The 72,089-nt window shown below is 37.3% G+C and overlaps 3 protein-coding genes, 1 long non-coding RNA gene and 1 pseudogene across 15 annotated transcripts; 3 read left to right on the top strand and 2 right to left on the bottom strand.

Moving 5' to 3' along the window:
* The first annotated feature begins 4,961 nt into the window (after positions 1–4,961).
* On the top strand, positions 4,962–7,359 carry LOC148872699 (G-type lectin S-receptor-like serine/threonine-protein kinase LECRK2; annotated as a pseudogene).
* An 11,061-nt stretch (positions 7,360–18,420) lies between these two features.
* On the bottom strand, positions 18,421–25,490 carry LOC148872698 (uncharacterized). Of its 12 annotated transcripts, none has more exons than XR_016106769.1 (8): positions 25,106–25,490; positions 24,828–24,925; positions 24,252–24,335; positions 24,098–24,155; positions 22,560–22,625; positions 19,169–19,332; positions 18,969–19,058; positions 18,421–18,882 (listed from the first exon to the last, which is right to left on the bottom strand). XR_016106769.1 is itself a non-coding variant. In XM_088968038.1 (8 exons), the coding sequence occupies exons 1-4, from the start codon at positions 25,191–25,193 to the stop codon at positions 24,134–24,136; spliced, it is 240 nt and encodes a 79-aa protein (XP_088824164.1). In that variant the 5' UTR covers positions 25,194–25,430; the 3' UTR covers positions 18,421–18,882; positions 18,969–19,000; positions 19,130–19,332; positions 22,560–22,625; positions 24,098–24,133. The 12 variants fall into 12 exon arrangements, 6 of the variants coding, with proteins under 6 accessions (XP_088824164.1, XP_088824163.1, XP_088824166.1 ...); XM_088968038.1 differs by having other exon boundaries at positions 18,969–19,000; positions 19,130–19,332; positions 24,880–24,925; positions 25,106–25,430; XM_088968037.1 differs by having other exon boundaries at positions 24,754–24,925; positions 25,106–25,401.
* A 14,328-nt stretch (positions 25,491–39,818) lies between these two features.
* On the bottom strand, positions 39,819–40,781 carry LOC148872697 (uncharacterized). Its single transcript, XR_016106591.1, has 2 exons — positions 40,585–40,781; positions 39,819–40,393 (listed from the first exon to the last, which is right to left on the bottom strand). It is a non-coding gene; the product is annotated as an uncharacterized LOC148872697 (long non-coding RNA).
* Positions 40,782–47,891: 7,110 nt separating this feature from the next.
* LOC148872696 (G-type lectin S-receptor-like serine/threonine-protein kinase RLK1) lies at positions 47,892–50,958 on the top strand. The gene has a single exon (XM_088968165.1). The coding sequence runs from the start codon at positions 48,314–48,316 to the stop codon at positions 50,741–50,743; it is 2,430 nt and encodes an 809-aa protein (XP_088824291.1). The 5' UTR covers positions 47,892–48,313; the 3' UTR covers positions 50,744–50,958.
* Positions 50,959–60,442: 9,484 nt separating this feature from the next.
* LOC148872695 (G-type lectin S-receptor-like serine/threonine-protein kinase LECRK4) lies at positions 60,443–63,589 on the top strand. The gene has a single exon (XM_088967611.1). The coding sequence runs from the start codon at positions 61,019–61,021 to the stop codon at positions 63,446–63,448; it is 2,430 nt and encodes an 809-aa protein (XP_088823737.1). The 5' UTR covers positions 60,443–61,018; the 3' UTR covers positions 63,449–63,589.
* Positions 63,590–72,089: the final 8,500 nt, after the last annotated feature.

Genomic DNA, 72,089 nt, shown 5'->3' with positions numbered 1-72,089 from the left:
ATGATATGAAAGAAGGTAAGCATTTTCTCCATATATGCACTTGGTAGCAGGTTTCCAATGTTTGTATATGTTGAAAATCTATAATTAGTGGATGTTTTTGAGGTTATTTTAATGGCGCAGAATAGGAAATTTTGGCTGATTCCGATTCCAGTTTCTAGTTGAACCAAACAGAATCCCTCCACGGCCAAGAAATCCTTCATCCTTGATAGCTACCCTTCAGTGGGTTGGAAAAGACCACCCTTCAGGATTTTGGACAATGAAATACCTCCTTTTCCAGGAGGGAACCTTGTTCGGGCAGCCAAACAGGATTTTGAAACCAGGCCGAGGTGCGATATAGTAGCTTTGTCTGACATCCCTGCGCAGACAAGGAGAGTTCCGCTTGATCGCACAGATCAAGTTGAAGGTGTCTAAGGACAGAGGCCGGTTGTATGTGTGGAATAAATAGATAGTACCAACTATATTCCGAATAGAGTTCGGATGTAGTTGGTCGATGGTAATGTTAAAAAACTTAACTACCTCTATAATGAAAGGGTGAAGCGGTAAGCGCAGCCCGACCGCGAGCTGCTCCTCAAAGACTGCGAGCTCATGGTGATCATGAGCCCAAGGGTATTGACCTAAGGGAAGGCAAAAAAACAAGCTATCGAGAAGAAGATGGGGCCTCCGTCCTAGAGGACGGACCCTCTTCCTGAACCTCGGACTCCCTGAGCCGGGATGGCTCAACTTTGGTAGCAGAAGCTTCCACTAAAGACAGAAGAGGGGAGTCACCTTGCGGCGAGCTGACCTCCCTAGCAGGGGCCGCGGATTGTACCACGGCACCCTTGACCTCGCTAGAACTACCTAAAAGTCTGTCTACGCTAGAACTAGACATGATTAAAAAACAAAGAAAGAACTGGAAAACACGGACTCACCAAAAAGAAGGCTGACCTTGGAAAACAAAGAGAAGAGTGAGTTGAGGGATCCCGATGCGACCTCAAAACAAACTTGTGAACTTGTGGCAAGAAAAATGAGTTTCGGGACCCCCTATTTATAGCCACTGTACCGAAGAATCAACTATCAAGATCAGAGCAATCTAACGACTCTTAAGAAAACTAGCTATACGACCCTCGAGGTCGAAGTCAGTTTAGCGCATTTTTTGGCGTCCGCGGAATTTGTAGATTGCGTGACGTTTGCACGTAAACCGCACATGACCTGCGTTATTCCTGGTTGAGCCGAGCAGCCAAACTGGTCTGACTGACGACCTATCTGACAGAGCAGCCTGGACTTTGAGCCAAATCCACTTGTCACATCGTGGACTCCCCGCACCAGGTCAAGACCCCTAGCTCGGGGAGTGGGGGGCAATTGATGAAGGGAAATTTGGTCCAACCTCGTAATAGGGGGACACATGGACGTGATTTGGCATAAGTGACAAGTCAGCATGGTCAGATTGGCACGTGGACGTGACTCGACACAAGTGACAGCTCAGCATGATCAATTCGCTACAAAGCGACCTCGGGTACCCTGATACCCCAAACTGAAGCTATCCTGAACTAAGATCACCTTGGTATCAGATCACGACTAGGATAACAATATCAAGTCCGCAACAGATTGAACCTGGACATATGGACCACCTCAGAAAGAATTCACCCCGAGACAAGCCTACCTCGGGTCGAGATCACCTCAGTACTAAGGCACTTCGGCATTCAGAGCATGTCGGGCAGCTCGCCACTAGGCAGCTCGCCACCAAGCAGCTCAGCACTTCACAGACAGCTCACTACCTAGTAAGGACGACCTCCGTGTGGCAACCCCGAGGAGCTCACCACCATACCCCGCGTCTTACGGGACCGTACTTTGTAACGACTACATTAGTTCACCCACTCCCCGATACAGGCGGAAGTGGGCAACCTTACCGGGTGGTGGCATTATCCCCACCTAACACGCAAACGGATCCCATCACAGCGAGGATCCAGGAACTGCTCCACCAAACCCGCAGGGACTCTAGTATATAAAGACCTCACCCCCTAGGGGCGAAGGTATGGTGTGTAATATTTGCTCTCTATCTCTCTAATTCTCTGATATCATCTTCAAGCTCTCTACTGCGTGCTAACTTAAGCATCGGAGTGTCCCCGTCGGGTAAGCCACCCCGGGATCTCTAATTCATCTCTTGCAGATTACTCGGTCCCCGTCGTTGCTGACAGCCAGATCGTCTCCAGCAGGGACCAGCCGGATTACACCACATCAATATGCATCTAAAGTAAAAGGAAATAATTCTACAAATTGTATAGCTACATCTTCTACTTTTGAATTTGAACTTGAACATAGTAGTAGAAGAGAAAAACTTTTTTATTTGATAAGTAAAAGGCAAAAATCTGCTACCTCAACAACAAGTTCATTTATTGAACTTAGTTTTTATTCACAAGAAAATTTTTCTACTTTAGGTTGAGGGAACAAATAATTTTGTTATTTTAACCTGGTGGAGTGAACATTCAAAAAATTATCAAGTTCTCGCCATCATGGTGCATGATCTACTTATCCTACCGGTGTCTACGGTTCCATCAAAGTCTTGTTTTAGTGTAAGTAATAGGGTGTTGGACGATAAGAGAAGTTGTATGAATGACGAAAGTATAGAGATGCTCATTTGTTTTAAAGATTGGTTGGATGATGAAGATAGATTACAAGACAAATAATGGCATGACACTACACCTGATAATTCACCTGAAGTAGATGATGGAAGTTATGATTCATAGACAATAGTTGTATAGCATTTTTGCAAATTATTGTAAATTTTGTTTTAATTTTATTTAATTTATTTGTTATTTTTTAATAATGTATTTTTATATTTTCAATTTGTAACTATATTATATTTTTTATATTTTATTAATTGATTCCATTTTCCAATTTTCATATTTCATTCATCCAAGTATCAAATCATTGTATGCTTTGTAATTTGTATCATTCAGATTTAAATGAAATAAAATTCTATTTTTCTTATTCCATTCTTATTTGGCTAAGTATTTTTTTCATTTATTTGTTAGACTTCTCATTTCTTATTTTTTCAAATAATTCCCAAAGCCCAAAGAAAAATTAAATATTTTAGTTTTACACTTTTACTTAGCAAAGAAATAAAAAATTTCAAAAAACACAAAAAAGAAAATATCAATTAAACCCAATTCGGCCCACGCTCAAGATCCGGCCAGTAGCACAGCCCAACATGGCCCAGGCCCACAGTATAGCCTGCAGACTGGCACTTCTCTATATTTGCAAACTTGACAACTGAAGCTCTTGACTGCGACCAATGACTACAGACCACAGAATTCGGTCTTGGAGTTGTCACTTGCCTCTGTCTCTCTTTCTTTCTCTCTATATGTAAAAATCAAATTTATTTTATGAACAGTCCTATCTCTCTAAACATTATGTTTATGTTTGGTTGCAGTACAAATGGCATATTTGACAAGTAATAACCTCCTCATCAGAGATGACACATTTCAAAGAGGGAAAGCTGATATAATTTTAATCAGTGAGTTTCAACCTTTAAAATAATATGCGAAAGGCAATTTTTGGTACATTTTGATATCTTTGAATGTCTACACAACGAGGGGTAGCCCATCCCCCAACCCCAGTGGAGGTGAGATTTGATTCCAAAATCCAAGTCTCTTCAAGGGCCAAGGAGACCAACTAAAAACCAGAAAACTGCACCGGTCACAGTTTATCGGGCTAACTGGCCGTTTGGTTTGAACGTACCCTGTTTGGTTTGAAGAAACAGAAAGAGAAAGTTGGGGAAAAGTTTTTTCATAATTAAATTTTGTTAAATAATTTTTTTCCCTCAACTTGTCGTTTCTCTCTTATTTTTTTATACGCTGTGTTGCTGGGTTCGACGAAACAGAAAGTTGGGGGAATTTCTTTCATAATTAAATTTTGCTAAACAATTTTTTTTCCTCAACTTGCCGTTTCTCTCTTATGTAATCCATGGGAGATTCTGACTTCCTGAAGTCTCAAGACTCGATCAAAGCTTTCCTTTTTTTCGAAAATGACCTTGACTCGTTCTTCAGTGCGCTTCCATGACAGAACTTGGAACTACCTTATAAGGGGTTGATTCCAAACCGAAATATACCCTTTAAAGGTTAGTTCTAGGGTTGGCTTTGGCCTTACCAATTCCATTGAAATTACAGTTGAGCACCATGTGCGTTAAAGACCTTGGTCTAGCCGGCAAGGCGACTGTTTCCCTTTTAATGGTCTGACCATCCGGTCCATTTCGAATCTTACAGTACTAGTTTCCTTAGGTTGGATGTTTGATGCCCCACTTTAGGCAAACCAACATCAAAATCAATAGATTTTTTTAACTGGAATGCACCTTGACTATGAATTGATGTTAAATTCACGGATAGGATGTGCATCGTGTGTTTTCCTACTTTTTCCGAAAGTTCTTTCATAATTAAATTAATTTTGTTAAACAATTTTTTCCCTCCTATACGCTGCGTTGCTGGGTTTGACGAAACAGAAGGTTGGGAGAATGTTGTTTCATAATGGCACGAAATTTAACGTTGCACAGTGACTAGAAGCGTTTGGGACAATGATCAATATGAAGAGAAAATACCAAAAATAACTGAATGGGTATTCTGGACATTTTCATGCTTTTTATTAGAGGATTCTGAATTAACTAAGGTCCTTAGCATAGCATGGATCGGTTCAGTTTGGTTTCATGACAAAACTCGGAACCTACCTAGTAGGGGGAATGGTTCCCGGTTTTTGGAACCGGAACCTACATTTAAGGTTGGTTCTAGGATTGGCTTTGGCCTTGCCGGTTCAATTGAACTTACAATTGAGCACCATGTGTGTTATAACCCTGGTCTACGCCTATAAGTACTAGCTCTCTCAAACAATTCTTCAACATCTTCCTTCTAATTGCGTGATTTGTGGCGATGCGGATCTATTATTTTGCAATGGTTTATGCTCTGGTGCTGCTTTCTCCTTTTCTACTCCCTTTTGTCACAGCTCAGACTTTTGGTAATGTTACTTTAGGCTCATCTCTCACCGCAGACGATAAGAATTCTTTTTGGCTCTCCCCTTCTGGGGAATTTGCATTTGGATTTAGTCCCCTCCATGAAACCAAACTCTTTTTGCTTGCTATTTGGTTCCACAAGATACCAGAGAAAACTATAGTCTGGTATGCCAACGGAGATAAACCTGCACCATTGGGATCGAAAGTTGAGCTCAAGAAAGATGGTCATCTCCAGCTCCGTGATCCTCAAGGTGAAGAGATATGGTCTGCGAACAGTATTAGTGACGGGGTAATCCATGGCGCAATGCTTGACACAGGAAACTTTGTTCTTGCACGTAACAGTTCTGATAATGTATGGGAAAGCTTCAAAGATCCAAGGGACACCATCTTGCCTGGACAGATAATCCTATAGCACTGCCATCTACGTTTAACTATGGAGCATATTATGAAAGTTGTGCTTAATCCTATAGCACTGCCATCTACGTTTAACTATGGAGCATATTATGAAAGTTGTGCTTAATCCTATAGCACTGCCATCTACGTTTAACTATGGAGCATATTATGAAAGTGAGACGTCAGAGGACAATGCACAGCCCCTCCGCAACAGACTGATCTTTAATGAATCTGGTAGCATTTTTATTTTGAGAAGGAACGGGAGCACATTCCCGCTCACGCCAGGGAATGATAAGTATCCGTCCAATGAATTCTATTACCGGGCGACGCTCGATTTTGATGGAGTTTTCACCCAATATGCACGGCCAAGGACTTCTGCCGGCAATGAGAGCTGGTTCAGCGTCTGGTACGTTCCTGATGACATCTGTACTGCCATAAACGGTGTTTATGGTAGCGGTGTATGTGCCTACAATAGCTACTGCAGGCTATCTGCTGATGGGAGACCAACTTGTGAATGCCCACCTCAGTATTCCTTTGTGGATCCAACTGATAGATTCAGCGGCTGCGAACCCAATTTCATACAAGTCTGCAGAGAAGATGAATTTGGAATCCAAGGGGATCCATACAGGGTGGTAGCGTTGCAGGACATAGATTGGATAAAAAACGACTATGAAAAGTTAGCACCTTACGACGAGGAAAGCTGCAAAAGATCTTGTTTGGAAGATTGTCAATGCGCGGTTGCCTTCAGTCAAGTTGATGCATGTTATAATAAAAAGCGACCACTACAAAACGGAAGGTTCAACAGCATGCTCATGGGAAAAGCTTTTCTCAAAGTAAGAAATTCAGGTGGTAATAACGGTTCGCGATTCGAAGATCTTCTTCCACCTTCATACCTGATGAGGAAGAAAGATCAAGGCACTTTAATAGTTGTTGGGTCTGTGCTTTTGGGTGGCTCGGTATTTTTCAACCTGTTACTGCTGGTTGCGGTGGCGCTACTCTTTTCCTTCATCTACCACAGCAAAGTGATGAAAGGTTCACAGGTCACAAGTTTGCTTGAAACAAATCTGCGTTGTTTTACTTACAGAGATCTAGAAAAGGCTACAGATGGATTCAAGGAAGAGCTGGGAAGGGGTGCTTTTGGTATCGTTTACAAAGGGGTCCTCTTGGGATCTCTAAGTTCATCAAGTAATCAGGTTGCTGTGAAGAGGTTGGACAAAGTTGCTGCAGAGGGTGAACAAGAATTCAAAAATGAAGTGATTGCAATCGGCAAGACCCATCACAAGAATCTGGTTCGATTGCTTGGGTTCTGTATGGAAGAACAGCACCGGCTCCTGGTATACGAGTTCATGAGCAATGGCACCTTAGCAAGCTTCCTTTTCGGAATCTCAAAGCCCGATAGGAATCGCCGAGTCCAGATTGCTTTCGGCATTGCAAGAGGACTCGTGTACTTGCACGAAGAGTGCATCACCCAAATCATCCATTGTGATATCAAGCCTCAGAACATACTCTTGGATGACTGTTTTACAGCGAGGATTTCAGACTTTGGATTGGCAAAGCTGTTGTTGTCTAACCAAAGTCCGACCCAAACGGCCATCAGGGGAACCAAAGGGTACGTTGCTCCTGAATGGTTCAGGAACATGCCAATCACTGCGTAGGTGGACGTGTATAGTTTTGGTGTGATATTACTAGAGATCATTTGTTGCAGGAAGAGCGTCAAAGTGGAAATGGAAGATAGCAGTGAGGAGAAATCGATTCTAACAGATTGGGCTTACGATTGCTATCAGCAAGGAAGGTTGGACGCTCTGGTTGAAAACGATGCAGAAGCAATGAACGATATCAGTAGACTGGAGAGGTTAGTGAGGATCGCTCTTTGGTGTATTCAAGAGCAGCCATCTCTAAGGCCCACCATGAAGAAGGTCACGCAGATGCTAGAAGGCATTGTCGAAGTTTCTGAAACTCCATGCCCTTATCCCTTTAGCTCAGTTTGTTGAAAGCGTGCGGAACTGGGTTATTTGGAGTTAGGTAGACACATCATCAGAGGTTGCCACATACATCATCAGATAATAACCAAGACCCCACTAGAGCTGGATCACTTCTAGTCGATTTAGGATAACTACTCTCTCTAGATCGGTTATCTTTATCATCTCGATCTCTTTATCTTCTTCTTGTTGTAATATATGCAAAATAGTGTTGTACTTAGACCCTACTTCATAATGTTATGTATTGAACAAGGTTCTAGTGATCAACACCACCAAACCATTCTTCAATTTATTCTTCTTTTACTACATTATTTTAAATATCACATCCAATACCACCATGTCATCAATCAATAGTTCAGCCGAGGGAGGAGCCAACAGTCTTGGATGGTTAGATTCTTCTATGAGCTCAAGAGCTGCAACATCGATGACAAACATTACACACTAGCTAGTTACATATCAAGTTGAACAGCGACAATTATCCCCCATGGCATGTGCAGCTTCTTCCTATTCTTAGGACCCACAAACTGAAGGAAATGGTTGAAGGAAAAATTCCAGCTCCTCCTCAAAAGATCAATGACCCAGAAGATTCATCAAGGAAGATCTTCAACCCAGCATATGACCACTGGTATCAGTTGCATCAACTAGTACTAAGTTTGATAGTTTCAGCACTCATTGGAGGTGTTCTCGGCCAGGTTGTAGGCATGTCTGCTCACTCGAAGTCTGGAGTGCATTGGAAGATTCCATTGCTTCACACTCTAGATCAGAGTTCTCCAACTGTGGAGACAACTTCAAAGTCTCAAGACACTACAAGAAAATCGATCAAAGGCGGCGGTTTAGAACCGGCGGTCTTCAAAACCGCCGCTAGAGTAATATCGGAGCACATCTTCCCAGGACCGCCGCCTACATCGATTTTAGAAACTAAGGCGGCGGTCCATAAGAATATGTTCGGCAGATTTTACAAGAGACCAAATTTAAACCGGTTTAATAGACTGGTATAGGATAAACGCGCGCAGGGAGGCAAAACTCTTCATTCTCCGTTCAAACACGGGCGGGGAGGTAAAAATCTTCATTCTCCGTTCGGTTTCGACTGTTTTCTCCAAAGTCCTCTTTGAGCGTTCGATAGAGAAGAGAACGGTTCTGCGATAGAGGTAACAATTTCTGCATTCGGTCTCTGGAAATGAGAGAGGCAAATATATTCTCATTGCAATTCAACCATTGAAGTTGAACTCTCATTTTTATTTTCTTTTCGATTTTAGGTCGCTTCCCTCGTCGGAAGAGAGATCTGACCTTATTTTCCAAATCCATCAATCTGCCTTTATTTCCAGAGATGTATGTATGATCTTCCTTCATTTTCGCTTCATTGAATCTTTAATCTATTCTATAAAATATTTCTTCGTCTTCATCCAACTTCTCTGACCGCAAAATGATCACAGGGTACCACCATTTCTAATCATAGAAGATCTCAACTTCAAATCCGAGACTGAGTTGAGTGAGATAATGTGCCTTCTCCTCCATGCGTACCTTCTATTCTAATCACATCTAGGTTTCTCTCTCTCTCTCTCTCTCTCTCTCTCTCTCTCATCAACTATATACTTTAGACTTGGGATGTTATCTTATTATTATGTGTCATATTATTTCCCTTTTGAGTAACAAAACTATTGAGTAACAAATTTGCCGGCTCCATAAAAAGGTTCATTTTTTAGAACACTTCCATAGATATTCCTCATTTGAATGATTATACTGTGAAGATGGTTCAGGCTCATGTGAAAGAATATCTAACCAGGACAACTTCCATAGATATTCCTAATTTGATTGATTGTACTATTGGTCCATACATGCTTTATCCATATACAGAGTAGAATGGATCCTCATTCTGAAACAGCAGGCTATGGGATTCAACCGAGGCAGAGATTTTAATAGTGCTACAAAGGTTTAGACTAGCAAAAGACTTAAAACTATACAAAATTTTAAATTAAGGGAGAACCCAAATTGGTGGTGGGCTAGATGCAGGATGAGGAAAGAACTCCTTGACAATATAGAAACATTATGAGGGAGATAATGAGCTCAAAAGAAACAGAATTGTATATGCAACTTGGGTTTATAGATCAGCTTAACAGATTGAAAGATGCTTTGGCAAGGAGTGGACAGAGATCTTCAACCCCAATATATACAGAAGTTTTTTAAAAAGACAAGCGTGCAAGATCTTCAATCTGCAGTATGAATAATATACTCTTAGGTTACCAAAATAGGAAGAATGAGTAGTAAAATTTTGAATGAGAAAGACAAGCCTTAGTAGTCTGGGTAGCAGAGAACAAAGCTATTTGCCTCTCTTAGCATATAACAAGACAAATACAAGCCTATAGGGTCTCTAATGACAGATCCAGAACCGATCTAGTTATTAATTAGGACTATTAGCTCTGACCCAATCACAAATCAGATCCAGTCCCACACCAGACCCTATATGTTTTAAATCTTCTGGGACTCATGAGGGGCTATGTTTAAGAACATAGCAATTTGTTTTGGAGATCGGAAAGAACGAAACACAATTTCCAATCAGTCATCATATAACGATAACCGGCTTGCTTCTAGTTTCCACTTTCCAAGTCTTAACCTTGAGTCTTTAGTTATTGTCTTTCACTTTGCTTGTACTTGCCATTTTGTTAATTATTTGTTGATACTACCAGAACCGGCTTACTAAAGACAAATAAGGTACTTAATGAAGATTCGAAGTTTGGCATTCCATTTCTCTATGCTTTTGATGCTACCAGAACCTTAAAAGTAATTCCACATTATCTTTTCCCAAGTTTTGGCCTTGGCTACTTTGTTGCTACAGATGTTGGTTCTAGAATATCATTCGGAGATCTAATTTGGGACTAATTTGTATCATTAAATCATTGTGCAACTATCATATAATTGGGACGCATTTATCTACTTTACAGTTTTCAATACTATTTGCCTTGGTTCAAATTCAATAGCTTTCTTCTCTTTTGGGTTATCATGCATTTGGCATTATTTTTTTGTCCATTTTTTGGTTGCACTTGGTTCTCATCTTGTTCTCTTTTGGGCTATCATTAAATCATTGCTTTCTTCGTTGCATTTGGTTCTCATCTTGTTCTTTTCGTTTTTGTAGTGTTCTATTTTGAATTTTTTTTTGTTATCTAAATAAATATTGTTGAAATCTTAGTTACTGCTGTGGATAGCGGAAGGAGTGCTCTGAAATTTCTGGGTTTGGATGGGGAAGAAAACTCTGCAGTCGGCATGGGTGTTAGAGAATTTAGTAAGCTGTAGGCAATATAAATGATTCATTGGAATTATTTTTTTTAGTGATTTATTCTTTTCATCCGATATTAATTGCAGGGTTTGAAGGTGAATAATGATAATCACTGATTATTGTATGCCTGGGATGACTGGATATGAGTTGCTCAAGAAAATCAAGGTTAATTAGATTCAATTCATATATATTCTTATAGCATTTCAACGGATTAATTCGAAAAATACTGAATTCGGTAATTACTTATTTTCTTAATCTTTCTATGCCGAAATCTTCGACCTTTTAAAAAGATACCTGTGGTGATTATGTCATCCGAAAATATCTTGTCTCGGATTGACAGGTATATTAATTAAATATATCATTACACTTTTTCCAGTAATAAAAATTGAAGTATATGAATAGAAACATGCTTGAAACACTGTCAAGTCTATTTATAAAACAAAATGTGTTCAAGATGCATCTGAGTGGGTATGGCCACTGGATTATTTGTTGGGACAATCACTAATTTTTGTTTAAAACAGTCTGAGAGAAGAATTCATTTAATTTATTAGCTTTGACAGTTAGAAGGGGACATTTGGAGATGTTAGCAACTGGTTTATGTTCTGTTTTGTCTGAAATGAGTGGGAGCTTAGAGGAAGGGGCAGAGGAATTTATGTTCTGTAGTAGATTTGAATTGTTGATTAGTAGATCAGTCCCCATGTTAACTTAATTCTCTGGAAAAAAAAAGAAAATGAACAATCTGCAAGTGTTATAGAATGGTAGCTGGAAGTGCAGCAAATCATGGTGCATTTACAAAGTATCATGGTATGATGGATACAAGGTTATCTTAATTAAACACATTTATTCATATGCTTCTTATATTCCATATTGTCGTCTCAACAGAAAATATGGATTCTTCAAATTCCTGTACCAATATCCGAATTATGAGCTGACCTAACTTATGGTGAATTTGTTTTATTAGGTTTTGGTGGCTGAGGAGTAAAAAATTGCAGAGATGGATGCAAGCTTCAACCGGAGAAACTGAAATACTTAGAGTTTCTGTTGAGACGCTAAAAGACTTAGAATTTCTGTAGAGATGCTGAAAGACTTAGAGCTTCTGTAGAGACAGTCAAAGGGAGAGCTTGTTCAATTTTAAAATGAACATGCATTCGGAGATGCACTACATTATTTGAGGGTTTGATTTTTTTTTTAATTTTTGTATTTGAACAATTGCATTTTGTATTTGGACAAATTTTAGATATTATAATAATTAATCTTCTAATTAATGGATATTGTTTCAAATTGCATTTTTATATAAATTTAAGTTTTGATGGATTGGATTTGCATTAAGCAGGACTCATAAAGCAATACAAAATACAGTACAAAAGGTATAAACAAAAATATGGTAAACGATCATTAAAAAGAAAAAAAAAAATCTAAGTCGGAACCTAAGGCGACGGTCAGAAACATCTAAGCCGGCGTTTTGAACTGCCACGTAAAAATGGGAGGATTTTTGAGAAAAAGCTAAAGTGGCGGTCTTTTAGGACCTACGCCGGCGGTGACAACCGCCGCCTTATTAACGATAACTCGGCGGCTCCGATAGACCGCCGCCTTAGAGCAACATCAAAGGCAGCAGCCATTTTAACCTAAGCCGGCGGTCCTTATCTAAGGCGGCAGCTTCTTCAGGGGTGGATGCATGACTGCCGCTTAGACATAAGCTGGCGGTCTTAAGGCCTAAGGGCTTTGACCTTTTTTCTTGTAGTGAGAAAGGTACACTTTCTATTTTTGTGTATATTCAAAAGGCTAGAAGTATTGCTAATAATCTTTGTGTTGTTGCTGAACATATTTCAAAAAAGGATCTTGTCTTGTATATTTTAGCTGGACTTGGACCTGAGTATGAATCAATTTTTACTCCTATTACTACTCGGTATGATCTTGATAAATTGAGAATTTCTGATATTATTGGTCAACTACTCAAACATGAGTCTTGGCTTCGATAACAATCAACACACTAAAGCTGATGACCATGCCTCTACCAATATTGCTTCCTCCAGCAACAAGAACAACTTCCAACAGCTGCACAACAATTAATAGCATGGAAGAGGCGGTAGAGGTGGTCATGGTGATTACACTGATGGTTTGGGTCACAATAGAGGACGAATCCCACAATAGAGGTGGTCATGGAAGAGGCGTATGGAAGTGTCATCATCGATTTGATCTCTCATTCCCTGGTGGTGATCGCTAGAATGCTACGAATCCCACCATTCCTGAACCAGCTACATTTCAGATCGAAAACTCTTAGTTGTTTGATCTGGCATGGTATCCTTACTCAGGAGCGACACATCACCTCACATCCAAGCTTGACAATCTCTAGTTTCGATCAGATTATGGTGGATCTGATCAGGTGAAAATTGGTAATGGTGCAGGTTTGCAAATTAAAAGTATTGGTTCTTTTGTAATTTCTCATGGTGACCATTAGTTTCATTTACAAGATATTTATCATGCTCCATCTATTAAAAAATTTTATTTTCAGTGAGTAGATTTACCAAAGATAACAATGTTATTTTTGAGTTTCATCCCTCATTTTTCCTTTTGAAGGACCATACAGGGAGAGTTCTACTCCGAGGACCCAGTAAAGGTGGACTCTATCAGTTTTCTACTTCAGCAAGGATTGATTTGTCTTCGCAGTTGTCTACTAGTAATGCAATTGCTTCTACCAAAATTTTTTAACATGTTATTTAACATTTTGGTCTTCCATACAGTGGTTCATTTGATTCAGTAGTGTGTGGGTCATGTCAGCTATGCAAAAGTCATTTACATCTTTCAGCATCTTCTACTTTTTATAGACGTTCATTGGAGTTAGTCTATTCTAATGTATAGAGACCTGCCCTAGTACCTTCTAATAGTGGATTTGAGTATGAAGTTTTATTTATAGATGTTTTTTTTTCAAGTTTTCTTGGATTTTTCCTATGAGCCAAAAATTTGATGTATTTGATATTTTTTCTCAAATTTAAACAGCATGTAGAAAATTTATTTGATCCAAAAATTAAGTTGTTCCAGTCAGATTGGGAAGGAGAGTTTAGACGGCTCTCACAATACCTCGACTCACTAGGCATTGGACATCAGCTCGCCTACCCACACTCACAAATAAAATGGCATTGTTGAACACAAGCACTGGCATGTGATAGAGTCCACCCTATCTCTACTGGAGTCCTCATCTCTCCCTCAAAAGTTTTGGCCCGATGCAGCTGAAACTTCAATCTTCCTAATCAATCGGCTTCTAACACCTACTCTGGCTGGCAAATCTCCATATGAAGTATTATTCAACCGACCACATGATTATTCACTTCTTCTCACCTTCGGTTGTGCCTGTTATCCGCTATTGCGCGACCATACAATTGCCACAAGATAGAATTTTGATCCTCTCTTTGCATCTTCTTGAGGTACAACTCCTCACATAAAGGGTACTAGTGTTATGATATTAAAATTGGCCGAATATTTGTACGTCGCCATGTTGTCTTTGATGAATAGCTTTTTTCAGGTCTTCCATCTACACCGGTACCTTCCTCTTCTGGTTCCGAGGGTAATTCACACTTTCCCATTCGTGCGGCCCCAGTGCTGTACTCGACTCCTTCAACAACCGTCGATCACCAATTCTCCTCACAACCATCGTCTCCTCCTTCACCAGCTCTAGAAATTTCTTCTACTGCTCCTATCAATAGTTCAGATAGTACTAGTTCTTCTCCTCTGGTTCACCAACGAACTCGACTGGTTCAAGAGCTCCTCGACACCACTCAAGCAGTTGCTGCACCCCCAGGTCGCACCCATTCCATGGTAACACGGTCTATGAGTTCTAGTGCTCCTTCATCTACTTTTATTGCTACACGCTACCCCTTACCTCTTTGTTTTAATTTTGAAGTGGCGGCTATTGAATCTGAACCCATGTCTTACTCCTAAGCCTCCAAACATAAGAATGGTGTGATGCCATGGCCAAGGAATTTCATGCCTTAGTGGTGAATGGAACTTAGGAGCTTGTGCCACATAACTCCTCCACAAACATGATAGGTTGTAAGTGGGTCTATAAAATAAAAAGAAAACCAAACGACAAAGGTTGTCTAGTGGCCCAAGGTTTCACTTGAATACCTAGGGTTGATTTTTTTGACACTTTCAACCCGATCATCAAACCAACCACCATCTTTACTATCTTGTCCCTTGCGGTCTCTCAGCAATGGGAGGTTCAGCAATTGGATTTTGACAATGCCTTCTTAAATGGACTTGTCACTGAAAATATTTATATGCATCAACGGTGGATTTTGAAGACGTTGATGATCCCTCTCATGTCTACAAACTAGATAAAGCTCTTTATGGGCTTTGGCAAGCCCCACAGCTTGGTTTTCTTGCCTAAGTTCAGAGCTAATTGAGTTGGATTTTTGGGCTTCTCATTGCGATCCATCCTTGTTCATCTACTTACGAGGGGTTCACCGTATTCATTTATTATTATATGTGGATGATGTGTTGCTCATTGGGACCTCCCTTTCCCTTATTCATGGTCTGACTCAAATGTTCAAACTAAAAGACCTTGAGCCCTTGCATTATTTTTTGGGCATCAAGGCTCACAAGGATGCTAATGATCTCTATATCTAAGTCAGCGGCGATATATTATTGATCTTCTTCACTATGCTGGCCCAGATGGAATCAAGCCTCCATCCACTCCTAGGGCAGCCTCTACCAAATTGTCAAAGCTTAATGGACCACCTCTCTCCAATCCCTCGGAGTATTGTTGAGGGCCTTCAATACCTCACTATCACTCGATTGGATATCAGTTTTGTTGTAAACAAGGCCTGTAAGTTTTTACACAATCCCACTAATGAACATTGAATAACAATAAAATGAGTCCTTCGTATCTCAAGCATACTCTGGATCATGCATTATTCTTCTCCTCGAAGTGATCAATGCATCTTACTGCTTTCTCTGATGCGGATTGGGCTAGATGCCCGAATGATTGGAGGTCTACTGGGCGGGTACTATATTTTTCTTGGTTTTCATCTTATTAGTTGGATTGCTAGGAAATAGCAAACCATTGCATGCTCTAGTGTGAAATCTGAATTCCGTTCTCTCACCAACACCATCATTGAGTTACTTTGGCTTCAGTCCCTCTTAACAGATCTTGGGGTTTAACTGCCTACAGCATCAGTTATCCACACCAGTTATCCACTGTGATGATGTAGGAGCTTCCTACCTTGCCTCTCATCCGGTTTTTCATGCTCGCACCTGTCATACTGAGGTTGACTTCCATTTTCTATAGGATCTCCTTCTCAAGCATGCACTTCATATTATCAAAACCATTGCTATCACCGACATTCACATCATTGATTGACAAGATACATGTGCTTCCCATGCCCATTTGCTTGAAGGGGCATATTAGGAGTAAGGTTGCCACATCATCAGATAATAACCAAGACTCCACTAGAGCTAGATCACTTCTAGTCGATCTAGGATAACACCTCTCTCTAGATCAATAATCTTTATCCCCTCTATCTCTTTATCTTCTTCTTGTTTTAATCTATACAAGATAGTGTTGTACTTGGACTCTACTTCATAATGTTATATATCGAACAAGGTTCTAGTGATCAACACCACCGAACTATTCTTCAATTTATTCTTCTTTTACTACATTATTTCAAACTTAGGTTAACAGCTCTATGGTTTTGATGATTTCTAACAGCATTATTTTCCATTGGTTTCCCCTTCAGAGTTAGCCATCTCTGATCAATGTTTCTTCCTCTTTAACACATCGCTTGCTTAAAGCATTCCACCTACTGAATGGAATTACTGATTTATTGTAAATTAAGAGTCTCTTCCTTTGCCTGAAATGTAGCATTCCTCTTACTGTGTTGCTCCATGGATAAACCTTTTGAATTGTAAGTAGTGTAAATAGTGTGACAATCTGATGAGGGGATACACACCTTCATCCATTTCGGTCTTGCACCAGAAAAACACAAGAATCATCTATTTACCAGCTGGGTGAGTAAGATAGAAAAGCAAAAAGCAGGAAAACGAAAGTGGTTGCGAAATTCAAGCCATGAATTAATTTAATCCTATAGGTCAGGTTGAAGAGTTGTCAATAATTGTTAATTAAGGAAAACGGTCATTATGTCTGCGTTTGGATGCAGTGCAAATTTATTTGGCACAAGCTCAAATGCATGGGAGTGCAAATGAAAGGAATGCAAATTCTGGTATAATTTTGTTTTGGGTTTTATTTTATTCTGCTTCAGGGTCTTATTTTATTTCATTTGCCTACAATCAAATAAAATAAAATAAAATTTGAAACAAAAATAAATCAGAATTTGCATCCAAATCATTTGCATTCCCATAGTTATACATCAATACAAAAAATTTGAATTTCAACCGAACTAGTAAAAAAAGGGAAATTTCTTAAACTATCCCTACTGTTTAATTAATTGACTAACTCTACCCCTATTGTTTAACTATTGTCTTAGAGTACCCCTAAGTTTTTTGATAATTGACTAAAACCTCCCCTACCGTTAACTTTCCGTCACACTCAGTCACATATGACATCATGTGACCGATATTTTTTCAAAAATTCCAAAAACACCCTTTCAAATCTCTCTCTCACCTTTCGCCGCATTATGGACTGCTCTTGCAAAGGTTAACTAGAAAATCATAGATCTAAGTATCTCTCAAATCTCATATCTAAGACTCCATGTTGTCTCCCTCACCGGATCTCATATCAGAGACTCCATGCCATCTCACTCACTAGATCTCAGATCTAAGACTTTAGACTCATGCCGCTCCTTCAGCATCGCTTGAAGCTCGCCAGAACTGGGAATCGACATCGGACTGAACCACTACATTGCCACTGCTATGAGTCATTGCAGTGGTCATGGAAAATAGAGGTGACGAAAATGAGAGGTAGTAGAAAAAAAAAGGGAAAAGAGGAGAAAGAGAGAAGAAGGAAGAGGAGACACCATAGGAAAAATCGGCTTTGGCAATGGACAAAACCGTTGCAAAAAGATACAAAAAAACTATTGCTAAAGGATATAGCAACGGTTTAGCCACGGTGTTTTGTCAGTGGCGGATATTGGTGTACAAACTTATACAAAATATTCATAGTAGTTTTTGTTCAATACACACTTTTAATAAATTTTTTTCATCACAAAAAAAAAAGAAAAGAGAATTAACAAAATTTTCTCATTACATCTGAATAGTTCATTATATGCACGTGCATCATCCTCACGTCCTTCGCTTTGGATCATAAACTTTAGTCCGTTATGTTCAACAAAAATGAATACATAAGGATTGATGTCAATAATTAGATATATAAATTAAATAATGTAAGAGTTTTATATGCATTACATGTTACCGTTGATTTAACTCATGTAATGTGAGATCCAAGTGCATCTCCAAGAGTTACCATATTACCACATTTTCATCACCCACCAACATTTTATGTCTTTCTTATCATATCCTAGGTAAAGGATCTTCACATGTTTGAATGCATGTACATTAAATCATTTTAGGATTATAATTGTATTTTTTAAGAGAAATAGTATTTATTATATCATACTAAGAATACCTCATCCAAATTTTCACTAGCACATTGAACAGATTGATTGTTGCCCATATGTGAAGGAATGCTCCCAACTCGTATTTCCTAATAATTAGTAGTATAGATATTAAATATTGTTTATTTATAATAAATTAGTATTTTATAACCATACATTTACCTCATGTGGGGTTACCACTACATTATAGCTATTAGTAGAGGAATGCATTTGGTGTTGGAGAATTTAAAGAAACATTTTCAACATTTTCAACATTATAGTCAATCCAATTGGTATATGTATAATTGTTTAGGTATTGTAAGAAACAATACTTACTTTTCTACCTAGCACAAGATTCCTTAATTCAGAAAATTTTATAGCCATATCCTTCATTTTGCCCTCTAAGTTACTGATTTTATCTTTTAATTGTCGATTTTCAATCTCCAATTCAATATTTGAAATGCGCTTCCTTGGTTCAGGTCCCCATAAATTTGTTGGAGTTGGACCTACTCCCATCAAGCACACTCGATCACGCCTTTCTGGTTTACCGATGATTTGAGCAAAAATATCATCTTGGGCGATGAGTTAAAAAAACACCACAAATAAAAAATAATCCAAGTATAAACCATAATCTCTGCAGATGCATCATTGATAGGTCTGCCATGTATGTGTTCTTTTAAAAAGAGTAGCCCTGTCTAATACTTCCCCAGCCTCTTCTGCCTATTTTCATATATACAAAATTAATACCTTATGGTTACCAAATAAATTTTAATAGTTAATTAGAAAATATAAAATTGAAACTTTACCTCTTTGCGAATCCGTGCTAAACTTTTTGTTCCTGCACAATGGTTTATTTTCTTCAAAGCACGATTGTTTTTGTTTACTTTGCTAAATGTCTAATAAAGAAAAGTAACAAAAACAATATATTAGTATATGTTTATATAAGAAATGATTTTAATTTGCATACCTTAAATTTTTCTGATTGCCACATTTGAAGCAAATTTACCACTGTTCTTTAACAACACGATCCGTTGGAGGAGTAAGTTGTTCTTCTATTGGAACTTTAGGCTTATAAAAATCCTGATGTAGAATGCACTTCCATTGCTTCCATTTTGCAGTTAGGTCCTTTAAACACCATTCTTTACGATCATCTGAAACATCAAACTTATCCTGCATTGCATATGTAAGAACGAAATTTTATATATCATAATTCGTCACACATATTTGATTATTTGAAAAATGTTCAAAATAGTGAATAAATTGAAAAGAATACCCTGATAAAACCCCAAGCACGATCTTTAGTTGTATTCAATACTTTCTTCCAACTATCCACATCAACAAGTACAATATTTCCATTATGTGCTATTGTGCTAATAAACTGAGACAATTTTCCATCTTCTGGCTGACCATACTTATTAAAAGATACAGAAATACGCTCATTATCATTTATTTTATACACATCTTTTCAAAAAGTGGGGCCTCTTGTTTTCTTGTGCTGTGAAGACTCTATTTGTGGGGGTAATTGGTCTTCAGTTTTCTTCTGAGAATGATGAGAGGGCAAAGGGCTACTTGGGGTTGAGAAGCTTGAGGGTGTTGCAAATGAGATTGCTGTGGTTTTTGTGTTTCAGTCTCTTGTTTTTCAACTTCCCTATTTAATTAAGAATTTGGGACGTGCTACACTCGATTTGTTTGAGATCGTTTTCTTTTTGATGCCCTAGAAAAAAAATCCAAGGGAATCAAAATCAGATGGTGCAACAAAGAAAGCCCATCTATGGTGTGGCCCTCACAAGTGCCCAAATATCAGTTACTGAACAAGTTGCTGAACTAAATGCATTTGGAACAACATGAAGGTTGAATGGCAAGCCAAAGAGGGGCTCTTATAGAACTCTCATAGAATATGATGCTAATAAACAATATCAGAATTTATTGGTTTCCCACCATTCAATATATAAAACATAATTTAAAAAAAGTCAAATTCAATGAATGCTTGTATAATGCAGAATTTGTCTCTGGATGGCTTGCCTTCACAAAGAGAGTTTATTGTCCAGAGCATGGTCTTCTTTCTTGACCTGGTTATCACTTTTCTTCTACTTTGAGAAACCAATCAATATTAGAGACAACCTAAATGGAAGGGAAGCTAACCTCCATAGTAACTTTATGGGTATGTTGGGCATTTTCATGTTAGAAGGTTTTACTAAAGGGGGGTCTACATGGAATTGTATCAAAAAATTTAGGGGAGATTTCAGCAATAGTAATAAACTTCAGGGGAGGTTTCAACAATTTACCTCTGTTTTTGTACATTAAAAAAAGCTTGATATCAATATCCAATAAGCCAAGAACCGCAAACAGAATGAACTAGCACTAGATAATTTTGGTGGGCAAAATATTTTTGCAACAAAAAAAACAGTTATTTATGTCAAATAGGAAATGACTCATTAGGTGACCTAGCAGATTCTATACTTATAATACAAAAAAAAAAAAAGCAGGTTCTATACTTCTGTGGAGGGACTGCCATGGATCAAAGAGCATGCACAAATCATTTCACCGTATTCTCTTAAATAAATAATAAAAAACAACCATCACCTAAGGTAAGTCACAGGTCTCTGGGGTCTTGAGACTTGAGAATGAGAGGATAGAGCTCATCTTTGGCATTTATTTTTTTAACACAAATTGCAATATATTTATAATTGGGGTTCAACTATGATACTGGAAAAAAAACTTGTAACTAATCAACTAGTATCATAAAAGTTGTAAGTGGTAGCCATATCTATAAACATTTGAGAAGAGTTATCAATATTGCTAGAAAAAGTATGGAAAAATTGAAATACGACCCCAGGGGCAAAGGCAAGTGAGTATGCCTACCTGATCCGAACTAACCCCCTGTATAGATCCAGTTCTGGCATGGAACACCCTCCATCATCATCTTGGCTACCATTTGGACAATTTTGGATCGTATGGACTATGGATGCCATAGGCTCCATTTGGAAGGAGTACAAATACAACTTTGCCATTCAAAAGAATCAGCAAGATGTCGTAATACCTCATCATTATCATTACGTTTATCATAATGCCACCTCATGTCAGAAGCTGCCTTTAATGACATAAACAACTTCTTTAGCCTCGGCTTCAAAGGAAAATGTCGAAGAACACAAGCAACAACCTTCTTACTATTTTTCTCTGAATTTAATGTCTCTCTCTTCCATCTTGATTCACCACAATGAGAACCCGATTCTAAATTTGCATTCTCCTTCCAAAACAACATACAGTGTTTGGGACATGCATCTATTTTCTCATACCCGAATCCTAAATCTCTAATTATCTTCTTTGTCTCATAATAGTTCTTTGGACACCTTTCACCTTCAGGAAGAGAATCTTTAATCAAAGCAATTACCATGTCAAATGACTTAACTCTTGAAACTCATCATTAGCATTCTTCATTGGAAATGTATCATATAACATTTCATGAATATCATCATGTATCTCACAAGGGTTAGCTATTGGCTCATGATATGGTACACGAGGCAATGGATCTTCCCATGGAATTCCCAATGCCTACAATTATTTACAAAACCCCTAGCAAAAAGATGGCCTGCCACCTCATCCCTTGTTGCCCATCTACCATTGCAATAGTTTATACATGGACACAATTTTTCCATCCTATTATGAATTAGCCTCAGCCCAGTTCAAAAAATGAACAACTCCATCTATGAATTCATATGTATTCATACATTGACCAAAGATAAAATATGAGCCCTTAAAATGTTGAATCTAACCTAGATATATAAGAATCTTTTCTTTATAACAATTTTACCTCTGCATATACATCCAACTCCTATCCCCCACCATTGAGTGTTTCAACTAATCTGTAATATTAGTATATAAAAGAAAAAAAATGGAGTTCATGAAATTTAGTAATTGTCATGCAAAAGCCTTGCTGCCAATTGAAAATCTTATTTGATTAAGCAAAAAACAAAAAAGATAAATAATCACATAGCAGATTTATAAAGTCCCCTAAAGCTCATCACTAATTCACTATGTGGGTTAGCACATCTCATGGCAATATGATAACATATAAAGCATATACACATCAGAATTTTAAAAAATAAATAACCTATGGCACTCCAATATCAATAAATCTTATAAATATTAAAATTAACCCACAGAATTAGAAAGAAAAAAATCCTCACCATGCCGGTTAGCATATCCATAGCACTCCAATATCACACATCTATGTGGTGGATTTATTTAATCCCCTAAAACTCCTCCCCATGCCAGTTAGCATATCCATATCACTCCAATATCATATAAAGCATGTTCATAGCACATTCCATGGCATTCCAATATTAGAAAAGATAGCCAAAAGAATAAACAAATTAAACAATGAAGTTGTTACTTACATCATTTTCCAAAGCAACCTAGATGTCACAAAGCCCACACAAAATGCCTTATGAATATAATCAATCCTATAAATTCACAATAATCAATATAAGTAAATAATCTTAAGGATAGGATAAAGAATTTTAGTATCAGAAATGAAATCATTTAAAGGAACCTAGGAGTATATATCTTAATATCTCTAAATGCCAATGAATCCCACCCATTCTAGGTCTGACCTAAATCTGTTGAATATAGTTATGCTTGAAAAGGTTTGAAGACTTGTGCCTTTAAAGCCCTAAAATCTCAAAACCCAGTTTTGAGGTTCTTTGCTTTTTTTAGACTTAAAAGTGTTGATACTTACATAAATATCAAGTCCTATCGTAGACCATACACTTACAAATGGCCCAAAAGTAATGTGTAGAGCCTATAGGCCTACTCCCCTAGCCTACAATTATCATATTAATAGAGTAGCAGCCCTATGAAACATTATATTTAGAGGACAGGTTAGATAAATGACTCTTGTGTGGCTGGAAATTAAATGACCATGAATTTGACACATGAAATTTATGGTGGTCTCCCAAAATTTAAAAGGAAAAAAACTGCATAAGCCATCTTACACTTCTATGAGCATGGTTCTTCAAGGGATCTGTTGGAGAGATTTGAATTGCCCACTTGGCCACCTAATGCAGGTGTGTGTTTGTCCAAACATTGAATTAGACAGATGATATTCTACATTTATGAGAGGATTTCATATTTAATTCATAAGTGTTGCATGGCAACATACTTTTCAGTTATGATTGTTTTGGGAGAAAGACTGAAACTTCAGCAAGTAATTCCATCCTTATTTGGTACATCTTGGTTCTTCCCTTGGAAAGCTAGGGTTGAATCATTTAAAAAATGTTCAAGAGTGACAGTTCTTTAGTCAAATTGGGAAGAGAGGAAAGAAGTAAACAGGCTCTGATTGAAAGAATAATCGTAAAGGTGACAACACATTGGGTGAGGACAACTAAATTATTTCTAAACTTCACATTTGATGATATTTTTAGACAATAGCGAACTATAGCTGCATCATTGCAGTGAATGTGTAGAGACTTCAGTAGTAAAACCAGTAAGAGAACAAGCTCAAATTGCCTATCATAATGCATCTGGAGACCCCTTCCCTTTCATGGGTCCATCAAACTTAATTTTAGCGGATGTCCTTTGGAAAAATTGGACCCTCGGGTATTGGAGGCATAAGGAATGGAAAAACACTCCCACATTTGTGATATGTACAGACATGCAATTAATAAACGAGTGACTGATTCCTCCTCTTGACTCGAACATAACTCAGCTATACAGGATTTGAAGACCAAACCACACCCCTAGCCCACAAAAATTCATATTTTTCTTGATGTTTGTAGGGGTTTAGGGGGCCCCAACTATGCATACTCCAATTAGAAAAAAAGGGGCATGTAAACACATAAAAACTATATTTAATTGGTAGTCTAAATAAGCTATAACTGAAAGAACTCTAATGCATAATTTAGAATATTGAGCACAAGTTTAGATAATAACACACCTTTGGGAAGAAAGGTCCAGGCTGCAGTCTTGTCCTCTATACCACTAACAATGGGATCCTAAACAAAAAATGATAATAATAACAATGAGTAAATAGTTTACTAAAATATATAAGAGAAAAAGGCAAAGTGTTCAAAAATCTTAAATTCCATTACTTCACATAATGCATATCAACAACTGCCACCATTGCAATGCCAACTATGGAGATAGCTATAAGCACAGAACAAGTGTAGTGCCAACTGCCAAATGCAAGTTAATAAGATTTTATCAGAAACCAATTCTAAAAACTGTCATCCAAGTAGAATTTAGCCAACTTCCAAAAATAGAAAGGTGAAGAGGTGGTAAAAGTATCAGTAAAATTTTCCTGAACATGGGTTTGCTTTAGAAAAAAAAATCTTGTCAATCTAATATTCTAACTTATGAAACTTCACAAATAAGAAGTGCTGCCTAGAACTACTAGTCCTGAATATAGTTCCGTGGGGAGGCAGAGACGAAAGAGGTAAGATATGGGAGAGAAGACGAAACAACAGTAAAGGGTTTTTGGAAAGAAGAGGGTGTTCTGTCTTGAGAGTTGGGAATGTACAACCTTTAATTTTGGACTTTTTAATTAAAAAATTCAAATAAATAAAGATAATGGTTTTATGTAAACCCCTATACACTCTAGGTAGGGAAGAATTCCTGCCGACAGTGGACATCCAAATTTTCCTCATTATCCACTCCTGAGTCCTGACCCTTTTGAATTTAGAAACCACCAGAGGAAGTAGCCACAAAGGGGGAACCAACCAAACAGCTTCAGAACCCATCTTTCCTTTTGCTACCAGCATATGAGCTGCAAAGAGATAGAAACACGGGCAACAGAGAACAACTTGAAATTTACACCTGACAGATCATATAAATCATGAAACAACGGATCAAAAGATTTCTGGTTTATAGTATTAGCAACATTGACTGAATCACAGAAGATACTAAGTTCTTGAATTCCTAGGCTTAAGGTAGCAAAGCAACGTACACTCTAAAATAGCCACAACTTCAGCGTATTCAGCAGACAGAAGTGACTTCACAGGATCCGCAATTTGCAAACAAAAAAAACACCACATGCATTTGAAATCCAAAAACCCTACAAATCCTTGAACTCCGACCACCTACACAAATGAATACCATGCGAGAAGAGATCGACGGAGAAGGGAAGATGAAAAGAGTGAAAGAGAACAGAAACGTGCGAGTAGGATGGAATGTGTGGGCTACCCAGATGAACACCACGCGAGTAGAGATCGATAGAAGGGAAGACGAAAAGAGTTCGATAGAAGGGAAGGAATGTGCGAGCAGAGATCGATAGAGGGAAGATGAAACGCGCGAGCGGGAAGGAAATGCACGGGTGAATAAAATTACAAAAATACCCACACAGATAAATTAGGCACGGTTTCATATTGCTGAGAAGAAAATATAGCATCTGTTATTTTTAAAACCATCTCAGTAAATTATATTATAGCCATGGGCTATGATACGGTGGCTAAGCTATATATGAGAAGGCACCATATAGCCACGAACAAAACATATGGTTGCTATATATGATTTTTAGCAACTGTTTTTTTTGTATGTTGCTGGAAATAGTGAGAGAGAGAGGGAGTGTTGCGGAAGATGGGGTCACTGTAATTTTGGAGGAGAAGATCTGAGGTGTGTCTGAAAACACTGTTTTTAGAACGTTATTTGCCCCCATTCAGTTTTATTGAGTTTGCTATTAGGTTACAGGCAAATTCGTTCCCAGGATATAACAGAGCTTTGGGCGAGAATCTGCAACCAGCAAAGTTAAAGAGTCTCCAAAGAAACCTTCTGTGAGACTGTAGCAGACCGGACTGAGAGAGAGAGAGAGAGTGAATTTCAAACTTGTGTGATTTGGAGTCTGATTCATGCTCCTTAAATAATTTGTGAAGAGGTATGAGGAAAATGTAGGTGCTGGTTTAGAGAAGGCACCTTGAACAGTCACAATTTCAAGCATTGTGACTGTTTAAAAAGTAGTTAACAGTTGGTGACTGTTAACTTTGAATTGTGCCTCTTGATCACACCCGATCGAATCGTGACCGTTGATCTCATCAACGGTGATCAACAGTCAGCAACACACCAAAACCAAAGCTGCCCATCGCGAGCCACGCAGGTGCGAGCAAAGTGCGCCTCATTGCGCCGCACACACGCGCGCGCGTTGCACGGTATCGAATCCCCATACTCTCCTCTACTAATTCTAAGGAGTGTAAATCAGCTCCTATTGAAATACTGAAAACAAAACTTATAATTTTCCAATGTGGGACAAGTTCAAAACTGGGTTTTTGTAAGAGAAAAACTGATTTTTCAATCAAGTGTGCAGGTGAAATTTCTCATATAATTGACCAATCAAACCCATTGGATTTAATCTCTTATGAGATTAAAATCCAACAATCCCCCACATTGATTGATCAATTACATAGTTCTCTCTTAATCCAAATTACTATGACACAGTTATGCATACAAAAGGTGTTTATCAACTTAAACCTCTTGTTAGTATAGTTATCTCAGAGCCTTGTCAAAGTTATTGGTGGTAAGACCTTAAACCAATTACTCTCAAGACAGACCGGAGACACCTATACACATAAAAATGTCCAGTCTTTGCAAGAGTTTCAAGTTTTGCTCAGCACTGTTATGGCCATGTGCTTCTTTCCTGGTTTCATGAACAATCCCGAGAGCAAACCCAAACCCTCATGAGAAGCGGCACCACTTCTATGTTCACATAGGTGAAGTTCCACTATGTGCTCTGTTATTTGACACATTTCAGAACTTCATTAAGAGTTTATCTCAACCTCTCATCATAACAGACAGCACTGTTTATGTTGTGATGGGAAATTTCTCAATGTCAGTGCTAATAGTCACATTGCTGTAACTTGTTGTTACCCATTAAACCCAATACTGATGGTTTTTTAGTTTAGATTGGGTTACCATTACAGGTGACTAAGTAAAGGGTTTTAATCTCATCTCTTTGGTTGTCATTCTTACCAATTCTCTAGCCAAGCCCTTGGTAAGAGGATCAGCCAAATTTTTACTTGACCTCACATAGGTTATAGTAATGACTCCATCTTGAATCAGTTGCCTAACAAATTCATGTCTCAGACTTATATGTCTGGATTTAGCATTGTAGGTACCACTGTAGGCTCTTGACAAAATTGTCTCACTATCACAGTAAATGGAAATTGGAGGCATAGGAATAGGCCAAAGTTTTATATCCAATAATAAATTTCTAATCCATTCAGCCTCTTTTCCAGTAGCCGCTAAGGCTATGAATTCAGATTCCATGGTCGAGTGAGATATACAAGTTTGTCTCTTGGATGCCCAAGAGATTGCATCCCCACCAAGGATGAAAATCCATCAAGATGTGGACTTGTTATCTCCATTACCGGTAATCCAACTTGCATCAGTGTACCCTTCTAGTACAGCTGGATAATCACAGTAAAATAAGCTGAGTTCCAAGGTTCTCTTGAGATACCCAAGAACTCTCCCAATTTTCTTCCAATGTTCTGCACCGGGATTACTTGTAAACCGACTGAGTTTACTTACTGCAAATGCAATATCAGGTCTGGTACAAAGCATAACATACATCAAGCTCCCTACTGCACTAGCATACTCAAGTTGTGCAATTACTCTACCAGTATTTTCTACTAGTTTTATACTAGAAACATATGGCGTGCTATATTCTTTAAACCCTAAATGCTTAAATTTCTCAAGTACTTTCTCAATATAATGTGATTGGCTTAATGCATAACTACTACTATGCTTTTTAACTTTTATTCCCAAGATGGTATCTACTTCTCCTAAATCTTACATCTTGAAGATAGAGGATTAGTAGTTTTTAGTTTCATTTATGCCAATCATATTTGTACCCACAATAAGCATATCATCAACATAAAGGCACACAATTACTCCATAGTTTTCAGTGAATTTAGAGTAGATACATCTATCAGCACTATTATGTTTAAAACCAAAAGCTATGATGCAAGAATCAAATTTCTCATGCCACTGTTTAGGTGCTTGTTTTAATCCATATAGTGATTTAACCAGTTTACAGACTTTTTCCTCATTTCCAAGAAGAACAAATCCTTCTAGTTGTTCCATATAAATCTCTTCATTTAAATCACCATTTAAGAAAACTGTTTTAACATCCATTTGGTGAACAGATAAGTGATAAATGGATGCTAATGCTATGAGTGTTCTAACGGAAGTTGTTGTAGCCACTGGTGCATAGGTGTCAAAGTAATCAATCCCTTCCTTTTGACTAAATCCTTTTGCTACCAATCTAGCCTTAAAAGTTTGTACAGTTCCATCAGTGTTGTATTTTCTTCTAAACACCTATTTACATTTTATTGGTTTTGATCCTAGAGGCAGATCTACTAGTACCCATGTGTTATTTGACATTATTGAATCAATTTCATCATTTATAGCTTCCTTCCAAAATGCAGCATCTCTAGAGGTCATGGCCTCACTGTAGGTTTTTGGATCATTTTCAATGTTTAGGACAATAGGTATCTTATTTAAAATCTTCTCTCTATCAGCCTCAACCAAAAATACAATTGACTGAGTAGAGATAAAATCATAACCTACATGTTTCTTTGTTATGTCTTTGACTTCTTTTAAGTCCTATTGCAGGTGTTACAGTTGTGTCATTTCTTCTTTCAGTCTCATTATTATCAATAGGTATTGAGATCTGAGTTTCTCTGTCATTTTCTGTAGGTTCAGAACACAGTTTATTTTCAAAGAATTCAATATCTCTAGTTTCAATTATTATGTTGGACTCTAAGTCTAGAAGCCTATAGGCCTTGCTATGTTCTGCATATCCAACAAACATACTTTTCTTAGCTCTGAGTCCTAATTTGGTTCTTTTAGGAACTGGAACTCTATAATATGCTAAGCACCCCCACATTTTTAGATATGTTAAATTATGCTTTCTTCCTGTCCATAATTCATATGGGCATTTGTTATTAACTCTATAAACAATTCTGTTATGTAAATGGCAGGCTATTAGGAGTGTTTTCCCCCACAGGTTTAAGGGTGCATTAGCTTTTAACAACATGCAGTTTATCATTTCTGTAAGTGTTCTATTTTTCTTTTCAACCAAGCCATTATGTTGAGGAGTATAGGAAGCAGAACACTGATGTATTATTCCAAATTATTCATAGAAAGAATTAAACTCATTTTTAAAGTATTCAGCACCCCTATCATTTCTAAGGATTTTAATTTTCTTTTCTAGTTGATTTTCAACTTCAGTCTTATATAGTTTAAGCATGTCAAAGGCTTCATCCTTAGTTCTCATAAGGTAGACATATGTGTACCTAGAAATGTCATCTATAAATGTTATGAAGTATCTCTTACCTCCTCTAGTTAATACACCATTAAGTTCCCAGATGTCATAATGGATTAGTTCTAGAAATTGAGAATTTCTCTCAATATTAGGGAAAGGTTTCTTAGTCATTTTAGATTTTACACGTATTTCACATTTTTCAGTTGATTCATTTTAGATTTTACACAAATTCAAGTGTGCTAATCTATCATGCCATAAAGAGAAAGAATCAACAATATAAGCAGAAACTTTTCCTTCATTAATACTTAATTTGAACATACCATTACAACCATATCCCTTTCCAACAAACATTCCATTCTTGGATAGGATTAGTTTGTCGGATTTAAAGACAACTTTGAATCCCCTCTTACAAACAAAATTTACTGAGACCAAGTTCTTTCTAATGTCAGGAACATGGAGAACATTCAGGAGAGTTAGTGTCTTTTCAGAGGTGAAGTTCAACTCTACGTTGCCTTTTCCAGCAACTTTGGCACATGTTTGGTTTCCCATCTGTACTTCCTGGCCATCAGTCACTTCTTCATATGTCTTGAACAAGGAGTTGTCCTTGCAAACATGGACTGTGGCGCCTGAATCAAACCACCATCCAGAACACGATTCTGCCATGTTGACTTCAGTAATCATGGTCACGAGATTGTCTTCTATCATGTTTGCAGACTTGGTTTTGCCTTTCCGATGTCGGCAGACTCGGGCATAGTGCCCCTTCTTTCCACAAACATAGAAGGATCATTTCTTATTGTTGCTCTTCTTGAAGTTCCCATCCTTCTTCTTCACTTGTAATGCAGGGTTAGTCTTCTTCGATCTGTTTTCCACAAAATTGACCTTAGAGTTCAGGATACCGGTCAGGGACTTATCCCTACTGTCTCTAAACCGAGACTCTTCTTCAATACGAAGGTGTTGCTGAATTTGCTCCAATGTAAGTTTTTCAGCCTTGTGCAGAAGCTTCTTCCTGTAATCCTTCCAAGAGGGTGGAAGTTTGGCAATGATTGCTCCCACTTGAAAAGATTCAGGAAGGATAATGTTAAGGGATCGAATTTTATTGACTATCACCTATAGTTCATGAACTTGCTCTAGTATGGGTTTATGATCGTTCATGGTGAAGTCAAAGTATTCTGCAATAAGATACTTATTCGTACCTGCTTCTTGCACTTTGTATTTGAATTCCAGGGCCTTCCATACTTCTTTTGGAGATGTAAGTTCCTTGTAGAAGTTGTAGAGCCGGTCTGATAAAGCATTCAGTATGTGTCCTCGGAACAGAAGTGAGTCATCTTCTCGTTTTGCTCTTTCCTTCTTTAGTTTCTCTGAGTATTTGTCAGTGGGTTCAGAAACTGGTTGTAGATTCGGTTCCAACAGATAGTATAGCTTCAGTGTGGTCAGAAAGAAGATCATCTCGTCTTGCCATCGGCTGAAATTTGCTCCATCGAACTGGTCTAGTCGAACAAGATCTTGGTTCATCATCTTGATCGAAGTCATGCTTGCTTCCGCCTCCATTGCAGTATAACGTTCTAAAATTGTTGGGGAAGATGGGGTCACTGTAACTTTGGAGGAGAAGTTCTGAGGCGCGTCTGAAAACACTGTCTTTAGAACGTTATTTGCCCCCACTTAGTTTTACTGAGTTTGCTATTGGGTTACAGGCAAATTCGTTCCCAAGATACAACAGAGCCTTGGGCGAGAATCTGTAACCAGCAAAGTTGAAGAGTCTCCAAAGAAACCTTCTATGAGACTGTAGCAGACCGGATTGAGAGAGAGAGAGAGAGAGTGAATTTCGAAATTGTGTGATTTGGAGTCTGATTCATGCTCCTTAAATAATTTGTGAAGAGGTATGAGGAAAATGTAGGTGTTGGTTTAGAGAAGGCACCTTGAACAGTCACAATTTCAAGCATTGTGACTGTTTAAAAAGTAGTTAACAGTTGGTGACTGTTAACTTTGAATTGTGCCTCTTGATCACACCTGATCGAATCGTGACCATTGATCTCATCAACGGTGATCAACGGTCAGCAATGCACCAAAACCAAAGCTGTCCATCGCGAGCCACGCGGGTGCGAGCAAAGTGCGCCTCATTGCGCCGCACACACGCGCGCACATGCGTGCACGCATGTTGCGCGGTATCGAATCCCCAAACTCTCCTCTACTAATTCTAAGGAGTGTAAATCAGCTCCTATTGAAATACTGAAAACAAAACTTATAATTTTCCAATGTGGGACAAGTTCAAAACTGGGTTTTTGTAAGAGAAAAACTGATTTTTCAATCAAGTGTGCAGGTGCAATTTCTCATGTAATTGACCAATCAAACCCATTGGATTTAATCTCTTATGAGATTAAAATCCAACAGGGAGGGAGGGAGCTTTATATTCTGATGATATCTATATACTCCGACACATTCCAAATCAATTCCAACTTCCCTCTTTCCCAGGTTTCTGTCATCTTTTGTTTTGTACTCTGCAATCTGCGTTGTCACTGAGACTCTTACTACAACAAATCTTTTTAAACCATGAGGTGTTTCTCCGATCATGAAAGCAATATCCCTTTTCTTTTTTTTCTTGGTGGGAAATTACCGAAATCAGTCTCTTTCCCAACCTTTTGAATCTAGCATCTCATTTCCCGACTTTCTGTCACCCCATTTGTGGATGTTGGCTTTGTATTAGGAGTCTGAAAGCTTTCCGTGGAAAGCACTTTTGAGTCTATTATTCGGTTTTAATTTGTAGGAATTTCAGATATTGAATAAACTCTATTGTGCTTGTCTCTCACATTAATTTCCTTTCTCCTGGACATCCATTTCCAGTTGGTTGAAACTCATTACAATATGGGAAGAGAGAGAGAAGCGGAGGGAACGGAGAGCGGCTGTCATCGGTGGTTTGAGTTGTAACAGCAGTGGTTGGAATGAGGTTAGTGGTGGTGAGGAGCAAGGGGGTGTGTATGTGTGTGTGTGTGTGTGTGTGTGAGAGAGAGAGAGAGAGAGAGAGAGAGAGAGAGAGAGAGAGAGACGGTGAAGAATCTTCACTACCCGTGGGTCCAAATGGAGAAGACAATGAACAGTAGATTTGTTTATGGAGAGTGAGAAAGAGAGAATGGGAGAGAGAAATGATAGTGAGAAAGGTCGGGGAAGAGGGAGTTTTTCTTTTAAGGGCAAAAAGGACATTTCATCCTTTTTCGATTTAACGACAATAGCAATTGTCAGAAACAGTAGTGTTACTCTAAGACAATAGTTAAATAGTAAAGATAAAGATAGTCAATTAGGTAAACAGTAGGGGTAGAGTTAGTCAATTGGCAAGGGCAACACTTCTTTTATACTTCTTCCTATTTCTTCTATTTGTTTTCTTTCCATGTTTTTATGCAATCTAAGGTGGCACTAGAAGAATTGTTCTTGGTGAGGGTCGATTTACCCCTCTAATCATGTTCTGCCATGTGGCAAGAGAAACACTTTATGCCACCTCAGAAATAAACGTGGTAGGACCACACTTGAATGCACCTCGGAGATTGATTTATGAAACCCAAGAGAACTCCAACCTAAGTAAAGAGTATCTTGGTAAATCGACTTATTGGCCCAGAGAACTCACCCAATTTGGCTACATTGCTCTCACAACATACTTGTTCGACCTAGGCGGTCCGCGACCTGAGGGTCTCCCTGACCTCAACACGCCTCCAACTTACGTGGTATGCTTTCTCTCTTCTCCATTTGCACTAGATATTCAGTCCAAAGCGTACGCGAACACGATGCCTACCTGGCAACAATAGGCCTGCTCACCCCTACTCTGCGGGAAGTAGATAAAAGCACCCACAGTGTCATGTGGATGCATCTTGGAAGCAACGGATGGATAAGCACCAACAGCCCAAACATGTAGACACGTCACCATTGAGCCTCAAGGTCTATATAAGGGTGACTCTTCACCCTTAGAAGGTATGCATCTTGGTGACTCTTCACGTCACCATTAGCCCAAACATATACTCTTGCTTTGATTCCTCCTTCATTGCTTCCTAATAATCTCGGAGAGCTTGATACTGACTTGAACGTCAGAGTTCCTTACCCAAAATATCCCCTTAGACCCTCTAACATCATTTTTCTTATAGACTTAGCTTCTATCTACACTTGCTGAGCTCCGAGTTGTCATTAACAATAGGGATCCAACACTTTCGACCATCATCAATTAGTAGGGATCCAACACTTTCAACCATCATTGATTGGCACCATCTGTGGGAACTCTCAAACATAAAGGTCATTCCCTTTTTTCATCTTTAATCATCATGTCTTCCCCAAAGAACGAAGGTACTTAGCAAACAGTGGGAAGATCCTCCTCTGGAGGAAACCATCAAAATATCAAAACCTCTATAGCACCACATGGATGTCTGCCTTTGAGCTTGGGAGGAGAGAGAAGCAGCTTGACAGCAGCCGGCTCAAGAGCAACTCATCATGCCAATGGGGGGGGGGGGGACAACTTCTGATGTGGAACCAAAATATTTGATTGCCCGCACCTCAAGTAGTCCCTTCAACTCCCCCAACACCACAAAAAAGACAACTAGAGATCATGAATCCCAACCGGTCTGGCACCTCAGGTGCCCTAAAGCTCACCAGGGCATCTCCTTTCTCACTTGAACTATTCTTGGAGCCGCACCCTAAAGACTTCAAAACACCGACCCTAGAGACCTACGATGAGGCTGCCAACTTGTTAGACCATGTTAAAAGATTCCAAGCACTCATGCTACTATAAGAGGCCTCAGAGGCAAGCATGTTCCTCTCCTTCCCAACCATACTCTGGAAAACAACTCAGTTGTGGTATTCGAGACTTGCATCGGGCTCTATCGAGAGTAGGAAACAATTTAGCGACCTATTCATGGCACATTTTGCAATGATCCGATGACATCCAAAGACCACTACCAATTAATCAAATGAACATTCAGCAACAACCTAAGGAAATCCTCCGACAGTACATCTAGAGGTTAAACATAGAGGCCCTCCAAGTTTGCAACGTCAACTCAACAGGGGTAGTAGTAACAACCACCCATGAGGTTAAAGACAGTTATCTCTAATTCTCCCTAGCAAAGAAGTCACCCCAGAAGATGATTGAATTCCTCAATTGGGATGAGAAGTACATGAACACAAAAGAGGCCATCAACGCATGGGGAGACCATGAGGAGAAGGAGAAAATAAAGGATTAAGATGAGAACCAAGGAGAAAGCACTGGCAAGTGAAGCCCTGACAAAGGAGGTCCATCTAGACAATCTTGAACAATGCCTAGGCGAACTCCGCCTAGATGGTACCATTCCTACACCCCACTAAATGTCAAAAGGGGTGAGATCTTGATGCAAATCAAATAGGCAAACTTCTTGAAGTGGCCCCTACGCATGAGAGGTAACCCAACAAAGAGAAACCAGGATCGATACTACAAGTTTCATCAGACCACCAAACATGATACAAACTACTGTCAGGACCTAAAGAACAAGATCAAGGAGCTGATCCAATGTGGCTACCTCAAGCACTTTGTCAAGAGAGACACTTAACCTGCTAAGCAGCCTAAAGACTAAGAAGAGGAGGTTGAAGAAGAAGAACTCATTAGAGTAATTGCAATGATTGTTGGCAGATCAATAGTGGTTGGGTGCAGCTAGACCGCCTAAAATGTGTAAGTTCAAGAGCTACAGTCTGGAGAAGGCAGCCTGCCTTTGAAGCAATCAAAGCCAGGTGAAAAGGATTTGAAGGATGTTTGCTTACCTCACAAAAATTCTTGGTGGTAAAAATGATCATGATGAACTATGAGGTAAAGTGCATTTTGATAGATAGTGCTATCTCTGTTGGCATTTTATTGCTTGATTCCTTTGAGAAGATGAAACTCGATTAGAAGTAGCTCGTCCCAACTGACATACCATTGGTTGGCTTCGGTGGGGACATAGTTCATCCAATTGGGAAGATTAACTTGCTCTCCAATTGGGAAGATTAACTTGCTGGTAATAGTGGGGACCACACTAAGCAAGGTTAATGTGATGACACAATTTTTAGTTGTTGAAACACCACCACTGTACAATGTTATATTAAGTCCTCTTGTTTTTCATGCCCTCCAAGATACTGTTTCTACATAGAACCTCGTCATGAAGTTCCAAACTGAACAAGGGATAGGTGTAGTTTGGGGGGATCAGTTCCAATCAAGAAAGTGCTATGTTGTGGCATTAAAAGGAAAGCAGTCATTACCTGTCGAACTAGACTTGTCGGTTGAGATCGACAAAAACCAAGGACAGCCCATCGAACTAGACTTGTGTTGGTGCCTCTCTCTAAGACCAACCACAAAAAGAAGGTATAGATCGACTCACTCCTCTCATACCCTCTCTAAGCTGAATTGGTAAGATTCCTTTGATTAAATTTTGATGTTTTTTCTTGGGTAGCCATTGGCATACCCAGTATTGAACCTACTATTATTACTCACAAACTAAACATGAATCTGAATTTTATACTTGTGAAATAGAAGAAAAGGAACTTCACCCCAAATCAGTGGAGAGCAATTATCAAGGAGGTTGGGAAGGTCCTAAATGCTGATTTCATACGAGAAGTAAATTACTCGGACTAGATAGCCAATGTGGTATTCGTCAAGAAGGCAAATGGAAAATGGTGCATGTGTATTGATTACATCGACTTGAATAAAGCCTACTCGAAGGACAGCTTCCCACTCCCATGGTTTGGCTAATTGATATCACCCCAAGATTCAAGCTACTGAGCTTCATGGACACCTTTTTGGGCGACAACGAGATTCTAATGGACCCCTTAGAACAAGAGAAAATTAGTTTTATTACTGAAATTGGATTGTACTTCTATCGAGTCATGCCTTCGGCCTCAAGAATGTCGGGGCAACTTATCAGTATCCTTTAAATAAAATATTTAAGGATTTAATAGGAGAAAACATTGAGGTTTATGTTGATAACATGGTGGATAAAAGTAAGACTTCTATATCGCATATAGCTAACCAAATAAACCAAAGTATTTGAGGTATTGTGAAAATACCAATTGAAGCAAAACCCGAACAAATGTATGTTCGACATCATGTCGAGAAAGTTCCTTGGTATATGCAACATGATGTGGCATCGAAGCCAATCCCGAGAAGATCCAAAAAATCCTGGATATGTAACCACTGAGGCCTTTTAAGGAAGTCCAAAGACTCATTGCTTGAGTTGTAAGACTTAGTCACTTCATGTCTGGCTTGGTAGGAAGATGCTTGCCATCTTTCCAAGCAATCAAGAAGGTGAAGGACTTCCAATGGAGCAAAGAGTGACAATATGCATTCGACAAACTAAAGGAATACCTCAACTCACCTCTACTATTGGTGACGCTTAAGTTCAAAGATGAACTCCACTTGTACTTTTCAGCTAGCAACGAGGTTGTCATCTCAATACTGGTCTAGATGGTAGAAAAAGTGCAGTGACCTATTTACTATGTAAGAAGAGTCTTACATGAAATTGAGACTAGGTACCTGAGCATTGAAAAAATCACCTTTGCCTTATTTATCTCAACCCAAAAGCTATGACTTTAATTCTAAGCCCATACCATCATCGTTCTTACTGACCAACCACTATTCCAAGTCTTACAAAAACCTAAAGTATCAGAGAAACTCACTAAATGGAAGACTGAACTTAGAGAATTCGACATCCAATTTGAATTGCAACATGATATCAAGGTTTAGGTATTAGTTGACTTCACCATTGAATACACTTTCAGCTCAGTGATATAGGAGCCAAATGAACCATCGGTCAACTTGGAGGCACCCACTAGCATGGAACCTTCATCCAGCCCATAAGAAGAGCCTTGGATCCTCCATGTAGATGGTTCGTCCAACCAGAAAGGCAGTGGAGCTAGGTTAATTCTTCTCAGCCTTGACAAATTGAAGATAGAGTGTGCCCAACGATTTGGATTTAAAGCATTTAATAACAAAGTTGAGATCAATGTAAGGAACATAGAAGTTTACAGTGGTTCTCAACTCGTCACTGTCCAAGTCAATGGACAATACGACTACTGGGAACCCATGACAATCAAGTATCTGGTGAAGGTACAAGAGCTCTCCCAGTAATTTGATTCATTTTCTGTCCACTAAATCTTGAAGTCTGAGAATGCACAGGTTAACGCACTTTCAAAGTTGGCTGGTTCTATGGACAACACTCGGAGGACCATTCACATCGAAGACTTATTGCACCCTAGCATAGAGAAAGCTGTAAAGGCTGAAGTCGCTCTAGTACAGATGAATGAATCGAGCTAGTTTAACCCCCATTATGGAGTACTTCCATAATTATCAGAAGCTTATCAGAAGCTCATATGCCTTCGATTTACCCATCATCCGAGCTAAAGCTTAGAAGATCTAGCGTCGATCTACTCGTCAGCCGAGGTGAAGCTTAGAAGATCTAGTATCGATCTACCTCCTACATTATTATCAATGACCAACTGTATCAGAAGTCCTTCACTCTGCCTTACCTCATATGCCTTCAACCTACTGAGGCAGAGTACGTGCTCAAGGAAATCTACAAAGGAATATGCAGTGAATACTTAGGGGTAGGTCACTTACCCAGAAAACACTTCAGCAAGGCTACTGCTAGCCCACTATGAAGGAAGATGTAGTTCGATTAGTCCAACAATGTTATCGATGTCAATGCCATGCCAATGTACCTTGTAAGCCTACACTAACCTATAGTACCTCACTAGTTTGTGGTCATTTGCTCAATGAGGAACCGACATCCTCAGCCCTTTTCCACCAGCCACGGGCTAACAAACATTGCCAGTGGTAGCTATTGACTACTTCACCAAGTGGGTAAAAGCTAGGGATTTTGCAAAATCCAAGATTGGTGCACCAGACTAGAGATCTAGCAAAACTTCACTTCAGTTTCCTATAGCAAGCCGAGATGACCAACCAAATGATTTCCCATGGTTTGAAGACCTGGCTAGCTCGAGCTAAGGGACAATGAGTGGAAGAGCTCCCCATCATATTATGGGCATACCAAACTACAAGTAGGATAACCACCAAAGAAACTCCCTTCAACCTCACTTTTGGCACTGAAGTGGTCATCCCTACTGAGATAGAGGTATTGACCTTGAGATTGGAGACCTACATTAAGGTAGAAAGTGACAACAAACTCTGGAGCAACTTGGACCTGATAGAAGAAGTGCGAGAAAAAGATAAATCCCGAATTGCGGCCTATCAGCAATGTGTAGCTCACTAGGACAATGCCCGAGACTTACTGTTGTAGAAGCATAGAACCAAAAAAAGAACCTTTCACTCAAAAGTAGGATTTGGTATTGGATGGTGTATATCCAACTTTGCTAGTATGCAGTGCATTAGAATGTATCTATACATTGTGAAGCATCCCTTGGTTTATGTTTCTAGTAGAAACATTTTATGAATGTTTTAACTCAATAGTTTCAACCAAACATAAAATTCACATTTAAACTCCAAACACCTAGGTGACACTACTGTGGCAGCATTTTCAAGTAGGTAAATCAGTTTCAACAGACCAAATCCTCAAAAAACGTTCGTCTCAAGTAGTCATGGTACCAAACATCACCTTAGTTAATTTCTCTTAAGGAATTGTTCAATTTAAAACCTTAAACTGTTAGGTGAGGTCTGCAAGTATGTTTTTATTCTCTAACACTATCCATCACGCAAAAGCCCATTGGGCATGAAGCGTGGACAAGAAATAGGCCCACCAAGGACTTGTTTGTCACAACATAGATAAGAATGTTTACATTTTCTTTAAGCCTATGGTTAGTTTGAAGGAAAAAGTAAGAAAAGATCAAAAGAAGGGAAACATAGAGAAAGTTTTGTAGGTTTTCCTGCTTTTCCCTTCCTTTCCCTACTTTTTCTTTCAAACAAACACAGTTTAAATGTTGACTATTCGAATTTGTTTTATGCACTTTTTTTTTTGTTAAAATGTCTCCTGAAAATTAGGAATTTGTTTGGGATAAGGTTAAAGTGACATTCGTAGAGCGTTACTGTATCTTATGAAATCGCTAAATGTCAATAGTGATGACTTTTCGTTCACCACTATTTCTTAGAGTCTAAAGTGATGGTTTAGGAGCATCACTATAAACCCCTAAAATGGTATTAAAAAAAAAAGTAAGGAAATGGTCATAACCACCACTATAAATTAATTTTTAAATATAAATTTATTTTAACTGAAAGAAACCTATAGTTTATCCATTTGTACACAAATATATATATATATATATATATATATATATATATATATATATATATATATATATATATATATATTTAGTAAATGTACACGTGTAAACGCACGTAACAATGTCAATAATAAACAAAGTAAACAAGCATGAAGCATGCAGCATGTTAGTGGCCAATTCACATTTAACCAAGAATTGTATTTAAGAGAAGAAAAAACTGGTTTGATTAATTTATAGGCTATTGAAAGGCATTTAAGAATCGTCAGTTCTGTTCCGAAGACCATTAATTGTCTTAGTAGTAGAGCTGATTGCAATAGTTGTTTGGGCTGATGATGGTATCATCCTTACAGATGGCGTTGTGAGTTTATTATCTCTCTGAAATGGATGAAATGTGCCTCCACCTTTCTTCATTTCAACCACCGATGGCTTCCGATTAAGATCATGCATTCTTGCATTCTAATTTTAGTTTAATCAATCCTAAAAAAGGAAATGATGGACTTTTGTTCCTCTGTTGTTTTCCAAAAGAAAGAAAGATCTTAATTTTAACCTGATTTAGGGATGGATCTGGGTCTTGGTTCCATAATTGGATAGATTTCAACCAGTCAACCTTCTTCCTTGGGCTTGTTTGATTCTTTGTCTTCTTCGGAAGAGAAACCCCATTTCAAAGGAATAAATTTCTCCAACATAGGAGCTTCGCTTGATGTCTCTCTGAACATTCAGATTGTCCAGGAAAATGCTCTGTGGTGGTTGCAAGCTGCTGCCTGCATGTCTCAATGGCTGAAACACAAACAACCCAGAAGAGAAGAAAAACATCAATACATAAAGAACCCACATGAGAAAAAAACCAAAGTCAAGAAGATTCAACGTGCAATCTTATGATAATGGCCATTGCCCACAACTGGGTCGCGAGATTCATTACTTAGGAAGTAGAAAAGCCATGAATGATGAGATGGGTATATGAGGGATACCTTGAGTAACATGCTCCAGACAGAGAGGGAGCTTGCGACGGAAGACCTGGATCTTCGATGTTCTTCCTCCAAGGATTCCATGTAAGTCTGACACTGTGCACATTTTCTGTGTAATTAGCCATGGTGGTCATGGGGAAATCTGTACCAAAACCGAGTGTGGGAGCATCTCTTTGAATGCGAACATGGGGGTGTTCCGTTTCCATTATGGTGGTCATGGGCAGTTTATAAATAGTTACAAGTGGATACTTTGAATGGTGGATAGTTTCTGAAGTGAGAGTAAAGGACATATATGTCCTTTCTTATGCTAGAAAACATCAAATGAAAAATCCAGAAAAAGGGGCATTCGCTCTTTTATAAGTAGTATATATATATATATATATATATATATATATATATATATATATTTAAAGGAATGCTTTCAAATTACAGCCTCCCACCATTTAATATATATATATATATATTTAAAGGAATGCTTTCAAATTTAGGCACATGTAGCTAGACATGTGGCATTTTATGAGAATTTGATGCTAAAACTCACAACCCACTACCACCATTTTCAATCAACTCCTAAAAAAGTTATTATGCACAACCATTTTTGTCTACATTTTATCAATTTCAGTTAATCATTAACCCTCTCAGTATCATAACAAAAGAAAACTATCCAGATTCTAATAATTATTGAAAAGTTATTTTTTGAAATAAGTAGTTCTTGAAATTTTAATAATAATTAAAATATTAATAAATATAAATTTAATAATATTAATTCCATAATGTAAATTTAACATTACTGATTCCTTGTACTTAGAACGAGGTCATTCACTAGTTTCTATTAAAAGAAATGATGTCATGAAAGATAAAAGTTACAAATGTGATTTTCATTCAGTCCTTTTGCTCAAATTACATTACAATTTCTAAATTTCTTTACTAAACTATACAATTAACAATTAAAAATTTGATTTAATGTTTCCATCCACACATCTTAAGTTGCTCCTTACATATGTTTAACCTAAAAAGAAAATAACAAAGAAAAAAATTAGATTTTACATTTATCAACAAAGTCCCTAAACCTACAATGAAAGAAGTAATAGAGAATATAGAAAAAGGAATATTATATTTGAATAGAACCTCCTATAGTGGTAAAATAGTTATAATTTATAATTGGATAAATTTCTTAAACTATCCCTATTGTTTGTTTAATTGACTAAGTATACCCTTACTGTTCAACTATTGTTTAATACTATTCCTATTGTTTTTGACAATTGACTAACTATACCACTACCGTTAACATATGTTAATGCTCGACCCCACATAACCTATTAAAATTTTTTAAAACTCAATATTACCCTCATCCCGTTCATCTCAACACCAGCAAAACCTTCTTTGATCGTTGAAAGACTGTATTACTCGGTAGCAAAGGACCCTTATTTCACCGTCCCTACCACCATCATGGAAACTTATTTGACCGTCCCAGTTAGATGGCCCTTAATGGAGCCACCAGAGAGTTCTCTTCACTGCTAAGTGGAGGTCGTCAGATCAGAGTCGGCCCTAAACCAAATCTGCTATCAATGTTTACTTGAGATTACTGAGAGGAAAAAAAAAAGATGAGGCAGAATACATTATAAGAAATATCTTTTACTGCGACAACACCAGCTTTCTGATGTAAAACATTTATTGCAGTGTGGGGGTTCCTCCAATATTGAACGCAATTGCAACAACAATGGAGATGAGGAGAGGAAGAATGAGAGAAGAGAGATCTGTAGCGAAGTGATTGGTAAGGCAGAGAGAACGAAGTTGAGCCTCCGGACGTAAGTCTCTTTCCATGGCCAACTGTTCATTGGTTGGATTTTATATTGAAATTTGAGGAATAGTGGAGGGTAAATCTGACATTTTGTTTCTTTCCGTTAATACTTAACAGCCATGTCAATTTTCATAAACAGTAATGGTACTTTAAGGCAATATGTAAACAGTAATGGTAAAGTTAATCAATTTGGCAAACAGTAGGAATAGTTTAAGAGATTTACCATTTATAATTTTGTTTCCAACTTTTATGACAAAAGAGGCCTAATTAGCTATTTTTCATCTCTTAATTTATTTTAACTAGCAGGTGCCCATAGGATGCAGGAAAAAAGATAGAGCTTATTGGGCTTAAAACTTATTGCTCTATGGGGTTACATAACCTAAGGGTAAGGATGGAAATTTCCCTCATCCTCACTGAGTACCCGACCTCCATGACTAGGTAGGGATGGAGATGGAGACTTAACTGCATCAGCAGGGACAAGGTGGGGATGGGATTAATAGGAATAGTCAATTGGGTACAGGGACGGGGATAAGGAGTGAAGTCTACACCTCTCCCTGACCCTGATTATATATATTAAATATATGTGTATAAATATATATTATTAAATGTATAATATTATTTATATTATATATCAAAATATATTTTGAATATTATTTATATTTTATTTTTTTCTTTATTTTAAATAAATACCTTTTTGAAAAAAATTCAGAGATTCAGGTCCGTTGTGGATGAGAATGGCGCTCTGATCCCGATTATATATATTAAATATATAATATTATTTATAATACTATTTATATTATATATAATATAGTATAGATGTAAAAAATAATTAGCTCGGTGTCTGAATGTTTTTGGTCCTTTCATCACAGTAACTCAAAATTGGAACAGTGGATAAGGAAAAAAAAAATCCTCTTACTGAACTTTAAGATGGAAGGATGCCCAAAGGCCCAAAACCTTTGTTTGATCCACAGTAAAGGAGGTGCCTGATATCAGCTAATATATTGAAGGCTCAATATTAATTACCAACTGCCCATGTTTGTTTATTAATGCACTCACCAAGCCAAATTGCTTCTGGTCCCTTCATTATGGTGCTTGCATGAATGCACAAGCATCTTGGTTATTGCTTGAAAAGTGGAAAGAGATATCTTGCTGGAATTTGGACGAACCAAATATTTTTCCTTTTTCCTTCAGCCTTCACTTTGTTCTTTCCTCTTGCACCTACGGATGGGATTAAAAAGGGGGTGGGGGCAGAGCAGAGTATCGGTGTTCATGAATGATCTGAACCAAAATATACCATGAAAACTAGTAACCGGTAGCCTTTTCGGGTCTCAGTTAAATGATGGTTTTGGCTGATTGGATGGGCAAACTGCCCGGTTAACCAATAAAATCGGGGACCTGGAGAGCATTCCAATTTTTGCTTCAGCCAAACACTACTCACACCCTACCCACAAGACATCACAGCCGAATATTTGGACTTGTACGAAAAGAGTGCAAAATCAAAGATGTACAATGTAAATATAAAGTTTAAAAATAACATATATATAAGGTTTTGCAATGAATATATCGTATTATTTACACTCTTCCCAAATAGAGTGTTAGATTCAGTTTGAAAGGAGTACAAATACATATAAAATACAAGGTTTTGCGCTCTACATATTTCTTCAATAGTACAAGGCCAAGCCGCCCTTCTATTAATTGTCCTCTACATCACTAACCTAAATCTGTAGCATTTAAAGAAAAGCCTTTTCATTAAAATGTCAAAGCATTACTAAAACAAAGGGGATTGTGGTGGCATCTCTTCGGTTAAACCAAAAGTTGTGGTTCCAAGGGTGGGGTGGGGCAGGATCTGCTATAAATAATACATGTACAATAGGCTATATATGACATGCTCACTCCTGATTGGGACAAGCAACCCATTGTATACGTATTCTTTGTTTGTAGTACATATGGAGTCTCCAGGTGAAAAGATTTTGCAATCCAGGTAGGGAGATGGGATCTTTTGAAAGCAAAAGGAGGGCTTTTATCATTTTTAGGAGTACTAGCAAATGACACATGCTTTGCACATAGTAGTTTTAGATGATGATGATGATAATAATATTAGTAATATGTGTCCAAATATTTTTACAGCACTTTTATATTTTTATGTGTACAAAAATAATTCTTATTTATCACACATATTTTGTGTTTAATATGATAAATATGTCTAAATGTTTTCTTGCCAAATTTCTGTACTTTTTATAATGTTTTAATATTTCTATCCTTTTAAATTTGCTATGTTTTTAAATATTTCTATCTTTTTAACATTTGACCCAAACGGTTGAATTATTGACCTATCACCAAACAAAAAAGAAAAAGAAACAAAATCATTTTTGGGCCGCTTTTATATTTTGTATTTCATTTCCATTGTCAAGAAAAGCAGTTCTTATTTATCACACTTATTTTTCTTTGGTATTAATTAGTATAAAATATTAGATATGTATCCAAACGTTTTCTATAAAATTTTTATGTTTTTTATCATTTTTGTATTTATATTTTTTTTTTATTTTTATTATTTAATAATGACATCAATTGTTAACACATTTGACCTAAAATACTGAATTGTTGACTCAATACTAAATAAAAAAGCAATTTCATTTCTGGGTCAATTTTAAATTTTGTATTTCATTTTCATCATCAATAAGAACAAGTCTTATTCATCACAGTTTTAAATTTTGTTAGCAAATCCAAGTCATGCAAAGAAGCTTGAATAGTAAGTAAAATTCGATTTGCATCAAAAGTAGTGCAACCCTCAATACCAATTTACATCTATTTTTCCAGATCACTCAAATGATAATGGCACATTTAGTTATAATTACGAGGATTAGGCCCAGTAGAATCAAGGGTATTAATGGAAAACCAATAATCAAAACAGTCACGAATACTCCAGTCCGTCTGAAAATCAACCCTTAGACCCAAGGGTGAAGCTCTAGCCATATATGTTGCACCACTGGACATTGAAGAAATAAATGACCTAAGGTCTCCTCTCGCTGAAACTGAAAGCACATACTACCTGGGGCTGGGTTGTCTTTTAGATGATTCAGATCATGGTTTTCAAAACTGGACCGGACCGGACGGTCAGACTGGAAAATCTAGGATTGGGATTTTTCTCCAAAACCGTTGATTTTAGTCAGTGGACCGCTGAACCGAGTAGTTAATCGTTCAAACAATTTGATCATTTTTTTATTATTTTGAAAAATATTTATTTATTTTTTTATTTTCCGTCAGAACGAACCAAGTATTCGATTCGAATAATCGGACTGTTCGACCCGATAACCGGACCCTTGACCGATTCAGTCACCAGGTCGATTTTAAAAACCATGATTCAGATTTAACTGGTACACAGCCCGTTAGACATATTTCCAAAGAAATAAATGGGTCCTAGGTGGGATGTTTTTGAGAGACCAAAAGGACTTTCATGTAATTTCAGCAAAAGCAAGTTGGAGATATTGAGTGTTGAGGCACTGAATCAGTTAGAAACTTACATGCTGATGTAATTGTAAAAACTAAAAAGTCCATTGGGAGTCAATTTCCTCCGGATCAACTTATCCTGCATTAGAGAAGGGCGAGAGGAATTTTGAAAATGGCATGAGATATTTCTGGTGGAAAATGGCATGTTACCACACCAGAACGCCACTGCATTGAGTGATGGTCAATCAACTGTTGAACTCTCCCCTCTAGAGAAATACCAGCCAGTGCTAAAAAGATGGGCTCCAGCCCAAGATCCATGGGTCTTCTACAATATTAATATCCCACCCATTTCCTACAATCCAGTGGAGTCTCTTAATAATATGTTGTCTTATTTTCAGCATTGATAACCACATCAAAGCTCTCTATGCATAAGTTGGGTTATCTGGGGGTTGGGGCCAGGCCTAGGGGTGCTCACGGTTTGATTAATCAATTCGTGGCTGAATTGGTAGTATTGGTTTTTAGAAAATTGGTAACCGAAACCGAATCGAAATTAATTGGTTGACTAGTTGACCGGTTTGGTTAACTGTCGGTTCGATACGTTGATTTTTTTATTTTTATACTATATATTATAAAAATATATATAAATATATAATAAAAATTTAAAAATATATAAAAAATATTATATTTTAAATAATAAATAATATATCATATATTGTAAATATATATTTATATATAATACATATTTACTAATTTATATTATATATATAATATACATAAATATAAATAAAATATATAAAAATATATGTATACCAGTCAGTTCGATTAACCATCGATTTTCTATATTAATTAATCAAAATCGAACTGGTACCTTCGATTTTTTAAAAATACCGAACCAAAACAAAATCGCCCAATTCAGTTTCTATTAGTTCAGTTTTCCATGTTTTTGCTCACCCCTAGCCAGGCCCTCCCATAAGGGTGTAATTGTTTAAGGGGGAACCTGTCATAGAATGAATAGAGTGAATAGAATAGAAGTAGGAATTTTATCATAATCATCATGTAAATAAAGCCTAGTCCCAATTTTAATGGCTCCCCGGTGAGCTACATAAATAAATCCTGTTTGTCCAATTCTGTTCAATGCCATATTTTTGCTGCACTTTTTCCCACCTTGCATTTAAAGGTGAGTTTTATTTGTAAGTTGCAAAACCTGGCTCTTGATATAACACAATGACAGGATAGGATTTGTGTGGCAGAGAAAATAATTTATATTAACACAAATATGAAAATTTCTTTTTTCTGTATTTTTATTTGTTTCCTACTACCTAAAACGATGAAAAGTCAAATATATATTTGTGGAATTACTCAATTAAGTTTTTGTCGTCAGCAAACATCTGTAAAAGCATTGGCTAAAGCGACGAGATTCCCTCCAAACAAAAATTTTGGATGTACACTCTAAAAGCATGATGGAAATTCGACAATTTTCATTTTAAATTTTAGAAAAATTCATGGTTTGCTCCCTTTCACAAATTTTTGTTAGTATTTTGAATATACTATCCCCAAGACCCGCCTATGACAAAAGGCATATTAAGTGATCAAGAGCAAACACATAGCCTGTTGTATACACCTTTGTTAGCAGCAGCAGATTCTGATTTCATATCACCAAATAAGTAAGTGTTTGGTAGTGTTTTCATTTTTTTCAGGAAACATTGTCATGTCAGAACCATATAGTCAGTTTGAGCAATTTTTATTTGGTTGAATTGATTAAAGTAAAATTAATTACATTTCTTCAAAATTAATTATTTTTGGTAAAAACAACTTTTTGACTTTCTTATTCTAAGGGGGTATTTTTATCTCTTAAGCAATTAGGCTCAGGTAGGTTGGAACAAGTATGAATACAAATATGTAGTGTAAAATCTTGAATTTTAATTTACGCATCAAAGCCATCAGTACATAATATAATTCACCTTCTCTCTCAATATCTAAGATGAAAACATTGCTTCAAATTGTCCCTTTCTGCAATTTTTCTATGTATATTGGCCGAGCCAAGCCAAACTGCTGTCATGTCTCTCCCTTTGGTTGGTTCTCTTAATTATTTTGATAAGCGTTGGTTCTCGTAATTGGTCCTGCAGCTACCAAATCCTTATCCTACTTAAAGAGAATTACCATTTAACAGATTACTGGGCATGGCCATCACTAACAGATGCTAGTAATCAGGGCGCGCTTACAGAGATTTTTTGTTTAGCGCTGGAGAGTCAAATGCTTCCTTAGTTTTTATTTTCTTTCTGGTAGACTGCAGGTTCTTTCTGTGGTCTTGTATAAAGCTTCTTGATGTCGTATAGAACTGCACATCTAACCGTATCTGACTACAGAATTTGCTTGACTCAGCTAGTTGACTTGAAGTCCTTAAAGTCTTTCCATTAAGCTTCCCAATTCATCATCTTCATCCTTGTTGCTGCTGCGGGTTTGTACCAATTGATCAATTTTCCGATGGCTTCTGCACTTGTTGATGCCGCAACCCTCTTAGTGCTTCTTCTTTTGCTAAACAGGGCAGCCATTAAAGCTTGCGGTAAAGTAGCTTTAGGCTCATCTCTCAGTGCTATTGATGACAGTAGTAAGTCTTCCTGGAGCTCTCCCTCCGGAGAGTTTAAGTTCGGGTTTCGCCGGCTTGACAAGACCGATCTCTTCTTGCTTTCCATCTGGTTCGACAAAATACCAGACAAGACCATGGCTTGGTATGCAAACGGAAACAACCCAGCCCCGAGAGGTTCAACCGTTCAGCTTACAAGTGATGGAGGCTTGGAGCTAAATGATCCTCAGGGCCAAGAAATATGGAAGTCTGAACCCATCGGCGGTGCCGTGGCTTATGGTGAGATGCTGGACACCGGGAACTTCGTGCTTGTCGCCACTGCTAATAAGTCTAATAACATATGGGAGAGTTTCAAGCATCCCGGTGACACCCTCTTGCCGACACAGGTACTGGAAGTGGATGGCGTCGTTTCTTCTCGACTGACGAAGACCAACTACTCAACGGGACGGTTCCAACTCCGACACAAAGATGGAAATCTCGTTCTTAACACCGTTGGGATTCCGGCTACATTTGCCTATGATACTTACTACGAAAGTGGAAACTCTGTCAATGCCAATGACAACGATTCTGTCTCTCAAACGATCTTCACTGAAACGGGGTTCATTTATATTCTTATCAGAAACGGGAGCAGAGTTGGTCTAAACACCCAGGATTTCTTCCCGCGCAAGGATCATTACTACAGAGCAACCCTCGATTTTGATGGGGTTTTCGCGCAATACATTCACCCCAAGAACTCCAGCGGCAATCAGGCCTGGTCCATGGTGTGGCACATTCCTGATGATATTTGTATGGCCAGTAAAGCTACTTTGGGCAGCGGCACCTGTGGGTTTAATAGCATCTGCAACCTAACTGCAGACAAGAGGCCTACTTGTTACTGTCCACCAAAGTATTCCATGGAGGATCCAAATAACATGTTCAGCAGTTGTGTCCCAGATCATACGCAGGTTTGCAACAGAGAGGAACCAGGAAGCTCCAAAGATGTTTATGGGTTTGAGGTATTGCTTAATACAGATTGGCCCTTTTCTGACTATGAACAGTTTTATCCTTTTACTGAAGATCAATGCCGAAATGCTTGCTTGCGAGATTGTCAGTGTGCAGTTGCCGTTATCCGTGATCAGAACTGCTGGAAGAAGAGATTACCACTTTCAAATGGAAAGGTTAACAGCCAGGTCAATATCAATGGAAAGACCTTTATGAAAGTGAGAGTAGACAGTCGTCCTACAGAGAAAGAGCGCCACGAAAAGGTTTTGATAGTCATCGTCTCACTGCTTTTAGGTAGCTCCGTCTTTGTTAACCTCCTTTTGCTAGGTGGGATTTTTCTGTGTATTTATATAGCTTGCCGTAACAAGCTGAAAAAGGCTGAAGAGGTTAAACTTAAATCAGAGAGGAGCGTTGTAGGAGGAAGGCTGTGCTCTTTTACTTACAGAGACCTCGAGGAAGCTACAAACGAATTCAAGGAAGAGTTGGGCAGGGGAGCTTTTGCAGTTGTTTACAAAGGGGTCCTCGAATTAGGTGGTAAAAAACTAGTTGCAGTAAAGAAGCTAGACAGAGTGGTTCAGGAGCGCGAGAAGGAGTTCAGAACTGAACTGGGCGTCATCGGCCAGACCCACCACAAGAATCTAGTCCAGTTGCTCGGATTCTGCGATGAAGGGCAGCATCGGCTTCTTGTGTATGAGTTCATGAGCAATGGCACATTGTCGAACTTCCTGTTCGAAGCTCCAACCAGACCTGCATGGAACCAGCGAACCCAGATTGCCTTTGGCATTGCGAGAGGGCTCCTGTATTTGCATGAGGAGTGCAGCATCCACATCATTCACTGCGATGTGAAGCCTCAGAACATACTTCTGGATGATTGCTTTACTGCGAAGATTTCAGATTTTGGATTGGCAAAGCTTTTGATGACCGATCAGAGTCGAACTCATACAGTCATTCGGGGAACCAAAGGATACGTCGCACCAGAGTGGTTCAGAACCGCGCCAGTCACCTCCAAGGTGGATGTCTACAGTTTTGGAGTGGTGTTGCTGGAAATCATCTGTTGCAGGAAGAACGTTCCAGTGGGAATAAACGAGAGCAACGATGGAGAAATTCTGACAGACTTGGCTTACGATTGCTTTTGTCAAGGAAGGTTGGATGATCTGCTGGAGAATGACATCGAGGCAATGAATGACATGAGTACGCTGGACAGATTCCTAAGGGTGGCAATCTGGTGCATACAAGAAGAACCATCACTGAGGCCAACGATGAAGAAGGTCACACAGATGCTAGAAGGAGTTACTGAAGTTCCAGTGCCTCCATCGCCATCTCCCTTTGGCTCAGTTCTTCGAAGTTGAAGTCGTGCTCTGTTTCTGTGTCCAATTGGCTAAGAAATTGCCTTTTCTGTTCCAGAATCTGGGTTTAATTTGTTTCTTTAGCGGTATGTTTTAATTTGTTGTAATAAATTGTTCTTGTTATTCCTTAGTCTTATTTTCCCTTCAACCCAACAACTCAAGAGATTGACGGGTATCTTTATCTTTACTATATATATATATAGCAGAAAAGTTGTCTCTGCTCTCTCTCCATGAAACCAATTTCTGGGCTGTAAGTGCTTCTCTGATCATCCAATTGGTGGATAAACTGTGTCAACCGCTTACTACGAGAGGTGGTCTGCCATTTCAACAAAAGAGAGGCTAAGAATTCAATTCTTTTTTTTTTTTTTTTTTTTTTTTGCCTTGCTAAGACCAAATGTCATACATTTCGAGCATTGTATCACCTGAAGTGGTGATCAAAAATCAACGGGCCATTGAGGTAGAAAATAATACCACAAGTGGTTATCTTCCTTCTTCCCCTTGAAAAATAAGATAAACTCAGATCTCGCTGTTTGTCAGCCTTGTAAGGCGTTGCTAAATTGCCCATAATAACTCAAACGAGCAACTCATCTCTGATGCACTGGACCTATCATGAATGCTTTACACCATTGACAAATTTATCACATTACAGGTTTAAGAACTCCCAAATCGCAATGGCAATATACGTGAGGGTATTATATGTCGTAAGCCTCACAAACCAAAACTTTGGGGCTTGTGGCTCCGGCTGTTCCGACGGCAAGGGTTGCAGCGGCGGTGGAGATTCGAATTATGTGTCGGCAACGGCAGTGAGATTCGCAGTGTGTCCGAGAGGGTGGAGTGGTGGGGAGAGAGAGGAAGAGAATAGAGAGAGAAGTTAATTGTATTTAATTAAGGTAAATGGGTTCAACTATGATATGGAAAATATATGATATTATTTATCAAAATTCATGAGTGGATTTTGATTGGTCAAAATTCTTTCTATATCATATATTTTCTGAGTTTTCAACATTTCTCTTAAAGTCATCATATCAGTGAGTTTTTATTTTCCAAAACTCACTTTTGCACCATTAATGCTTATTAACAGAGGTGTTCATGTCAGCATAAATAACAATTTTATAACCAAATTACCCTTGAATGGTGAGTTAGAGGAAAAATGATTTTTTTTTTTCAGTTTCCAATTTTCTTGTTTTTTTTTTTTGCATTTTTAGTGTTTTGCTATAATTTTCAAAGTTTTTTTATAATTTCTGCTTTTTTACATTTTTCTATTTTCTACAATCTATAAAATTTCCTGCATTTTTTGTTGTTTATTTGCAATTTCTGTGTTTTTCTATAATTTTTGGTGTTTTTTGTACAATTTTTATTTTTCAATTTCTATAGTTTCTATAATTTGAAAATAATTTTTATTTTGCTTGCAATTTCTATATTATTTTATATTTTTTGTAATTTCTATGTTTTTATATATTTTATATTTGTAAATATTTTTTGAACTTTTCTTCTTTTTTGTCTAAATATTAAAATGGGAATATATTAACACATGTTAATCTATTTAACGTCAAGTTAGTGACATGGTGACTTCTAAACATTTTGAAAAGTTGTTAGTTTAAGAGAAATGCTAAAAACTCATGGTGAGTTCTAGACAATTTCCCTTTAATTAAAGTTTTGAGTCCAGATGTCATTAGACCTAGACTCTGTCAGTTTCAAATCAATCTGGGAAAGGGTGACATGTTCAATCCTCATTGGATGATGCAAACTCGAATTCACTAGCAGGGATTCATTGCACGGACTTCTTTTAAGCTAAACTGAAATAAAAGAAACTCGTAAGACTATATAATTTTTTATATTTTAATTTTTTAAATAATTAATAATTATTTATCTTTTATATATTTCTTTTAATAGTTTTTATAATACGAAAACAATAATTAATTTCATTTAAATTGATAATCTAATATTTAATAATAACAATAGTTTCATCCTCAATAATTATTGAAAAATTGCTTTTAAATAATAAAACAAAATTAGAGTTATACATAATTATTGGAAATATATTTATCACAAAAATACATTAGTAATTTTAATTATTCTTCCATTTTATAATATCTATTAAAAATACTTTCTTGAAAGTTATTACATATTTTCGTTATTTGGAAGCTTCAATACCTCCAAATTATTTAATCTATTTTTCATTATTTTAATAATATTTAAAATTTTTAATTATTTATATTTTATATCCTTACTATAAAATATTATTAAATATATTGTAATTACTTTTGTGTTTCTAATATTTTTAAAGTTATTACATAATTTTGTTATTTAGATTTTTAAAATACTAATTATTTATACTCACATTACATAACTTCATTATTAATTTAGTAAAATATAGAATTATGATCAATTTAAATATCATGAAATCAATTATAATTATTTTTGTATTTTTGAGAAACTTTTAAATGTATTTATTTTAAATATCTAAAATTTAGTTATGTTAAGTCTTTCATTAAATAAAATATTCAGTTATTTAAATATTTAAGTAATACTTAAAAAATTTTGTTGTTGAAATTTTATTAATTTTAAAGTTATTACGAGATATTAAATATTTTGTTATATAATTATTTAAAAATTTTTAATATTTTTTATTCAAAATATTTAGTTATTGAAATATTTAAACAATGTTTGAATTTATATTTTAATGTCTTTATTATTTAATTAACATTTAACCAATTTTTTATTTAAATTTTTAAAATTGATCCTGCAATGTTAGCAGCCCTCTCCTTGCAGGAAACCCCATTCTAATTTTCTGTTTTTGTTATTTTTCTTAATTTTTTTATTCCACGTAATACCAAGAGATATTCCCCGTAGTAGCAGACGTTTAGTGTTTTCCTCCAAATTTCTGTTCAAAGTTGCACAGACGTTTTAGTGTTGGCAAGTAACTAAGAATATTGCATTGACATTTCAGGTTCCTATTTTCTATTTTTTTTTCATCAATTTTTGTTTTTTTTTTTCTCTTCAATATTGGACATGCCATTTGTAAGAAGTTTGGAGTTCATTTTCTGGTTGCACAATCGGTCATTTGCGAAGGATTTCTTCCTTGGGTTAATTTGGAGTTCGTTTTACATTTACAGGTTTGTTTTCTTTATTGTTTTTTTTTTTTTCAGATTCATTTTTGGTTTTTGTTTAATGGTTCTCCTATATTTGCTTCAGGTGTGTTTTTCGGTGAAAAATACAAGGTTCAAGTTAATTCTCTGGTGAAAAATAGAAGGTTCCAATTAGCTCTAGAGTTAAAGTTACAATAACAAAAAAACAGGTATGATTTCCTCAACCATTAACGTTTTGTGGTAAAAATTATATCAAAAATTACAAATAAAATCCAATCCGAAAAATGAAAAAAAAAAAAACCCATAAAAAATGATCCGGGTCATCACAGGACCTGTTTTACCACGCGGGTGGAGAAGATAAAGTAAGCGAGTCATATTCTACCCATTTACGAAAACATGGTGTTGGATCATATGGACCCAAACCGTTAATGGTCATGGGTTAGCCGTATTTAAATGTTTAAAATATAGTATTAATCGTATTTTTAATAAATACAGTTGATACTGTATTTTAAAAAGTTACAATATTTTTAATAAATCCAGTATTTTCAAAAGTTACAATAATTTTAATAAATCTAGTATTTTCAACCGTATTTTTAATAAATGCAGTTAATACTATATTTTCAAAAATTACAATATTTTTAATAAATCTAGTATTTTCAAAAACTATAACATTTTTAAAATAACAATTTGTTAATTAATTAACAGTGTTTACTAAAATACTGTATTTCATAATTACATTATTATCAATTAACTAACAATATTTATTAAAATATTGTATTTATTAAAAACATTGTTTTATTAATTAATAGTATTTTAACAAATATTGTATTTTTCATAAATATAGTAGATTAATAAGTAGAGTGTTTTTAATAATAAAATATATTATTAATTAACCAAGAGAATATTTAATAATAGTATTTTAATAATAGTAATAGTAATTAATATAAAGTATTTTTTAATGATTAAAGTAATTTTAATAAATACAACATTTTTAATAATTACAATATTATTAATTGATTAACAATATTTATTAAAATACTTTTGAAAAACAGAATTAATAATTACAGTATTCTTAATGTTTATAGTACAAATTACAGTATTTTATTTCATTAATAAATACAGTATTTTAATAAATACAGACTATTTATAGTATTTTATTTAAACACAGTATTATGATAAATATAGTATTTTTAATAAATACTTAATTTATTAATAGATACAATTTTATGGTTTTTTAAAATTACAATACTTTTAAGAAATCCAGTATTTTCTTTTAAAATAACAGTATTATTAATTAATTAACAGTGTTTATGAAAAAGTATCTTATTCAAATACTGTATTAATATACAGTATTTTCATAATTACAGTATTATTCAAATATTGTATTTCTTAAAAACAGTAACAATATTTATTAAAAATACAGTATTTATTAATTAACAGTATTTAAAAAACACAATAGTTATTTATTAAGAGTACTAATTAAAGAATTTCTAATAAACATAGTGCGATGCACGGGATTTGGTAAACTGTAACTACCAGAAGAATACATTTAAAACTAATTATTAATTAAATTCACATTATTTATTTTTACGCTACAATTAAATTATTTTTAAACTGTAATTAAAAGTATTAATAATTACAGTATTTATTAATTATTTATAATAAATACAGTCTTTTAAAAATATTATTAAATACTACTATGAAAAAAATAAGAAAATACTGAATAATTAAAAGTAAAAAATTAAATTTTAATTCTGAAAGATTGAAGATTAAATAATTAAAAATCAATTATTAATTAATCAAAATTAATTTATAATTCTGAAAATTACTAATTTATAATTATTAATAGTAAATATTATTAATTTTTAATGAATAATTAATACTGAAAATTTATGGAAAAAATACTATTATGCGAAAAAAGTTTGAAAATGCTGAATAATATAGAAAAATTACTGAATTATGTTGAAAAATCCCAAAGCTTATATACAAATACGAAAAATTATGAAAAACCTACAAATTAATTTAAATATTGAAAATAATAAGAAAGTAAAATTAACAGCATTTTTATTAATTACGCTATTTATTTAACAATATTAATTTTGAATGAATAATTAATACTGAAAATTACTAAATAATACTGATAATTAATGAAAAAATACTAATATACAAAAAAAGTCTGAAAATACTGAATAATATATAAAATTTACTGAATTATATTGAAAAATTACTGTAATTAACAGTATTAATTAAACGATTTATTAATTAATAGTATTAAATAATGCTGTATCTATTGAAAAACATAGTATTGATTAATTGACAGTATAAATTAGAAGTATCTAAATTGCAATAATTTACATAATTTTCAATAATTAAGAGTATTTTACAAAATACTGTATTTATTAATTACAGTATTTTTTAACAATTACAGTTTTTTATACAAAATACAGTACTTATTGATTAATAATAAATGGCTTTTAATATGTACAGTATTTATTAATTATTTTTAATACATACAGTTATTTAAAAATATTATTAAATACTAATATGAAAAAACAATTACTGAAAATACTGAAAATTACTGAATAATTAATATTAAAAAATTAATTTTTAATTTTAAAAGATTGTATAGTAAATTATTAAGAATTAATTATTAATTAATTAACATTTATTTTTAATTCTGAAAAATAATTAATATTTAGTTATTAATTGTAAATAATATTAATTTTGAATGAATAAAGAAAAGTAACTGAATTACATTGAGAAATACCAAAAATTATTTAAAAATTCGGAAAATTATGAAAAACCTAAAAGTTAATTCAAATACTAAAAATAACAAAAAAAAAAGTAAAGTTAACAATATTTATTAAAAAACAGCATTTTATTAATTAACAGTATTTTTAATAATGCTAATTCAAAAATAGTGTGATTAATTAACAGTATTTTCAATAAATACAGTATTTAGTTAAGTCGTTTGAAAGATTTTGGTTTATTTTTGTCATTTACGTGATTGAGGTGTTTCTAATTTGTTGTTGGAATTTTATTTGCATAAAAACAAAATAATAACACTAATAATAATAGTAATAACAACAACAACAACAACAAAAATAACAATAAATTAAACTGTAATTGACAGTATTTATAATTTAAGTTATAAATTTTAGACAATTACATTTAAATACCCAAAGTTGTCATAAATTAGTTTTACCCAAGTAAATAACCAAAAATAAAGTACCAATACTTCTGAAAATATAAGAGAATTACATTATATAATTACAGTATTTTTAATAATTAACATGCTTTTAATAAATACAGTATTTATTAATTAACAGTATTAATTACAGCATTTAATTGGTTACATAATTTTACAAAATACTGTATTTATTAATTAATAGTATTTATAAATTACAGTATTTTTTTAATAATTACAGTTTTTTAAAAGATACAGTATTTATTAATTTTTTTAATAAATACAGTTTTTTTAATATTATTAAATACTAATATGAAAAACAAATACTGAAAATAATGAAAATTACTGAATATAATTGATATTTAATGAAAAACATACTAATATGCAAAAAAATTCTGAAAATACTGAAAATTACTGAATAATATTGAAAAATTACTGAATTAGCATTCAAATTAATTTATAATTAATAGTAAAAAAGAATTTTTAATTCTGAAAGATTGAATAATAAATAATTAAAAATTATTTATTGATTAATTAAAATTAATTGTTAGTTCTGTAAAATTATTAATTTTTAATTATTTATAGTAATTATGTTAATTTTTAATGAATAATTAATTCTGAAAATTACTGAGTAATGTTGAAAGCTAATGAAAAAAATACTAATATGCAAAAGAAATTCTGAAAACACTTAAAATTACTGAATAATATTGAAAATTAAAGAAAGTTAATTTAAACTGTAAAAAATGTGAAATACTGAAATTAACAGTATTTTTTATTAATTACGCTAAAAGTTAATTTAAATACTGAAAATAATTATTTTTAACCGTAATTATTTTTAACTAAACAGAAGTATTAATAAATATATTATCTTTTATAAATAATTTTTTTATTAATTAACTGTAATTGACAGTATTTAGAGTTAACAGTAATTAATAGTAATTAATAAATATGCATTAACAGCAATTGACAGTAATTATATCTTAAGCTTAACATAGCATAAAATTACACTTAATTATCAAAAAAATACGTTTAACACTAATTATGAATTAAATTCACATTAATTACACTAATTCATTAGTGATGTCTTTTTTTTTTTTTTGCTACATTATTTTATTTCACATTTTTTATCAAGATGCACGGGTTCCCGCTAGTTAAGAAATATTTGCACACTCAAAACCCCATAATCCTAATACTCCTCACACCGGGTGAAGGTGGGATTTAAAAATTCCTAATTTAGAGTCATCAAATTCAATTAAATGGATTTTAGGACTTCCTTGCATCTTTGATTCTACCCCATCTTGGTCCAAGGAGATTCAATAATACAATTAAGTGGATGAGTCAGATATTAGCCCATTACTTGAGGCTAAAGTTCTTATGCCGTTGGTGAATGCATCTTTCAAGTGGATTCTTAGGGAATCAAAGGCCTTAAAATAAGTGGTTTTAATGTTTATTGCGTTTTGGAAGCCAAAAGCACCTCCGAAATGGGCTTAGTGTTAGGAAAAGCAATTAATTAATCGATGGTTTCTGACTTATTGTGTTTTCAAGTAGTGATTCTTCTTATTTTTCATTTCATTTTTGCCCACTTAAAATTTTCTTACTACCCAGAATACTCCCATCAACTCTAAAACCCCCACCCCATATTCTACCTCACTTTCCCTTTTCATTTTTATTTTCAGTTATTTAACCGCAGCTGTTTGGACAGTCGGACTGTTCGACCCAGGAACTATCCAAGTAACCGGTTCCATTTTACCTCAAACCCAGTCTTTGACCAAAAATCGTTAAATCGGTCAATAATTCATTGATTCAGGTGGTCAAACCGTCAACCCATTGACCTATTCACCAGTTTTTGGCCTTTTTTTTTTATTTTTATTATCAAAATTGTCATCTGTTAGAATCGTACAGTCAAATCATCGACCCAGAAACCGGTGGCCTAAATGGTTCTGTTTTCCAGATCGTTTTTTAAACCATGCTTCTTACCACTTGCGTGGCGGCGAGCTACAACTACGTTTAATTTCCAACCATTTTTTTCTTGTTGTTTCCTAAAAAAAAATTGATTGAATATTGATTCCCACCGTTCCATCTCATTCATTGTTTCTCAATCAGCAGTTTTTGCAACGGACCAGGTATACTTCATATGTTTTCATTCATATAATAATCATGGTAGCAAAGAAAATGACGTTTAATGGGCATAAAATGGTATTTATACATTTTTTTATGGTTATACAAAATTAATGGAGGATAATATTGTCTTTATATTAGTAAAATCTGTTTTGAACTAAGCAATGTTGTCAAATAAGTATTTTTTCATTAGAAAAAAACACTTTACAAAGCGGATTGTAAATACTTTTATAAAAATGCCTTTTGTAAATGCACTTCTAAAACGGCCGGTTTGGAGGCAAAAAGCCCCACCAAACGTAGCCTTGTGGTATTGCCGCAGGTCTTGCTAAAACAGGGATTATTAGAAACAAATTGTATAGCAAGAACCACTCTCTGCCCTAATTTTGATGAGCTCTTTTTTCAAGTTGACATCCCTTCGTGTACAGGATCTTTATACCTTAATATAATTTACTTTTCCTTCAAAAAATAATCATCAAATTGAGTTATCGATTATTCTACACTACAATCAAATCCAAATCATCCAATTATTGAAATTTTAAATCCAATCCGATGTGTGTTTTATTCCAGATTTCGGATTCAGATTTAATCCAATTCTATTTTATTGTCATTAAAAATTAAAAAAAAAATTAATTATTATATATACAATCGGATCGGTGGGATCAAATCTTCATCCCATCCAATTGGTAAACAGATGAAAGGTTTTAACATCAAAATCCAATTATTTGAGTTGGATGCTGGAGCTGATACACTAATAATATGTACATATATTAATGATTCAACACGATATTCTCATATAAAGTCTAGAAGTAATTCAACTGTTTGAATCGTTCAACCTAAACAGTCAAACCACTGATCTGGAAATCTGTGGCCAAAATTATGATATTAGATTATTTGGACGCATATAGTCCAATTCCGTTGGAGGATGATGGTTAAAAATTTCTAACGACCATTTTGATCAGAAGAAGCGTGACACAGACTATCCCATCTTTTATTCCTACCCATGTTGTTCATCTCATGTAAATGAATACAGTTAATTACATTTCATCTTTTACTATTTTTCAGGAAAATATTTAATTTAGGAACGATGATATGAGATGAGATGAGATGAGAAATGGCAATGGGCGGATTCAGGGTGGGGCACCTCTTCCCCGTCACCACCTCATAGCCAAAATCCTCTATCCCGTCTCTAGTGGCAGGATGGGTTGAAGGGAATGATGGGGAATCTCTAATTTTTTTTTTTATCTAAAAATATATAAATTTCAGGTGCATTTTAAAAATAGAATTATGAAAATTTAGGAAATATTCAAAGGTATTTTAATATTAAACTTAAAAATATTTTAATATTTTACGATCATGTTTGAAAAATTATTTGCAAACCCCCTACACAAGACGTGGTAACTCTTGCCCAGAAATCAAATTTAACTACAAGCAAAAGAACTCAGGTAAATCTACAAAGGGGAGAGATGTATAATTGAGCTGCAAAAGATGGATCGCTCACGGATGGGATAGGTTCGTTTGAGTTGGCCCCCGACTGCCTACATTTCATTGAAGGAACCCATATTTTCGGTGACGTCCAATTGGAAGTTTAGACCGGAATTGTGACCAGACTGGGCATTAATGTTAGAAACTAGTACAACTAGTATGAAAGACCGAGCTTTACTCTACGTCTCTTAGGTCTTACCTACGAATTTCGACAAGAAACCAACGATTAATCAACAGGGTTTTTGGTCTGTAGGCTTCTTCCTCGAAGTTTTACTCGACTACGGTACAGAAACCGAGAAGCGGTCAGTTGATTTGTCTCTCTCTCCAATCCAACTTCCAAGCTCCTCCCGTTATAAGCTTCCCATTTATTAATCGAGTAGCCTGTAGACTAGCTTGTACCAAATGGCGCTTCCAATGGATTCTGCAATTCTTCATATTGCAACCCTCTTACTGCTGCTGCTTCTTTTACCACATGATACCATAGCTCAAGCCTACAGTAACGTAACTTTGGGCAAATCTCTTACCGCCGGTGATGACAACACTTCTTGGCCTTCTCCTTCCGGAGACTTTGCATTCGGGTTTCGCCGGCTTGACAACACCGACCTCTTCTTGCTTGCTATCTGGTTCGACAAAATACCAGATAAAACCATAGCTTGGTATGCAAACGGAAATACCCCAGCCCCGAGAAGTTCAACCGTTCAGCTTACAAACGATGGCGTGTTGCAGCTAAGCGATCCTCGAGGCCAAGAAATATGGAAGTCTGACCCCATCAATGGCGCGGTGGCTTATGGTGCGATGCTGGACACCGGCAACTTCGTCCTTGTCGGCAGCACTGATAATAATTCTGATTACATATGGGAGACTTTTAAGCATCCCAGTGACACCCTCTTGCCGACACAGGTGCTGGAAGTGAACGGCGTTGTTTCTTCTCGACTAACGGAGACCAACTACTCGACGGGACGGTTCCAATTCCGGCAGCTCCAAGATGGAAATGCCGTGCTCAATACTGTCGGAATTCCAGGGACATTTGCATATGATGCTTACTTCGTCAGTAACACCTTCGAGGCTAACGCAAGTGAATCCGGCTATCGAGTGCTCTTTAATGAAACGGGGCACATTTACATCCTCAGAAGAAATGGGAGCATAAAGGGTCTAAATCTCAACGACTTCCTTCAGCGCAGGAACTATTATTACAGAGCAACGCTCGATTTTGATGGAGTTTTCGCACAGTACATTCACCCCAAGAACTCCAATGGCAGCCAGAACTGGTCCATGGTGTGGCACCTTCCTGGTAATATTTGTCTGGCCAGTCGGAGTAAATTGGGCAGCGGAACCTGTGGATTCAACAACATTTGCAATCTGACTGCAGAAAATAGGCCTACTTGTTACTGCCCACCTCAATATTCCAAAGAAGATCTAAGTAACATATTCAGCAGTTGTGTCCCAGATCATATACAGAGCTGCAACAGAGATCAACCGGGATATTCGGATGATGTTTATGGGTTTGAGGAGTTGGTTAATACAGATTGGCCCCAATCTGACTACGAACAGCTTCAACCTTATACCGAAGGTGAATGTCAAAGCAACTGCTTGGAAGATTGCCAGTGTGCAGCTGCAATTTTCCGAGATGAAACCTGCTGGAAGAAAAGGCTACCGCTTTCAAACGGAATGGCAAACAGCAGTGTCAATGTCAATGGAAAGGCTTTCCTCAAAGTGAGAGTAGACAGTCGTCCAGCAAAGAAAGATGAGAAAAGAAAGATTTTGATCGTCGTTCTGTCACTGCTTTTGGGTGGTTCTGTCTTTGTTAACTTCTTGTTCAGTGGTGGGATTTGCCTGTTTGTTTTCCTAGCTTATCATAAGAAACTGAAAAAGGCGAATAAAGTTAAATCTGAAAGAAGTTCTGTAGGAGGAAAGCTCTGCTCTTTTACTTACAAAGATCTGGAAGAAGCTACAAATCATTTCAGGGAAGAGCTGGGCAGGGGAGCTTTTGCAATTGTTTACAAAGGGGTGCTCGAATTAGGTGCTAGGAAATTGGTTGCAGTAAAGAAGTTAGACAGAGTGGTTCAAGAACGAGAGAAGGAGTTCAGAACTGAATTGGGCGTCATCGGCCAGACCCATCACAAGAATCTAGTCCAATTGCTCGGTTTCTGCGACGAGGGGCAGCATCGGCTTCTTGTGTATGAGTTCATGAGCAGCACCTTAGCAAGCTTCCTTTTCCAAGCTCCAAAGCCTGTGTGGAACCAGAGAATCCAGATAGCCTTTGGCATTGCAAGAGGGCTTCTGTACTTGCATGAAGAGTGCAGCACCCAGATCATCCATTGTGATGTGAAGCCTCAAAACATACTTCTGGATGATTGCTATACTGCAAAGATTGCAGATTTTGGGTTGGCAAAGCTTTTGATGACTGATCAGAGTAGAACTCAAACAGCCATTAGGGGAACTAAAGGGTATGTGGCACCAGAGTGGTTCAGGAGCATGCCAGTCACCTCGAAGGTGGATGTATATAGTTTTGGGGTCTTGTTGCTAGAGATCATCTGTTGTAGGAAGAACGTTCCAGTGGAAATTCTAGAGGACAACAATGGAGAAATCCTGACAGATTTGGCTTACGATTGCTATTGTCAAGGCAGACTAGATGATCTATTACAGAATGATATGGAGGCAATGAGTGACATAAGTACTTTAGACAGATTGCTAAGGGTGGCAATCTGGTGTATACAAGAAGAGCCATCAGTGAGACCCACCATGAGGAAGGTCACACAGATGCTAGAAGGAGTTGTTGAAGTTCCAGTGCCTCCATCCCCGTCTCCCTTTAACTCATTCCTTCAAAATTAAGGTAGGTCTCTGTTTCTGTGTCCAATGAGTCCTGTATTTTTTTTTTTCACAAGTTGGATTTGTTTCTATACCAACTGTATGTTTTGTTTACTGTGGCAATTGAGTTATCAACTTTCTATCAAGTAAGTATAGCTTTTATCATTGTTAGGTTTCTGTTGACCCTTAATTAGTTTACAAGGCTTTTAATAGAAGACATTTATCATTGTTAGATTTCATCAACTATTATTATAATTCAGAAACAAAACACAGAAGGATTCCAGTACAGGGACATACAAGTTTTTCTTCTACAGAAAACAAATTTGTGCTACATATTAATTAGCAAGTATAACTTGACAATGAAGATAGTGAATAAACAAAACTTGGAACGAACTCCCCATCCCAAACTGAGGAAAGCTAGTGGTAAAAATCAAACTAGTGCAATTATTTGATTCTTGACTCCACACATGAAACCCTTGATAAAAAGGACATGAAGACAAAATTGGGCATATCTTCAGGGAAAACAAACAAAAATTAATGTAAATTTGTCGTGTTTGGGAAGGGCACAAATGCACTCTATATTTGTACTCTTCCATAAGGTGCAAAATCTTAAATACAGTATTTCTAAACCTTGTATTTGTATTTTATATATTTATATTTGCACTTTCTCAAACTAAGGCAATCTGACATTATCCCTCTCACACGAGTCATTGAGCAAGTGAGCAGGATAAAATCTTGGAAATGACTAAAGATATTTTATTTGAGAGATGCTGACATACAATATCTATGTACCACTTTACATTGACATGGGGTGTTGATGTGTTGGAACCTACCTGGTAAAGATATTTCTGGCAACAATTTTCATTTACTCCAGGTCTCAAGGGGCACTTAATGTCTTGTAAGATTGGTAGTGACATCCAGCTACCGATTCCAATTTGGACCACTAGAATCTTATTCAAGAAAAGAGGGTATGATGTTGACATTGTCTTAGATTGCGTTTGGTTTGAAAGAGAAAGTAAGAAACGAAAGCCAAAAGTAAGAAATTTTTTTACAAATTCTATATATATTTTTCCTACTTTTCCCTTCAAACCACTAGCCTTAATTGCTCGTGAACCGTAAATAAAGTCTACTGCTGAGTTGTAGATCGTAATGTAGACTGAGATCCAATCCCACTTTTCCCAAGTTGAGCGGATGATAGAGTTGCCAATGTCCAATCAGTCGGTCAACCCATATGAATTGAGTCAATTAATAATTGCGTATTTTTTAAAAAGGTAAGATCAAATTATTTAAAATTAAAACATATAAATTTATACAAATCCGAATTTGTTTGTTACAAAGCTTGCCTCACACTAATCTCACAATGCTTTCAGTTGTGCATTGGTAATATCTCCCCAATTTGTATCTTATCTTTCATGGGATGATGTTTACAATACATACCCACCATGTGTTGTGAGGTTGGTGTGAGGTGTATTTTGTGAGGATTAAATTCTAGCCCAATGTATATAAATGGTCCAAGACTCAAAAGAACAACGCAAAACATGGGTTGTGCCCAAGCATAAGCAAGCAACTACCAAAAAATCAGGCCACCTTTAACATTAAACCTGAAACCCATTGATCAAGGGTGATTTGGCCTGACCTCATAACAGGGGGACACGTGGACATGACTTGGCTAACAGATGACAGCTCAGCATGACCAGCCCGCAGCATAGCAGTCTCGGGCTAAAGTGACATTGAGATAGGGTCACCCCGAAATAAGATCGCCACAATACCAGATTGTGACATGAACACTTCGATCCCAAGGCACTTCAACACTCAGTCCAGCTCGGGACTTAAAGACGTCAGCTCAGGGATACCAACGTGCCACTAAGGATCCCGAAAATCCCTCTGACGGTTCCCAGACTTCACGGGATCACACCGCGTAACAGTTAGTCTTATCTCCCCTGACCGATTTGGGCAGACTCGATAAGCCCTATCTGTTGGCAGCACTATCTCCCATTATCGTGGAAACGGATCTCATCGTGATAAGGATTCCGGAACTACTCCGCGAAACTCGCGATGACTCCATTATATAAAGGCTCCACCCCCTAGGGGTGCAAGGTATGCGTGATTTCTTGCTCTCAAGCTCTCTCATTTTCAAGCAATTTTAGCTCGCTACTAGCCTACTAACTTAAGCATCGGAGCGACCTCGCCGGGTTAGCATCCTGGGGTTCTCTGATATCCTTGCAGGTTCAATCCGTCGTCCGTCTGGAAGCCAAGTCACCTCCAGCTAGAAGCAGCCAAATCGCACTCAATCAATTGGTGTCGTCTGTGGGAAGAGCTACTAGAAGTCTCTTTCCACCAAAAATCTCAAACTCGGAATCAATGGCATCATCTAGCAACGCCGGACAGAACGGAGAAATGAACGTCTCTGAGGGGCAACCTTAGATCCCGACTGTGTGCATTGGTCAGTTTACCATACCGCTCTCCGCGGGTGGGATCCCTACACTGACTATGCCTCAAGCAACTATGCCTGTGAACGCCCCACTTTCTCCTGTAATGGTGTGACTTTTGCTGAACCAACTTTGGTTCCCCTGGAGTCGGACAGAATCAGCTTGATGACCTAATACATTGCGTGCGGGCTATTCAATCCCAAATGCAATAGGTCCAGCAATTCCAGCATTACCAACAACAGGTTTTGCACCACATCTACCAGCAGCAGTTCCCACCCCTGCAGCATAATCAACAGCTGGTTCCACCTCGGCATCTGGCAACACAGCAGAACAAGTCTCATCGTCAGAACAATTGCCCTCCTCGTCGTGGAGAGACTTCCCAGATCAAAAATCCTCTCGGGAGCCAGGTTTTGTCCTGCGGGAGGAGGGAAAGGCAAGTTACTCCTCCCGCCTCGCAGCAAGTGAACTGGTCGGGAGATACTTAGCCCGCCAGAGCTACTTCAACTCGGCCCTCTCAACTTGAAGGTTCGCTTGTAGGGAACCGGTTCGGGGTTCTGGCCGTGGACTCCAAACGAGGCTCCTCTGTCCACAGCAGCCAACATCAGTAGTCCGAGCCACTCCATGCCAGGACATTGCCCGACAACATTGAGGTCAGCAACATCAATGCAGAGCCAGTCAAGAAGCAACAAAGGCGGCATCCTAAGGCACGTTGAGCAATAGCTCCAAGCCAGATCGTTGGACCCAATAAGCTCGAGCAGCCTAAAGGTAAAGAGGAGGCGAGCTTGGAAGCCATGAAGATCGCTCCCCTCCTCTCCGTATCATCTCCTTTGTCCTCCGAGCTCTTGGCGACCCCGATGTCGAAGGACTTCAAAGTATCTCCGCTAGATAAGTATGACGAGTCGTTCGACCCAAATGATCATGTAGACTCCTTCTAGTCCCAGATGCACCTAGCTGGGGCTAACAAATCTTGCATGTGCGTTGCCTTCTCTACGACCTTCAAAGGAGTAGCTCACACATGGTACAGGAACCTCGTGCCAGAGATGATCAAGAGTTGGGTGCAGTTCGTGCAGATATTCACCTCGCACTTCATCACCAGCAAGAAGTGTCTGAGGTCGCAAGAAAGCCTCCTCAGCATAGTCCAGAGGGAAGGAGAGTCGATCCGAAGCTACATCAAACGCTTCAACGATGCCTGTTTGCAGATCCCCGACCTGGACCCCGCTGTAAGATTCACGGCAGCAAATAAGGGTATTACCCACAGGGAATTCAAGTTGCACGTAGTGGCAAACAAGCCCAAAGACATCACCGAATTCCTCAAGCTCGCCGATCAGTTCATCGGGACCGAAGAGGAGATGAACAAGAAGACTGAAGCCCCAGCGGAGAAGAGAAAAAGGGAAGATGACAACCCAAACAACGGTGGTAGCAAAAGAAGAAAGAGCAAGTCCCTAACCAGGGGAGGAAACAAGTTAGATCAACGTTCCTGAATTCCTCCGGTTGAAAAAATGAGCTACACGCCCCTCAACGCGAAGCAGGGAGAAATCCTCATGGCAATCAAGGACGCCTCTTATGTGAAGTGGCCACCTCGATTGAGGGGAGATCCCGCCACTAGGAACAGAAATGTTTATTGTCGTTTTCATAAAGATCACGGTCATAGCACCGAGAATTGTAGAAATCTCTGCGACGAGATAGAAGAACTCATCCGTCACGGATATTTAAAAACTTTTGTACAAAAAGAAAACAAAAACCAAATAGGTCAGCAGGTGAAGAAAATGAGAAATGCTCCTGAGTCCAGCAGCAGACAGAGTGAGCAGTCGCAGAGACAGTTGTCGGAAGAGAGACCGTTCCGCGGAGTAATCAATATGATTACTGGCGGGTCCATCGTCGTAGGTTGCACCTCAACAGCGGGGAAAGCCTCGGTTCATGAACTGGAACGTGAGGAGCATAATCCACCGAAGCGACCTAGGCTCGAAGATCAAATATTCTTTATGGAGGATGATGCATGCGGGGTTCAGTATCCCCATGACGATGCCCTGGTCATAAAGATGAGGATCAACGACTTCGAGGTAAGCGCATCCTGGTCGATTCAAGCAGTTCAGCTGACATCTTGTTCAATGACGCATTCAACAAGCTCTAGCTCCAGGACGATGATCTCAACCCGACAGGTACACCCTTAGTGGGCTTTAGCGGAGAAGAGGTCAGACTGCTAGATCGAGTCTCAGTACTCGTAGAGGTCGGCACGTGGCCCAACATTGCAAGATTCGAACATACATTCCTGGTGGTCGCGACTCCCTCCCCGTACAACGCCATAGTAGGTTGGCCTATTACCTGTACAACCAACTTTAGTCTCGCAAGTGCTATGTCGCCGCTCTCAAGGGGAAGGCCAAGCTAGCGGATGATGTCGAGCTCGAGCGACCTGTAGAGTATCCTAAGGAACGAGCTACGCCAACTGAAGAGACGGTCCATATCTCGGCCTCTAAAGAAGATCCAACCAGAACTCTCTAGATCGACACCTCAATCGAGGAACCACTCCGTTCTCAGCTGGTATATTTTTTACTTAAAAATTTAGACATATTTGCATGGTCCATAGCAGAGATGCCTGGAATAGATCATAGTATTATAACTCACAAATTGAATACTAATCCTTTAGTCAGGGCAGTTAGACAAAAAAACACAACCTCGCCTCGAAGCGCTGGAGGATAGTCGACGAGGAGGTCGGGAAAGCTCTTTGCAGTCGATTTCATCAGAGAGGTCCATTACCCGATCTGGGTGGCTAACCCAGTTCTGGTAAAAAAGGCCAACGGTAAATGGCGCATGTGCGTCGATTATACCGACCTAAATCGAGTTTGCCCAAAGAATTGTTTCTCACTCCCTAAGATCGATCGTCTACTGGACGTGACCTCAGGGCACGAGTTGCTGAGTTTCCTGGACACGTACTCAGGATACAACCAGATCCGGATGGACCCTGTCGACGAGGAAAATATGGCATTCATAACCGAAGTAGGATTGTACTGTTACAAGGTCATGCCCTTTGCGCTAAAAAATGCCAGGGCGACCTTCCAAAAACTTGTAAACAGACTATTTGAGCCGTTGATCAGCAATAAGGTTGAGTGCTATGTAGACAATATGGTCGTTAAGACCCAGTTTTCAAACTGTTTAATAAATGATTTGCAGTGTGTTTTTGAAATTTTGCGCAAGTATAATATGAAATTAAACCTTAACAAGTGTGTCTTCAGTGTCACATCGGGTAAATTTCTAGGTTACATAGCCAACCGGCGTGGCATTGAAGTCAACCCTAAAAAAATAAAGGCCATCCTTGATATGAGGCCACCTCGTAAATTAAAGGAGGTTCAGAGACTGAACGGTCGTATAGCCGCTCTGAGCCGCTTCATGTCCAAGTCGGCAGATCGCTGCCTTCCTTTTTTTAAGGCAATTAAGAAAAGTAAAGATTTTGAGTGGACCGAAGAATGCCAGCTCACCTTCGATGAGCTGAAAAAATACCTAGCTAGCATCCCGGTTCTGACCCAACCCAATGAGGGAGATGTTTTAAAGTTGTACCTCTCCGCGAGTGATGAGGTAGTCAGCTCGCTACTGATAAAGGAAGTAGATCGGGTCCAACGGCCTATCTATTATGTCAGAAAAGTTTTGTAGGACGCCGAAACAAGGTACCCAGAGATCGAGAAACTGGCGTACGCATTGGTCATAGCAGCTCGGAAACTTCGTCTGTACTTCCAAGCCCATACCGTCATCGTCCTCACCAACAAACCTCTAAGGAAAATCTTACTCAAGCCCGAGGTATCTGGCAGACTAATGAAGTGGGCCATCGAACTCAGCGAGTACGACATCCGGTACGAGCCTCGGACGGCGATTAAGGCCCAAGCCTTGGCCGATTTTGTCGTAGAATGTACCTTTAGCACCGCAGTCCTTGAATTGATTGAGCTCGAGCACAGAAAGGAAGCTTCAACCAGTGCAGCACCAATCCCGGTTAGAGCAAAGCCGACCTAGGACGAGGAGCCCTGGATCCTCCACGTAGACGGCTCATCTAATCAGCAAGGAAGCGGGGCCGGCATTATTCTGTACGGTCCAAGCGGAGTGAAGCTGGAGTATGCACTTTGGTTCGAGTTTGAAGCATCTAATAACAAAGCGGAGTACGAAGCACTGATAGCCAAGCTCACTCTAGCAAACGAAGTACAAGCAAAACACATCGTCATATGTAGTGATTCCCAGCTCATGGTCAACAAGTCACCGGCAATTATAAAGCTCGCGACCCCACCATGGCTGCTTATCTAGCCAAGGCCAGGGAAGTTCTATGCATCTTCCAATCATATTTCATCAAGCAGATTCCAAGGTCCAAGAACACTAAGGCCAATGCCTTGTCCCGGTTGGCCAGCACAAGCAGCAACACCATGAGGACCGTGTATATAGAGAACCTACCTCAGCCCAACATTCTCGGGGGGCAGAAGAGGTCACTCCTGTTGCACAAGCAGAGCCGAGCTGGATTGACCCACTTGCAAATTACCTGCTGCATGGGACCCTCCCTGTAAACCAATGCGGCCAGAAGGGTAGAGCGTCAAGCAGCCAAGTACGTCATGATAGACGGACGGTTGTACCGGAGATCCTTAACGCTCCCTACTTGCGCTGCTTGCGACCCTCAGAGGTCGAGCTCGTTCTCCGCGACACTCATGAAGGCCTATGTGGCAGACACTTGGGGGGTAGGGCTCTCGCCCAGAAAGCGCTGCCACAGGAATACTACTGGCCCACATTGAAGGCAGACACACTCAAGCTTGTCAAGAAGTGCGATAAATGCCAAAGGCACGCCAACATCCACCACCGACCTGCTGCCTACTTGAAGTATCTCACCAGCCCATGGACCTTCGCACAGTGGGGAATCGACATTCTTGGCCCATTCCCGCCAACGACAGGACAAAGGAGATTCCTGGTGGTAGCAGTGGATTACTTCACGAATTGGGTGGAGGCGGAACCCCTAGCAATAATCACAGCCCGAAGCATACAAAACTTCTTTTGGAGGAATATAGTATGCCGCTTTGGACTACCTCGGGTGCTGTGGGACGTTTTGGGGGGCTAATTTAATCTCCTCGTAGAGGAACGAAAATATAAGTGGAGTTTAAATAGGTATTGTAGAGATCTTCAAGGCATAGGGGGGGGCATGGCTCCCCTCCGCCTTTGTTAGAAAATGAAAACCTATTCACGGAATTCACCTAACGGCCTAAACTTTTAGATTGAATGGTTCTTTGAGGCTTGAGAGACCATGTTCTCAATCATACGAGAAGATGTGTCTCACTTTACAGAGCACTTCTTACATCGACCTCACATATGATCACAGGAAAGGAAGGTTTGGCTGAACGCAATGTCTCCATCGGGCTTTTTCAGAGATGAATGTGGACAAAGGAAAGTTACGCTGTAACATTTCTGAATTCAACTTGATGGGCCTTCCAAACTCTTTAGACCCAATTAATAATTGGATTGGGATCGATTCTTATCGTTTCAAATCAATAAATACCCATAAAAGTTTTCTTGTTTCTATTATTCTTTTTATATTTTATTTTTAAAAGGGTAACTTTGATGGATTTATATATGATAACTTTGATTAAAAATACTTATCTTGTCATCGTGCAAACAGTTTCCTGGTTACTATATTATTAAAACGAAGTTCAATGTTGGTATTAAAATGAACCGCAATAGGGCTAAAACTTTCCACCCAATACGTACGCGGAATAGGAATCTCCAAATTTACCCTACCCTTTTCCTGGTCATTTTAACATATAAATTTATTTTTTATTTTTATTTTTAAATCTACTTAGACCTATATGCTATTATATATAAAGACACATTTTTAACCAGAGAGGGTTTGAGGCTGGAGTTGGGGCGGAACAGGTCGGAGCCCCAGTAGGAATAGGTCAATTTGCCATATTAGAGCATTCGATTTATTCGATTAAAAGTTAAATCAAATTGAAATATAGAAAAACTGAAATTTTATTCAATTTTTTATTAAAATCAAATTTTAATAATATATATATATATAGCAAAGTTCGATTAGCTAAGTTTTTTTCAATTAATCAAATTTTTTATTCTAAAAACTGAAACCAAAAATTTTGATTTGACTTTTCGGTTTTAAGTGAACAATGCTAACTTTAATCAGAGAGAGATGAATCGAATGAGGTATGCAATCACCTTACTTATAGACACATAACAAGCCTTGTACTAATGCTTGGACTCCTTTT

This window comes from Nelumbo lutea, chromosome 2 (genome assembly GCF_056320005.1).
Source record: "Nelumbo lutea isolate HS-2025 chromosome 2, American lotus-T2T, whole genome shotgun sequence".
Taxonomy (NCBI): domain Eukaryota; kingdom Viridiplantae; phylum Streptophyta; class Magnoliopsida; order Proteales; family Nelumbonaceae; genus Nelumbo; species Nelumbo lutea.
The sequence above is the reverse complement of the archived record's forward strand: the minus strand, read 5'-3'. Positions and strand labels throughout refer to the sequence as shown.

Excerpts from the sequence above, each read along its gene's own strand:
- LOC148872696 (XM_088968165.1), top strand. The coding sequence starts at position 48,314 with ATGGCTTCTGCACTTGTTGATGCCGCAACCCTCTTAGTGCTTCTTCTT.
- LOC148872695 (XM_088967611.1), top strand. The coding sequence starts at position 61,019 with ATGGCGCTTCCAATGGATTCTGCAATTCTTCATATTGCAACCCTCTTA.
- LOC148872698 (XM_088968035.1), bottom strand. The coding sequence starts at position 25,193 with ATGTGGTGTTTTTTTTGTTTGCAAATTGCGGATCCTGTGAAGTCACTT. Across the intron at positions 24,926-25,105 it reads AGTTGTGGCTATTTTAGAGT|CTCATATGCTGGTAGCAAAA; the intron begins GTACGTTGCTTT and ends ATCTCTTTGCAG. Across the intron at positions 24,156-24,251 it reads GTTGATATGCATTATGTGAA|GATCCCATTGTTAGTGGTAT; the intron begins GTAATGGAATTT and ends TTTTTTGTTTAG.